This window comes from Salminus brasiliensis, chromosome 10 (assembly GCF_030463535.1).
Source record: "Salminus brasiliensis chromosome 10, fSalBra1.hap2, whole genome shotgun sequence".
NCBI lineage: Eukaryota > Metazoa > Chordata > Actinopteri > Characiformes > Bryconidae > Salminus > Salminus brasiliensis.
In genome coordinates, this window is record NC_132887.1 from 36319861 (window position 1) to 36391645 (window position 71785).

Consider the following 71785-nt stretch of genomic DNA (forward strand, 5'->3'; position numbering starts at 1 on the left):
AAGGCGGCTATCATCTGCTCAGCCTGACTTTGTACCATTATTAAATTCATCAACGGTCAATTAAAATGCTGGGAAGGGGCGAAATAACGCTGGAAAAGACACACAGCCTACACCCCAAGAGCCCCCCCAAAAAATCAGGGTTTTCCAGCTTCACCGCACCAGCTAACAGACGCCTATGCCAGCCTACATAGCTTTGAGGGCACCATCTACCCACCCAGAGAGACCCCTACAGAGCGAAAAACACCTACAATAGTAAAAAAGTCTATCTATAGCCTGTTTAACTACAAAAAGTTACAATGTACGTTACATTGTGCCCTCTGCTCTGCTACATATAGGCCATGGACTCTTTACCAATATAATCAGGCAAGCTCACACAAAGAAACGAAGAGAAAACTGCTCTGACGAACATACACATCTGTGAAGAGCATTCAGAAAACGCGTCCATTCATGAGCTAATGGCTGCAATTATGACGTCAGTAAAACTACAAAACATAAATGTAGAGTTTTGTTACGGTTAGGTAACAAAAACCTCCACCCCCCCCCCACACACACACAGCTGGGTCTACTCATGGTTTCAGCTGGCATATATGTTTATATGCCAAAAATGTCCTGGAAAAGCAAAGACAGACAGGTCTACAATGGGAAATGTTTTGGCCTGTTTTGACAAAATTAGGAAATAGGATTTTCCAAACTCAAAGTTCAAAGGGTTTTGAGAAAATGGGACACTAACAACCATGCAAGACTTAGCAGACCATCAAAACACTGCCCGCATCAGACAAACTAGTTTTCAAGCTTTTCTCTTCGGGAGAGAAAAATCAAGAGTCACTCGTAACAGATCTTCAGGTCTGAAAACATCCACAGGGGTTTCTGTCCATCCTTCCTCTGTGAGAAGATCACTCACCGATGTGGAGGTGATCAAGTAGCTCTTACTCTGAGAAGCAAACCAACAAAAGTTGGTTCAAAGCCTGAGCCATGCCACTTTGCCATCAGCAAACGGAATCAGATGGAGCACAATTGGCTGTACTGTCTCTGGGTGGGTAGATGGTGCTCTCAAAGCTATGTTGGCTGCAACAGGCGTCTGTTAGCTGGTGCGGTGGAGCTGGGGACCCAGTGCTTTCCTCTGAGCGTGAAAAGAGGCTGTGGCTGGCTTTGCATGTATCGGAGGAGACATGTGTTAAGGACTTACCCTCCTAGTGTTGGGAGAGAAGTGCTGTGAACAGATAAAGTTCAAAAAGAGCAAAATCAAACTAGAGCATTTCATAAAAAGAAGACCTTGCCAACTGTGAAGCAGGGGGCTAAATCTATTGTGCTTTAAGATTGTGTTGCTGCCAGTGGCAATATTACACAGGTGAAGGGAAGAATAAATACCACTAAAATATCAGGGAATCTTTGATGCACCAGTCAAACCATCTGTGGAAAATCAGAAGCTAATCCAAATCTGAAGCTTCTGAAATGGCCCTCAAAGTCAAAGGCCCTCGAAAAGTGTGGATAGACCTTAAACAAGCTGCCCCGCAAGACGACCCAGGAACATCAGAACTGCAGATCTACTGTTAACTACAAGAACCGAAGGGCGGCGTTTAGAAGTCGACCAAAGTGGGTGTTACCCAGTCCTGACGCTTCTAGTTTAATATGACTCCACGTCCTGATACTGCATCAAAACAATCCTGTGTGTGTGTGTGTTTGTGTGGAGCAGGCTTTGCTCTTTTTCCTCACTCCTCTCACTCGACAGCTGTCCCTCATCCTCCTCTTGCCGTCACACACACATACATACACACACTCTCTCAAAGATCTCGCGCCTCCATTTTGTCCTTCTCGCCCGACCCCACACTTCTGACACACGCCTAAAATCTGTGAGTCATCTCAGCCACCGACAACTCTGTGTCCCAACCGGCCCACTTCCTGTTGTCTGCTGCAACAAACAAACAGACCTTTGCTCATTACACACACACACACACACACACACACACACACACACACACACACTCCCTCGTTCCTTTCAGACTATCTGCGGTACTTCGGCTCTGGGCGCAGCTTCATTGGCTGATTATCCCAAATTTGATTATCCCTCAGTGTTGCATTAAGCTTTTCACTCAGTGATTCAAATGAACAGTCAGCTGGGTGCCATTCTGGATCTGGCACGGAGTGTCTTACCGGCGTGATAATGGCCATGCATTTTGGCTTGTTGATTTGGGGAGGGGGGGGGGCATTTAAAAAGGCCCACTTCTTCACAGCCAGTGAGAAAACGGCTGCAATTAGTGCTTAACCTGGATTCTGATTGGATGGCGGGATTTACTGGCTGAAATTAGACTGGCAGGGAGTCCTTAGTAGAGGCAGGCAGGTGGTAATGTGTTTTCGCTCAGGCTGGCCACAAAAAAAAAAAAAAAAAAAGCTCAATCAGACAAACCTAACAGCCACTCTTTTACTGTGTTTGTTAGGGGTGCGACGGATCACAGAACTCGGTTCAGATCAGATCGTATTGTATCATGGTTATAGGCTGCCTTCACACAGCAGGTCAAAGTGGCCCAGACCTGATCTTTTTCTTCATATGTGACGTAGAGGTGTTTTCTGTGTGGGAGTGTAAACAGCAAGAAACACACTGAATGTTACATTCCCAGTTCCGATTTAGGCCACTCTTATACGTGGTATAGAAATCTGATACATATCCGATACATGCCAATGAGACTCTGCCAGAACAGCCAGATCGGAATACATGCAACTTTTACGTCAATCTAGCTCGATGTTCGCCCTAAACGAGCACTGAGGAGAAGCAAAAATGTATGCCAGGCAGCAGTAAGGGAGGTTTTCAGTGGCGGGGTAGCGAGCTAACAGACCTCATAAATATTTGGGGTGATGTGTCTGTTCGAACTCCGTCTACCCACCCGACCGCACCCGCGGCATTGCTCAGGATTCAAACTTGTGACCTTCGGAGCCCCGCTAATGCCAGTTAAGGGTAGCATTTGCTGTTAAGCTTCCATTATTAGGCCATGTGGTCTATAGTCTTGTCTCTCAAACAGTACCTACTCAACAAACAGTCGAAAATGGGGGTCCAGCCGTAGTATTTAGCATGCAGGTCCGAGACCACTGAAAGCGGTTTAGGGCCTTTACATTTATTTGCTGGACAGCATGTACATATGGTGGGCTGCTCGAGATATAGTACACTCAGCCAATACAGCAGAGGCAGAAACAGAGGATAATATTGGTCCATTCAACTAAATCCCATTGAATACAAAAAAAGGGGGGGGGGGACAGGGTAGACAAAAACAAACAGAAACACATTTTAAAAATAAAAGTCGTGAATCTACAACGCAGTCTAAACAGCAATCTACATCTGAATTATTATTACACTGAATTATTTGGCACCCCTGGTCAAATGACATGATGTTGATTTTCTAAGTGCGAGTCAGCTTACGAAAAAGTGTTCTTAAAGTTTAGAAATTTAGAAAATCAACAAATTGTGTCCTTTGACCAAGGGCACACAAACCTGTGCCTAATTGTGTTGTTAATGTAATATTAGTGTCACATAACGGAATATTTAGACATATTTACGAAAAACCTTTAAATGTGCAATAAAACGATTTTTAAAAAGTGCAATGAATTAAGGAAGAAATACTAAAAAGAAAAAACAAACAGAAAAAACACCATGATTGCTTTTAGTGATATCCGTATATTATGACACATCATTAACTTTCCACTGTAGCAGCTGTTACTTTGGAGTTCTGGTGCGCAGTCGTCTCTTAATGATGAGATGGTCACCATCTTTCTCCTCTGGGTCGTGACCAATAATCTGAAAAAAAAAAAAAAAAAAGATATTGAAGATATGATTATGGATATAGCTGACTTTTCCACAAGATAAATCTATACCAGCATGGTAATGACAACAATTAAACAAACATGAAGTTCATTTTGAAAATGCAATAAAAGTTTATAGAAGTAAACGTTTTCACTTGCTTTAATATAAATATGTGCATTATACAGTATATTAATAAATAAAGAAGTCTATAAATAAGGCTGTCCAGTGGATCAGGATTGGGACTGCTTCTGGATGTGTTACCCCAGATTCAGTTCTGATCCTTTGTTTTCACCACTGTGTTCAAACAGAGCAAGACCTGGCAGGGTTTACCCAATGTGTGCCCAAAATGTTTGATTTGACCCTCCAGGGAGTTACTCCTAAAGCCCCCCCTTTACCCACAGATGAGAGAATAAACGTATGTATACTATAGATAATAAAATACAATATATATATGTGTGTGTGTGTGTGAATGAAATCGGCTCATTCTATCATGTAATATCAATTCTATTGTGACCATTAGAAAATATAATGACCACCCCTGGTTTGGAATGAACTTGGCTTATTATATCAGCTCCACTCTATAATTACAGACTATAGTCCATATGTTTCTCTGCATACTTTATTAGCCTCCCTTCACTGTGTTCTTCAATGGTCAGTGGCCCACAGGACCACCACAGAGCTGCTATTTGCTGGGTGGGGGTCATTCTCAGCACTGCAGTGATATAATAAAATCATAATAATATCCATAATGGTCATAATAAATGCAGCAATTTTGTACTTTTGATATAGATATATATGAGCCAAAAATACAATAGTGTAATGCTAGAACAGACATTTAAAAATCTATTTATTTGTATACTGCTTTGCCTTTTTGGCAAAAAAATGTACTCAGGCTCCACAAAAGTCAAAATCTGAGGCGTTTTTTTCCTTTTTTTTTTTTGGGGGGGGGGGGGGGGGGGGGGCTTTTCATGGAAAAAATATAAAAATTAAAAGCAGTGTATTGTGTAGTAAGTGACTGCAGATGCACCAGCAAAAAAACAAATAAAACAAAAATGCTTCTATTTATGTGACAAATAAACATCAGTACACACACACATATACACACACACACACACACATACAAATCCTATTAAGTCCGTCCCAAGTTATTTTGCTATAAAAGGCGTTTGAAACTCGTTTTACGATGCGGTTCACTAAAAAGCAGCGTGAGTCATTTAACAGGTTGTAAATGTGGTCCAACAGCTAGTGTGCGAACTATCTATGAGCCAACCACTGATACTGCAGAAAGATTTGTGTCCGGTCAGGTAGGACACAGTCACAGCTCATGACAGCCTATGCCTAACAAGGCAAAACTGCCACAGGAAAAAGGCACAGTGGTTGCAAAATGAGGCTCGCTGACAGGGCTAGATAAACACAAACAGCAGAGCCAAAAAACCCTAACAACCACCTCAAGCCAGACTGCACATCCTCAACCCAGGTTCACAGATGCGTACGTGCTAGTATCACGAGGAGCTGCCATTTAAACGACTTGAAAGCAAAACCACTGTGCAGAAATATAATAATATCCTGCAAAACAACCCAAAGAGATGCACTCTACATCTGGACCGACCAGCTCAGATAACCTCATGACTCGTAACTATTATGTTTCCCTCTCTACACCTGAAGGATGCGTGTTTGGAGGAATCCTACAGATGCATTCAACCTGTACCGCCTGTTCTGAGGAGATTACGGGGCCTTTTCTCTTGAAGAACGGCCCAAAATTGTAGCCGATATTGTTCAGAAGGCAAACAACAGCTTTCCAAGACGGAGGAAAGCTGTTCAGAACACACAAGGCAGCCTGACTCTCCTGTAAATGCCAGCTCATTGTGCTCATCACAGGCGCAATCTCAGACACGCTCCAGGCTTGCAGTGCTTTTAATGCAGATTGAGGCAACTTGCTTGGTCTTTATTTTGGAGTTTTTCAAGACCCTGACAAGCTTGGAATTCTAATGAGGCCGCCTCTCTTAGGTAGGCAATTATTTCAGATTGACAAAAATGATGCATCTGACAAGGAAATGGTTTTAACTGACTTAAGAAACTCTCCAATGACAAGCTGCATTATAACAGAGCCATGGCCCCTTCGTACCCCCCCCCCCAAAAAAAAGGACAGCTGATTTGCAGCAACACAAAATAAAGATTAATACCATAACACAACCGTATACCTCAAAAAACCATTAGGATTCTAATGAAACAAGATTTTCTTAAGTATTTTTACATATATAAATTTACACTTTGGTTAGTCGATTTATTGCGGTATTCAGCTTTGGGGAAGAAAAATGTTACATGATATGATACAAAAAAAAAAAAAACATTAGGACATAAATGTACTACTTAAAAAGTTGCTTAAAATATAAGGGAACTGATCTTTATTTATTGTTTCGCTGCCCAATCTGGCAACCCTAATCTATTATTAATCACAGTCTAAAAAAAATTAAATAACTCAGTATGACTGAGGTTTTTAAGCCTTTTACCCTAAACCCACATACCTGAGCATGGAGTGGTCATTATAGTTGAGTGCAGTCTGTACAATCTTCCCATAGCTCTGAACAGCTAGGCTGTTCTCATTTATCCTTGATAACAAACTCTCAAACTAGTGAACATCCTGGGGCAGAGTGAAACTTTCTTAGAATGCACCTTTAAAACGATAGTCAGCTCAAACTGCAATAGCTTCTCACACTGGGGCGAGATCAGAGAACCTTCAAATGTTTTTGTTGCAAATAGTCAACAGGGTTGAGAAAGAGAGACGCATATTAACTGCCAAGGATTTGAGAAGAATCAAGCGTGAAGCTACCAGGAACCCATTATCTTCCAGTTCTGTCATATTCCAGAACTGCAACCTACCTGGAGTACCAAGAAGTACAAGATGTTCAGTGCTCAGAGACATGGCCAAGGTAAGGAAGGCTGAAACCCCACCACCACTGAACAAGACACATGAGCTGAAGTGTCTAGACTGGTCCAGGAAATACATGAAGACCGATGTTTCAAAGGTTTTATGGACGGTTGATGAAATGAGAGTGACTCTTGACGGACCAGTAACAGACACAGAGCTCTACTTCCAGTCAGACGCCAGCAAGGTGGAGGCGGGGTACTGGTATGGGCTATGGTATTATTAAAGATGAGCTGGTTGGACCTTTTCAGGTTGAAGATGGGCTCAAAATCTCAAAATATAATTTTCATTTGAACATATCAAAATAAAAGTGAGATGGGAAAATGTGTGTTTTTCATTTAGCTGCATAATAATTCTGCACAATAATAGTGCACATATAGATATTCTCCTAAGAAAGCCAAAACCTCACTTTTACTTTTTAAACATACATGTTTGAGGTTTACTAATATTTTGGATTAACCGAGAGCACTGTAGTGGGTATCCAGTGGGATAATCCTCAAAAATAAGACTTGCCTAACAGTTGTGCCTAATAATGTGTGTGTGTATATATATATATATATATAAAATATAATATATACCTATATCATCAGGCCCACAATCCAGAATGTGGCTGCAATACTTGTCTTTAAATGTTCCTAAAGTTCAGGTATGTAACTTGACCCACCTTGGCTTGACCCACCGTCCTTAAAGATGTATAGGTTTTTTTCTATTTCAGGAGTGTATATAACAGCCCTACGGACGTTTCTAGTCCAATAAGACTCGTAATATCACTTGAGTGCATGAGTCACAGCAGCCTCATCAAAGAATCCCATGTCAGAAGGCTCGGAACATCATGAGGTGAAAGCTATGCAAGATTAAGATCACCAACCTGTGTGCTACAAAGGCTAAACAGCCCTGGAACATAATGCTCCATGCTTGTCAGAACGGCTTCCAGGAAAATGCTGAAAGGCCTGTAAAATCTACATGCTGTCTGACACTCTTTCATAACATTTCAGATCTCATTTCTGTGGTGAACGGTGAAAATGAAATGCAGCAAATGGAGGCATACCTGGTGAGCTGGTATGTCCATAGGAGAGGAGATGTTGGGCCGGTAGAGTTTTCTTTTGGACCGTTTAGAACTCAAGGAGCCACTGTCGTCTGGAGATTTCCCACTCATCAAGCCCATTATCTTCTTAGCTGTACGGGATGAAGGATAGTACAAGGAAAGAGTACAAGTTAAAGAAGGGAAACAGTAAAAACAAGCAAACACAAACATGTGGTTAGGTAAATCATGGACAGCTGTAACCGCTAATCAAGGACACTGAACAACGTCAAGAACAAGAACAGCTTGAGGGACTCTCATACTTCAAAAGTAATGCATTGCTATGCTTCAGAGAATATCTATTTTTACTTGTAAGGTCACGTTATAGGTTTTCCCAACTGTAACCCATACTGAATGTGTGGGACAATGCTCCCATTGGCTCTGAAGTAGGATCTCTTCTTCTGTTATTTTGTGTCAACGACGCTGCTCATGACCTTTGCTGAGAATCCCCCAAACAATGAAGAACACCCCTTATACGTACTCTCTGAAAAGCCAGAGAGTACAGCACTAATGTTTCTGTACATGTGGTTTACAGCAGAAATATCTGTAGTAATTAGCATCTAATTCATAAATAGCATTAAAAATAGCATCATCCATTTCTAACCTTAATAAAGAAAAAGTAAACTGAACAAAATTAAACACAAAACTAAAATATGATGAGTATTAATGTCTGTTTATCTAAATAGTGGCAATTGTCTGACCAGAGGACTGCTGTAGGCTTACAATTAAATACATTTAAATGTTACCCAATTTTTCCCCAATTTAGCTCAGCCAATTAACCGACCCACTCACCAGGACTTCCCCCCATCACTTGCAATGCTCCCGACACTAGGAGGATGAGGAACAGCACATGCTTCCTCCACGACGATGCATGTGAAATCAGCCACCGATGCAACATCACTGGGAAGTTCTGATACATCATCCAACAGACGCCTGTGCCAGCCAGCATCACAACCGGAGTGATGAGGGGAGAGAGCACCTTCTACCCACCCAGAGAGAGAATAGCCAATTGTGCTCTCTCAGGCATCGGCTGCTGATTGCGAAGGGGCATGACCTGGGAGCGGAATTTGCAATTCTCAGGCCGTAGTGTCAGCATTTCAGAGCCACTCGGAGCCCCATTAAATTAATAAAGTTTATCTTCTATCCTCATCATCGTTATTATTATTATTATTCAAGGTTACACTGAGTGGAATCCAATCCAAATAGCATAAGAAATAAAATAATTGCCAATCGCAGTGGTTTCTCCTTAGTTCAGAGAGCACTCTGTGTCAGATACTGTTACCAGCCTCCGTAGCTTGTCAGAACATATCAAGTGACTAATTGGTCAAACTAAAATAAATGACCTGTAAATGGGTCGCTGTTAGTGCCAGCGCTGACCTGCGTAGGAAAGCTAAATGAAATGCTTCAAAATTCAGAACATTAATCAGACTAGGAAAGTTCCAAGTTTTGAAAAACATAATAGAAGAAGTCAAACAGGCAGACAGATGCTAATAGAAAGAGAAAGCCTTTTCCATTACCAAGCTAATTCCATTTAGACTGATGTACCTTTGCTGCCTAGGAAAGTGGGTGAGCTGTTCAGAAAGCCTCCGATTTTCTGCAGCGTCCCCTCCTTCTTCCCTCGCAGGCTGGACTGTGAGTCATGAGAATTTTTGGCAACCAGTGCAGGGGACTATAAAGGAATACAAAAATGAATAAGAGAAATAAACGAAAGGAAAAAAGTAGATATTTGACACTAATCCTCTAAAGAAAAGAAACTTTTAAACCCAAATAATTAGAATTTTTTATATATTTTTATATTTTTTTCTGGCATTTAATGTAAACATTACCTGAACCTACCGGCTTATATTCGCAAGATTTCAGTCACTACAGGCACTTCTGTACAAACTGGTGGGGCTATTCTCTGGTATTAGAAGTTTATAATAACACTTTCGGCCCACCGGCGGGCCATAGGCTTTTTAAGGGGTTAACCATCTTACAGAGGTAGATGAACGCAGCGCAAGGGCCGGACCTAAAAGCTCTAGACATCAACCAGACATCTAAGATCAGTAGAGTCTGGCCAGGTAAAAGTGCCTAGCACCAGAGCTTAACAAGGTCAGGCAGCCTTCAGCCACTATTCTGCAGCCAGTTGGGAAAAATTCCTAGAAGCAGTCAGATGTAGCCCTTTTCAAAAGCAGATTCAGAACATCTGTTCTGCTTCTAGACTAAGCCACGGCACTTTGCATTTTTGCAAACTTCAATAGCATCAATTTTATTTGATTCCACGTGTGCAATTTTTTTTCCAGTTTTTATCGTACTTATAGTCTGATTAAGCTTTGCTCTTTCTTGTATATTATGCTGTTGTTATATTGCTCTCATTTTTCTAAAGCACACTGAAGTGCCCCTGGGTATGAAGTGTGCCGTGTGAATAAATCTGCCTTGTCTGGTGCAGAGAGTAGTGGATTCTAATCAGACTTGAGCTACTACACTACACCAACAACCACTTCTGTTTCACTTCACCTCCTCCTCCTGGTGTGCAGGCAGTCTGGGTGTGTTCTTGCACCTCATGTTCCTTCTGTTCTCTATCTCCACCCCATCCTAAAAGACAGAAAGAGAGAAAAGAAAGAAAACAACAAAAAAGGAAAAATAAAAAGAGACATGGACATTAATAACTGAAACCCAATCCCAACCCTATTATTTATGTTTATTTGGTGGAAAAAGTTGCCGTAATGAGGAATGAGAGGACACGCATGATATAATGGAGTATAATGGAGTGATTGGTGGTCGTTGTATATGTGCTTGTGATTAATTAAAGATGATCATGGTGAATCAGAAAACAAAGAACCTATCTATCTGACACCGTCTCATCTAGAACCAGCTACTGCACACACACAAACACGCACACATACTGTTGCCGGACCTCCTAGCGGGCCGGCCTAGAAGAGGCATGCGCGAGAAGTGCCCCTTGTTTGCCTCGAAGAGACGTTTTCTTGTACTGACAACTGCATTTAGCCACGCAGCTAAAGCTAAAGTATCTGTGCTGCCGAGAGGAGATGTAAGCTTAGGTAAGCTGAGGTTGGATCTCATAGCTTGAAATCCTAAAGTTAAGGGAAGTGGTGCGAAGACATACTGTGGCATTAATGTGTGAGTCAACGTCCTTAGCCATAGCATGCCGACTCACGCCGCCACCACAGCATTAGCAGCATGCCGGCCAACATCAGTACTATTAGCATTTCTAACGGCCTCGTCCAGCATCACCATCGGTGGCAGTAGCATTGCTTCCACTGCATTAGCATTGCTACTGCGCCGGTACCATTGCTGTCACGCCGTTAGTCACAAGCCATGATCATGAGACCCTGGGTATTTACATCTACAATACTACATCTTAAGGCTCTGAGGGCAAGGCTTGAGTCCTTTTAGAGGTCATCCTTTTTCTTTCGGCCCCTATTGTTGAAACGCCATCGATGATTCTACCTGGAGCTGGGGGTAGAAGGCAGTTGTTGTGGACCAGTAAAGAAGAGGAGGGGGCGCCCTGTTGTGCATCCACAGTTGGTTTGAACCAGCCTTTATGATAATTCAGCAGAATCTGGGGTGGTGGTGCACTACTCTACTGTGCAGCGATACTTGCACTAATATGACCTTCATGGAAATGCTATCAGGAGTAAACCGGTCCTTCAACCCAGTTGTCTGAGAGCTGAAATCTCAAGGGATGTCCGAACTTTTGCATGGCACCCCTGTCCATAACTTAAATGTTAAACTTGCCTTTTGGAGACCATCTTTTAATCCCTTTGTGACCACGCATGCCCAAACTTTTGCATGTCACGGTTACTATTATTACGTGTAATAAGCACTTTACAAAGTCTCTTCCACTCGCTCACTCACTCAATCACACACACATACACACGCCTGTAGTCCAACGCGCCTCATTTTCAACATCCTCACCAATCATAAGTGAGAAAAGAGGAGTCAGATGTGGTCAATGAATGAAATGATAGGGGATGAAAGGCAGCTTAAGCTGAACTGATTAGCGTCCTCACTGACTCATCGGTCTCGCTCTCCTCCTCCATCCGTCTTCCTCCCTGTCCCTCCCTCCGCTGACAGTGGGCCTGCAGCTGTGACATGGTGTGTGAAGGCTGATGACATGCTGCTGCTCTGAGCAGGCTAAATGAAGGGGACTGAGCGGATCTTCGTCTGTCAGAGCTGCCTCCTGAACTTATTCCCACAGAAAGGTGCGCTGCCCTTTAGCGACAGACTCCGAAGCTATTCACAGGGCATTCACAGCTATTCTGTCGTTTAGGTGGTGCCGCAGCCTGAAGGAACCTGCCTATTTAGATGGACAGCTGTCCTGGAGGTAGTGGAGGTTAAACGCCTTCACCTCAGCGATGGCGTCTGCAGGGTAGTTTCACCAGCTCTGTCTTCCATTCAAAAGCAGAGGAAGTGGGTCACTGGTAGCTTCAGTGATTCAGTGAGAAACCCAATCAAGTTCACCCAAATTACCAAGGATTAAAAGTAGAGAGTGAGAGGTTCTGGATTATGGAGTGACTGATGGCTTATGGGTTGTGGATGGAAAGTCCTATTTCGCCAGCCGAGGAGTGATTTCTCTTGAGTGCTCGGCGAGGTGTTTGGCACAGCAACTCTTCCATTATCTTCACCGCTGAAGAAAACCTCATGAGGGTTTTTTTTCCTTCATAACAGCACCTTTGCTATTCTGCTCACGGAACAATATGATCAATTCTCACACTTGGATGCAATTTTCAGTTTTGACTGTAACCAAGAGTGTATTGGGAAAAAAGTAGGAAAAGCTATACTTTCTTCCAAAGGTAGCAAAAAGGTTGTTGAAGGTCTAGCTGAAGACACGGTAATGCCTTCTTAAAAGTAGGGCTGTCAGAAATAATCAGGTTAATCATTAATCAAACCTAATTAATTATTAGTCAATCAACTATCAGTGACTAGTAGGTAAGATGCAGGGTCTAGTAGATAACCAGAAGGGTCTAGAGGTAAGGTGAAGGGTCTTGAGGTAAGGTCTAGAAGGTAAGGTGCAGGGTCAAGTAAGTCACGAGCAGGGTCTAGTTGGTAAGGAGCAGGATCTAGCAGGTAAGGAGCAGGATCTAGCAGGTAAGGAGCAGGAGCAGGATCTAGTAGGTAAGAAGCAGGGTCTAGTATGTAAGGTCTAGTAGGCAACAAGCAGGGTCTAGTAGGTAAGGGCCAACAGATAAGGTGCAGGGTCTAATAGGTAAGGTCTAGTAAGTAAGGTGTAGGGTCTAGTAGGTAAGGTGCTGGGTCTAGTAGGTAACAAGCAGGGTCTAGTAGGTAAAGTCCAATAGATAAGGTGCAGGGTCTAATAGGTAAGGTCTAGTAGGTAAGGTGCTGGGTCTAGTAGGTAAGGTCTAGTAGGTAAGGTGCAGGGTCTGGTAGGTAAGGTCTAGTAGGTAAGGTGCAGGGACTAGTAAGTCACAAACAGGGTCTAGTAGGTAAGGTGCAGGAGCAGGGTCTAGTAGGTAAGGAGCAGGAGCAGGGTCTAATAGTTAAGGAGCAGGGTTTAGTAGGTAAGGTATAGTAGGTAACAAGCAGGGTCTAGTAGGTAAGGTCCAATAGATAAGGTGCACTGTCTAATAGGTAAGGTCTAGTAAGTAGGGTGCAGGGTCTAGTAGGCAAGGTGCAGGGTCTAGTAGGTAAGGTGCAGGGTCTAGTAGGTAAGGTGCAGGGTCTAGTAGGTAAGGTCTAGTAGGTAAGGTGCAGGGCCTAATAGGTAAGGGCTAGTAGGTAAGGTGCAGGGTCTAGTAGCTAAGGTGCAGGGTCTAGTAGGTCCCCAGCTCCACCTAACCAGCTAACAGACGCCTTTGGCTGCCAACGTCCCTTAAAACCAACGAGGGGAAAGAGCGCCATCAACCCACTCGTAGAGAGCACAGCCAAATGCACTCTCTCGGACTCAGGCCACTGATGGCAAACCGCTGTGACTGTACTTTAAGAGCTCAAGTAATTGCCAAGAGAGCTCAGCTAATAATGGGTAGTTTACTGACCACTAAATAGTATTAATAGTATATAATAATATTATTGATCACTGTGACAGCCCTACTTGAAAGTAATTGAAAAAATAATTCAATAAATAGAAGTATCAGGAAAAATCACTCCCGGTGGCTTTAAAGTGGACCTGAGGATACCTGAGATTCAGACTGGCGTGCAGAGTTGCGGTTGGTCTTGCGGTTTCGGCTGCTGCCTCTTTTCTTGAAGAAGACACAAGCAGTCAACAACACACACAGTCTGATTAAAGGCACAATTGGACACTCGCTTTAACAGCACGTGTTTTAGAGACGGTTGCCAGGGGCAACCACACCACGGAGGAATGTCTAAATCTATGGATGTGTCTTCACACCCACGGACGGGGACGTGCCCATGGTCCATGCTCCATCTTTTAAAGGGGCAATTAACAAAAAATAAAAAACACACAGCACACAACTTACTCTTCTGGGTGAAATATCGGACAGTTTCAACAGATATGGCATGCGTTCGTCATTGTGTGCGTGTGCGAGTGTGTGTGTGTGCACATTTAAGAGCCGACAGAGCCTTAATGTGCTGCCAACAATAACTCTGTCCAGTTGAATGTGCCGTCACTGAAAAGGCCATTACCGTAATTGCTTCAGTACACTGGCCAACCCCCCTAATAACTCCAAGCTATTATATTTGAATTGAACATGTGCGCTACGTCCATTCTTCCTACTGTTGTAGTCCGTTTCTTTTCTGCCACACAATAAGCACATCAGGTTTGTATTACTGAACACATATGACATCTCTCTTAATTTAGCTTTTCCATTATACCATCATTTTCCCCTACCCTGTAACTTCTGCCACGCGCCTTTTCATGTAGTTTTATACACACACATCAGTCTGTGGTGCCAGCCTTCCTGCATGAGTGAGTAATGCAGTCAGACTCAGAAGCGCAGTCTGTTCTGTCCGCAACCCCCCTCCACCCCTCCTCCCCACATGCACCAATCTGCTTAATGAGACTGCCATTATGCTGCTTTTGCATAATGTATTTCAATTGTAGGTTTAAATGAGGCCTATTAAAGCTCTGATAACGACTAATTAAGACCATTTAAGGGCCATTGGCTAAACAGGCAGGGTCAGAGTCCAGTCTGTAGTCAGCCTGAAGACCAGCAAAATAAGCATCTTTAATCTTTCAAAACTATTTCAAGTGACTATACAGGGCAGTGACAAGCTATTACGTCTTCTCTGCTTTCCTCTCCCTTCAAAAACCTTTTATTAAATTGAATAAAATGATTTTTTCTTATAGTTCCTTATATAATGCAACCATAATCATATACAGTTGCGGTAGGACGTTTGCACACACTTATCGTGGACATGAGCGTCAGGCAATAATAAAATATTTTATTTGGCCAAGGCTGAAGCCTTTAAAACTTCCTTCCAGTGATCATGACTGACTACAGCTGTTAGCGTTCCTGTGCCCAAGTTTGCAGCTGACCACATGGACAAAGAACAAGCCCACTGGAGGCAAATTTTATGGACAACTGAGTTGTTTGGACACAATGAGGCCTTCAATTCCAAGTACACTGTACCAACTGCTAAGTACAGTGGTGGTAGAATCATGTGCTATGGCTATTTTTCTTCAATGAAGGAGAGCCAGCTCAATTCTTCTGCATAACCCCAAACCGACTGGGTGGTCCAACAGGCCAATGACCTCATACACGCAGAAAAGGTGGTTATGAAGTTGTGAATTCAAAGATCATAAATTGTGGACTATCCTTAAAAGAGGGGGTTGTGTCAGGGAACCAACACATGTTAATTGAATTCTACCAAGAAGAGCAACTTGCTAAAGCACATTCAACGAAATATTACCTGGGCTGTTCCATTTCAGATGGATGCTATAATTCATCCTGACCAACAAGGCTGATATCAAAACAAGCTTAGATTGGCCAGAATCTCCATCCACTATACAGACAAAAGTATTGGGAAGTATCATTCACCCCAATTCAGGTGATTCCCTTAGTCCCATTTTGTGCCGCAGGTGCACAAAGTCAAGGCCCTAGCCATGCAGTCAAGTCTTTCCACACATTAGTGAAAAAAATAGTGGTTCTAAAGGGCTCACTGAATTCCAGCGTGGTACTGTAATGGGATCACCAAAGGACCCTTGGCATCCTTTGGTGAAATTTCTTCCCTCCTAGATATCCCACTATCAACTGAGTGGTATTATTGACTGAGTGGAAGCATTGCTGCAAAAAGGGAAAACCAACTCCATAAAAATGCTTAGGGGTTCAGAATGGGATGTCATTAAAACTCCTATAGGTGTCCCAACACTTTTGTCCATGTAGTGTATAAATAAAAGCATCCGTGAAGTGAAAATGGTCACTTACAGGTGTGCACTACTATGTTTATTATGTTGAGCGCATCACAGATTCACGCTGTTAACACCAGGAGCTTCATTAGGTGTGTTCTGTTTGTTGCTGTTTGATGCTGTGACTGATTTCTTACCTTGTCCATCTCTCCACTTTTTCTCTTGCGAGCCGCGCGGGAGATTTTAACCGTGACGGCCGACTCTTCCCCATGCCGTTTGAGAGCGAAGCGATCTGGCTGCAGCGAGCTGAAGGCAATCTCCACCTCAGGCCGCGGGAACCGGGAACGGCGGCCCATCTCTGTGGAAACCTCAGACGAGTCGAGCACGGATGGATAGCTGCCGCAAGAACCCTGAGGAAAAGATCACCAGCTTTCTTATCGCCTTCATCTTCATTTTCAAAAAGATAAGAGATGCCGCGCTCTTGCGTTTCATGTGCACACCAAAGTTTGTGTGGTGGGGGAAAAGAATATTTGTGTCTGTGCTAACACCAGTGTACTGCCCAGTGTAAGCCCTCCCTAATTCTTTATACATAGAATCTATATATACACACATATACTGAACTTTAATGCACTGAACCCATATTCAGTTAATCTTAAGACATTCTGCCCAGCGTGGCACTGTCTTTTTAGTGGCATTGTATTTTTACTAGGGATGCACCGATCCATCTTTTTCTGTTCCGATACACATACCGATACATGAACTTTGCGTATTGGTCGATACCTGATACCGATCCGATACCATTGTTGAATTAATAAAGCATATACCTGACCATCTGGGAGAGACTTAAGACATTAGGATTGACTAAATCATTACTTTACTAACTACAACAAACTATAAAAAATGAACACAGATGTAACTGAACCAAATTTCTGTTTATTGGTCACTAAAATTAAGGTGCTGGACCTCGGCACAGTGTTGTGTGGGTTGTCTGAAATCTGTGAGACTAAAGAGGAGCTAGCAGCGCCTCCCTTCTCAGTTCTCCTTATATGGAAGACAAGCTGGATTACTCCAGCTAGCTCCTCTCCATCCTGATTTGATAGTTGATGACAGGTTGAGGCCATGCTGGTTAGATAGGGGGGGTCTTGCTGTTTGCTATGATATGTGTATGATGTCTGTAGGTTACTCTGATCCTGGGTGATAAAGCCTAGAAAACCGGCTGTGAGAACACTGGGTTCCGTGAATAGATCGATCCTTTGGATCTGACTAATTATCTGATACCCGATCCAGCTAATTTTCCTAGCATCGGATCAGTGCATGCCTCATTTTTACACGTGATCTCGGCAGCAGCCAAAGTCGACATGCTAATGAGCTCATGCATATTGTTGACCAGTGCTCTGTCTGGTGAATGTCATAGACCAAACTACATTCAAAGTCTACAGTCAAAAACACTAACTAGAAAAAGCTAAAGTAAAAGCATAGATACGTCAGATTCAATGAAAATTTCATGAATATGCCGAACTGATGACACGACAGTCACGACAGAGCAGCAAAATCATCTCAAAATCATGTTCAGTCTATGTATCCCCCCCAAGTCATTTTTAATGAATACGCTCTGAAATCCAAGTCAAGAGCTCAATCCAAATCCAAACAGATCAAATATCTCTGTTAATTAGCTGAGTGTGTGTATGAGCTTCGTGGCTGGCCTGTGACCAATCATCAAAATTTTCAAAACGTCTTGGATATTTAACGCCAGGGTTATCTGCGTACACTTTTTTGCGTGACTGTGTGGTTTCAGAGTCGCTAACGACAAAAAGGCAGTAAAGGGAAAAGGTAGTAGTGCTAGATTGTGCAGAAATGGTCGAACCTGTAGTAAACTTGCTGGCAATTATTGAATAAGCAATTGTTACTGCAATGCTTTTTGCTCCTTATGTCATGGTGGTGAGTTTATAATTCTGGCCAATTTCTCCTTAATCAGCACTGAGACTAAAACATGGAAGTTATGCAGCTATTGTGACGTTAAACTAGGCTCTTGAGCTCTTGCAGTGCAAAGAGTTAAGTCCTAAACATAACAACCTTCTTAACTTAACCCACCTTTATTATTAAATATATGAATGATACAATTTTCCAAAACACTTTTCTAAAACATTTAAGACTGTTAGCAGTTCTTAAGTATATTTGTCATCTTTGTGAGAAGACAGCCGTGACATGCAAGATAAGACTGTTGTTCAGATTTACCTGGCTGGTGACGGATCCTCTGTTTTTGCCTTTGGGTTTCAGAGTACTGCTGTCCAAAGGTCGTCCCATGTCCAAATCTTCAGCTGCTAAGGTCTAAAGCAGCACAAATGATGATATGGATAACAATGGACATTAAGCAATCAGTAGGTTATTCAGTAATTGGCATGCAATTTGGTTATATCAGTCATCTAATATTTACAGTTTACAAACATGTGAATTACACTGTCAGCAGCCAGTAAGCTTATAGATGGGTGGGGGAAATGAGACCTCCAACACCACTATGTCAAATCATCAGTTAATTGTGTAACAGAATATTAAAATGTGCTCAAAAACCCTCCTAAGGTTCATCCATGCAGATTTTTTTTGCGTGATGGTGTGGTTTATGTATCACTAACTATCACTATGTATCACTAAAATCTGCTTTTTGCAACAGCAAACAAGCTACTAATCTCTCACCACCTTCAGTCAGTCTGTAACTGTTGCAAGTGATCCTAATCACTGGGCCTAATTAATGCCATTCTTAGAAGAGTTACTGTTACAACACTTTCTACAGCTTATGTACTAGTAGTTGAAATAAAGGTTGATGGATTTATGCATGTGTGTGTGTGTGTAAACTGTTATTTATAAATCTGTCTGTGAATACATGGCATTAGATGGGATGTGTGGATGAGTCTCCGATATGCTGGCTGGCCTTTAATGCCGTCTGTGAAGACCAAATGTCTCCAGAACTGCCTAAAAGTGGCAACACAGGTGTAGAGGAGCCTGTGTATGACTGTGCGCGTTGCCTGTAGAAGAAGCTTAGAAGCTTGTTATGGTAGATCCTGATTTAAAAGTCGCACCACAAATGAGTCTTAGTGATGCGTGTCTGTGCTGTCTGATCAATGGGAGTTTGATCAATCTGCATTTTGCATACTCTAGAATTAGCTACATGCTTTGTCTGTGTCAGACCTGTGTGGAAGAGTCTCTACGTGCACCGGCTTCAGTCTCCCTGGTGCTGCTTGTGTGCGACAGCTTGGTGAGTTCCTCCTCCAGTCTGAGTATCTCAGCATCTTTCTTGTTCAGCAGAGCCTGCAGCTCCTCAGCCCTGCCCTTTTCAGCCCCCTGAAACAAGAGTCAGAAAGACAATAGCACCAATATCACCCTGATATCCAAGAGCTTTCTCCATTCACAAGCCCAGAACTGAGTGTCCACTTATCAAGTGACATTCCTTCTACCATAATGTCTACCACTCCTCTATAAGCCCACAAAGTTCTTCCAAGGCCTGCAAATGCAGAGCATTCGTTTCTGTGAGCATCCACTGCCTCGAAACACTTGATATTACACAGTTTCAGGAAGCAGTGCTAGCAAAGCCAACAGCATCGTAAAACTATGATTATTTTAGCTTGGTTACCAGGTGCATTCTGGTCCACTCTGAGGCTAAAATAGAGGTTACTGCTTTGGAAAGTCTTTGCAACAATGCAAATTCAAGTCAAAGCCAAAGATTTTACTGCCCATCATTTGTGCTCTGTTGGTGGCAAAATGACTTGGTGCTTGGTCCCTGATGATTGCCAATTGCAATGGAATTTGAAAATGGACTCTGCACTTACAGCAGGTACAATAGTCAGTGGAAATCAAGGCGTTCTGCATGCAAGTAATCAGTAATGAAATAAATTAAAAGCAATACATTTCATTTTCTGAAGCCTCATGTTGTCACACGTGTCAGACTGAGTGGTTGCAGCAGACTGACGGCATGACGTTTATTAAGTAACCTGCTGTTGCACAGTAATCAGCAAAGTCAAATAAGGTGACGTCTAAAATCACTTAACGCCCTCACGAATTCAGTTCCCAATAACAGTGCTCTGGATTTTTTTTTAGTGTAGGGAATTGTGATTAGGGCATGGTTTCTGACTGAACACTGAGCTACAATCTGTGTGTGCTGTGTGCTGTTTTTGGGGAGAAAAGAGATTCTCCCTCAGAATTCTCTGCTGGCAGTGGACCCCATCTTACTCCTAATTTAGCAGCAGAACAGATGGAGACTAAAAGTCTTGAGTCTGTGCCGGCACTTAATGGAATAACATGACAGCTCTGACAGTTCAACCCTACAGTGGAAAAGAGGCGACAGATCCCCATGAGGGCAGGGTTGTGCCATGCTGCAAAGGCAAGTACATTAATACACAGGAATCAACCCTGGACGCCTGACCACTCGACTGCTATAAAACAGTCAATTCACTCAATTGCCTGCACTTCACATAACACTTCACAAACAAAGCCAGACAGCAGCAGTGAAAAAGGTGAGCAGCAAAACAGGTGCTGTACTATACTGACCTCTGGTGCCTGAGGAGTGCCACTACACTGCAGTTCCTGGATCTGCTTGTCCTTCTCTGCAATTGAGCAGACGAGTTTCTTCAGTTGGACCTCCAAAGCAGAAACAAGCGTGTCTCTCTCTTTTCTCCATCTTTCCATCTCCTCCTCGCGTTCAGCGAGCTGCGCAGACAGCAACTCCTGGGTCAGAGAGAAAGGCAGACGGTCCCTCATCATTTATTATTACTGTATTAATATTATTCTAAAATAATAGACCCTGTATAACTGCAATGTCATGCGATTTGTTAAGTTTAATCTGATCAATTTAATGAGTAAATTGATAACTATTATTAATAATAATAATAATAATAATAATAATAAATGAGTATGACAATCTACACACAAAAACTAAATATTAGCTGGTTGTTCTGGTTGCTAACGGTCATCTTTTTTTCTTTTAATAAATTAACCTTGTTTTGACCACTGGTTGAAAACTAAGGAAGATGTAAATCAAAATTTTAGGAAACACACATGCTCACAAAACATGGTGGACATAACAAATATAGTTGATATAATCAATAAATCTATATATATATAAATCTATCTAGCAATGTTGTATGCTATTAAATTCATACTATTTATAAGAATATTTGAAGCTTTTAAGATTTGCAGTTTAGAGTTCACAAACGTGCTCACATCTAAGATGACACTGACTCAGGGGTACAGTGCAACAAAAAAGAGGGGGGGGGGGTCGACAAAAACAACACAGTAAGCAGAGGCGTTCTGTACCATCTCAGCATGCTGGCGAGCATGGCGCTCTCTGTCGTCAGCGAATCGCCTCATGTCCTGGTTCCTCCTCTCCTCCGCCTCTTTTGCCTGAGCAATCAGAACCAGCTTCTCCTCCAACCATTTCTTACGCTCAGTCTGATGCTTCTCGCTGGCCAACTACAGACCCACAACACGCATATGCTCATGTAGACAATCACAAAGGGTTCAAAACTTCAAATATTAAAAACATATATTTTTCTTTTTAGAATCTTACATTCAAGCTTTCACAGGCCTGGGCGGCCTCCTCTTTGGCCCGCGCGAGGTCGTCAGCAAGTGTTGCATCATGGTGAGGTAAGGAATTGCCCTTTCTCTGTTTCAGAAGCAGCTCTTTGAGGTTCTCGATTTCTATAAACAGACACAAACACACGCTTCAGCACCAGAGAGCACACTATCCGGTTCTGCACAGCCCAAACCCATGAGAAAAGATGAAAACTTACGTGACGTGCTCAGGGTATGTTTTTTAATTAGTTCATCCCACTCAAATTAATTGCTTTTTTAAGTTCTTTTTTTTCATCTCTAACTCCCAGTACAGCCCTTCACTTCTTTGCCAGCAGTCTTGAAAGGAGAAGTATACACATGCTTTGAGGTTGCGCTAGATTTTAAGGCTACAGCACTGCGGAGAGGCTCAAAGGGCTTAAAGGAGAAAGATGAACACACTTGATTATGTCCCCATGTTTATGCCTGAATGGGCAATACATCACTGACCCCCTACCATCCAGTCCCTACGTTTTCGGAATGTAGCCAACTGCAACTCACTGGGCTTGCTAGCATAGACACCATGAGCCATATGGTACGGCTCTGAACCACAGGATGCTCTGTGGTTCTATAAGCAACATTAGAGTTTTGTGGCATCCGTGATTCAATCAAACAGAAGAGTCCATGCTTTATTGGATGCTTGTATAACTGTGTTAAGGGGATTTCACACCAACTATGTTTGGTCAGATCCACATCTAAGGGATTTAGCAGACGCTCTTATCCTGAGCGACTTACAGACAGGCAGACTCTGCCGTTCTGACACCCAGGGGAAGTCCATTCCACCACTTCGGTGCCATGACAGAAAAAAAAAAATAGGGATGCTTGTCTTCCGTGGATCTTGAAGGATGGTGGGTCAAGCCAAGCCATACTTAAAGCTTGAGGGCTTTTGGTACAGATCAGCTTTTGACCATTGCCAACAAGTATTTAGGGGCTGGTCTATTCTACCACAGGGTAAAAAGTCTAGTCAGTACACTAGACTAGGCTTATCCTGAACCATACAACATACATGCTTTGCTAAATGCATGTGGCACTTTGTCTTTATCATGCTGCTCTAGTGTTATCTCATGATAACTGAATGTGTTTTTGTATCTGGTATTTCACCTTGGGTAAGTTCCTGGATGTGAGTCTCTCTGTTGTCCAGTTCCAAGTCCAGCTGAGTCTGCGTCTCTTCCTGCTCGGTCAGAGCCAAGCGCATGTCCTCTATGACGCGCTCCCGTGCCTGCAGATCTACACAAACAGCCAAGCACATCTGGACAGTTGATAGGCTGTCGCTACATGATCAATAGGGTAAAAGTATTTATTTTTTGCTAGGTGGTTGCTATGGTGTTGCTAGACAGTTGCTTTGAAGTTTTGCCAAGTAGTTGCAGGTGGTTGCTGTAGTGTTGCTAAGTGTGCTATAGGGTTCCCAGGTGGTGATTGTGGTGTTGTTAAGTGGTCGCTACATGGATGCTTTAGCGTTGCAAGGTGGCTGCTATGGTATTTCAGGTGGCTGCTTGGGTGTTGCTTAATGGTTGACATACAGTTGCTATACTATCCCAAGTAGTTGTTATAGTATCTCAGATGCTTGTGTCAGAAGTGTTGTCAAATGGTTGCCGAGGTACCCCATGTGGTTGGTTGGATGTTACTAGTGTATTTCTGTATCAAACATTTGCAGCCCATTTATTTCTATTGGGAAAAATGCAATAAATAATCTGTTGCTATGAGGAAACCATACGTCCAATCCAAGAGTTGTATACAACCCAGAATCGCACAATCAGTGGAGTTGAAGCACTAATTCAGTTGTAAATCAGTCTTACAGGGATCTCATGTAAACATGTACTGCACCTTTATGAGTCTTCTCATACAGCTGGACATACTCTTCTTTCTTAGAATCAGACGAACTCTGCTGCCAAGGATCAAAAGAAACCAAAGACCCAAATCAAAGATCTGACACATCTACTAATTCTCACTAATATTAATATAAAGAAAGATGTATATAGTATAATTATTAGTATAAAAAGTATAACTGCCTTTATTTTATATCCAAACACATGTGACTGTATAGATGGATGAAAAACTCTGGATCAGTACTTACACTCTTTAGCTGCTGAATGGCGCGGTCTCGACTGGAGAGCTCATTCTGCAGCTGGGTTTTAGTCTTCTCCAGATCGTTCAGCTTCTGCTTCATGGTTTTATCTGCTTCGCGCATGGAAGAGATCTGAATACAACAAGAATGCAGCAAGGGTCAGATATCTGATACAGGCAAAAGCACCAGGATTTCACAGCAGAAAGAATGGAGTCTCTGTCACTGTCACTCGAGGCCAGAACATTGCAACTGCACTTTGGAACTTTGGTAGTCCGTAAGGGAAGCTCACAGCAGCATTTGTATTTATGGCAGTGGAGTACACTACTCACCTGTAAGGGGAGCCAAAACATATTAAAATTGTCACAATGCAGCTTTAAGTCTACCTCAGCACAGCAATAAAATTAGCATGCAACAAAAGTACAACAAGATGGGCAATACATATAAAATAAACACCAACACTGTGTGTGGCAAAACTGTAAACCCTGGCAAATACTGCAATAAGGACTTGCTTAATTTGCGTGAATTCTTCTCCTGAGTGGACTGTATTGCAAAAAACAACTACATTATTAAATGTAACTTGAGAAAGTTAGGTTCCAATTGAAAGCTGAGCTGTGTGAGTGCAGACCAGAGCTGTTTGGACTGGCTTAGTCCAAAGAACAAACCTGAATGCACCACTGACTTCAATTATATACGTCTTCAGGCCTTTAGGGTATTTGTTTTTCTAGATCAGTGTCCTGACCTACCTCCTTCTGCACCTGCTGGATCTGTTTCTTAGAATCTGCGAGTTTTTCTTTGAGATCAGCCGAGTCATCTTCTCTTCGCTGCAAGTCCACAGAGAGACTTTTCACTTTTTCACAATTGCTCTTCGCCTCCTTCTTCAGCCTTAGACAGAGAGAAAAAAAAAAAAGAGAGAGAGAAAATTGTGATGTATTAAGGGCTCAAGAAAGTCGAGACCATAAAAATAGACAAAACTGTAACTTTTCAGTACATATGAAGAACACTATGTTTGGAGGAAAAGCAACACTGCAAACCAACACCAAAGCCTCATCCCAGCTGTGAAGCATGGTGGAGGGAGCTTTGCTTCCTCAGGGCCCGGGCGTCTTGCAAATATTGAGGAAATAATGAATTCAAATCACAGCAATACTGTATAACGCAGTGTAATTTAGAATAAATCCTATGTGGAGCATCACTAAAATGTGTTCCCACCAGCAGTGAACTGAACAAAGGTTTGCTTGAAAGGCCTGTGATATTTGGCAGACCACATTCTTCTTGCTTTGTGCACACATGGGAAGAGTTTTCCCCCACTTGTCAAAACAGAACTAACTACAGAAAAAGCCCCATCAGACTCTACAAAGACATTCACCCTCAGGTTAGACTTACCGGTTGATCTCCTCCTGCCGCTTCAGGAGTTCTGCATCTTTCTGAGCAATGGCCTCCTCAGCAACAGCGAGGAGCTCTCGTCTCCTCTCCGCCTCCCTCCTGCGAGCCTCTTGCACAGCCTGCGTCTCCTCCTCCTCCAGTTGCTCCTGTGCTTTCTTCAGGCTCTTCTGCAGTGCAGAAAGCTGTGCCTCTTTCTCCACAAGAGCTGCCTCCTTCTGGGCCAGTTCTGCCTCTCTCACAGACAGCTTGGTGTCAGTTTGCTCGGTGAGATTGTCAGATTCAAGTTTCTTTAGCTGGGGTTTGCTTATAAGCTCAGCTTCCTTTTGAGAAAGCTCTGCCTCTCTCTGTTTCAGTGCTTCCTCTTGAGCTAATAGAACAGCTTCTCTCTCCACCATGTTCTGTGCTTTCTTATCCTCTTCTTCTGCCTGGGCACTCCTGATCTGCTCCCTTAGTTCTGCGATGAGGCCATTCAAGTCCACAACCTCAGCCCGGAGTCCAGAGTTCTCACTCTGAAGACCGTCACAAACAGCTTTCTGCTCAGCCAGCTGTTGCTCCAGACCGTTTACCGTCTCCTCTTTGCGACTGCATTCCTGATGTGTGGCCTGTAGTTCCTCCAAACGTCTTTCTAAGGAGCTGAACTGTTCTGCCTCCTGCCTCAGCTGGGTCACCTGCTGCTCTAAAGTTCTAATAACTGCATCTTGGTCCAGAATTTCCTGGCCCTTGCTTGCTTTTAGCTCCTCATCTCCAACGGAATCGGTCGTCTCTGAGCCACGGTTGTTCTCCAAAGATGCCTTCAAGTGGCTGCAGTCCGCTTCGGCGGCTCTCAGTTTGTTTTCCATGGCAAGAAGTTTCTGGTGCTGTTCCTCCATGCTCCCCTGAAGGCCACTAAGCTCAGAAGCCAGCCGTTCCTTCTCTTGCAGAACGTCGCCGCGGGTTCTCTTCTCTTCTTCGAGTTGGGATTTTATCTCCTGGATACAAAACTCCAGAGTTTGGCGTTCCCGCTCCAGATCTGTGATGCGCTCGTCTTTTTTGCGGGACTCTAACTGGCAACAATCGGGCTGACCTTTGACCTCTGCCACAGGTGAGTCGTTAGCAGGATCTTCTGGGAGAGTGGAGTCGTCCAGGGATCCTACAGATAGAGATTCAAATGAGTTTTTTTTTCCTCAATGTCAATGGAAATGTACACATCTTGTTTATATAATATAGATCAGCTGCAGTAGAACTGATAACTGCCTGCTTTAGGCCTTAAATGGCAGCACTGAACCCGCCCCTTATCTTTTTAAGAAGACCCCAACAATAAGACGCTTTTGGGAAACTGGCACCCAATCATGGCCCAAACCGAATCACGTTGGTTTTAAAGAGATATTATAACAGCAACAGGGCTTTTCAGCTCCTGTTTTTATTCCATCAGTGTTCAGTTTCTTCTTTTCATGATGTGAGCTTGAATGTTGTCTGGGATGCAAGTAATATAATAATGTTGTTTGATATGACCAAGGCAAATTAGTAGTGAAAAGGACAAAGAGAGTCCCTTATTCAAATTTGCCAGACCTTAATCAGACATTAAGCACACACACACACACGAAAAGCACTGGGACGACTGGGAAATAAATAAAAAAAAAGACAATCTAGCATCTTAAAACAATTCTTTATGAACAAAATAATAAAGTCTTGCCGTTTTCAGCACTAAACTAGACCACAATACATGCCAAGACGGCCTACGCCTAAAATGCATGGACATATTTTACATTTTCCATCACTTCTCTCAATAAAACTAGAGCAGAAAGCTGCAAGACAATTCAACCCATAAGGATTGTTACAAGGGCACAGGGTGAGACGAGCTCCTCAACCTCAGCCTGAAAGAGGTTGATGCAGCCCATACGACATATAAATGAACATATAAATAAAAAAGTCTTTATTCACATTCACTTACAGCAGAAAGTTTAAGACAGTTTAAAAACCGTGTGCACAAGCGCCTTAATCGCTGCTGGAGCTGAGCTACTTCTTTACTGAAGACAGCCTTTTCCTGCTGTGCAGGTATCGTCGACCTTTCAGCCGATTCTCTTTCCCTGCCCCTCTCGTCGAGACAGAAGCCGGCAGGCGCGTTTCAGCGCGAGAGGCGGAAGTAGTACCTTTCTTTGGAGGGGGCTGTCCATGGAGCACCTCGGGCCCCTCCGCTTCTTGCCGTCGCTTCCGGGTTTCCATCTTGGTTCGGCTCACCGAGCAAGTGCAGCTGTGCTTAAGGTGCAGGAGGTCCTTGATCGTAGCGCTCTGTGAATTTGTAACGAACACCCTTTATATGAAACAGGTAGGTAACAGCAAATGCACAGCCACATTCGTAGTAGGATCAGAAAACTGCACACAAACCAACCACAACTAAAGTGTAAATAGTGCTCAGAGTACTGACAGTGGCTACAAAGATAAATAAACTAGTAATTTAAAAATAAAAAAATAAATAAAATAGCCATTTGCATTAGGGGAGTAAGAAAAATAGTAGCGGAGTATTGCAATATCCTGTTGTGCAATACTGTATCGTTCATATTTTTTTAAACGAATAATTCACATATAAAGACAGGTGGCAGGCAGTGGTGTTGTGTTTAAACCCCGACCACTAGATAGCAGTGTTTTACTCTGTCTTCAGATCCCACTGTTCCAATTGGTGTCTTTTTTTTTTTTTTTTTTTTTTCTGCCAATTTTATGCAAATGGTGCGTTTTTTCTTTTTAACCATCGTAACCTCTGCATCGCATCTCCAGGTTCTTGCCCATACACAAGCCTAAATTTTGGTTCTTTCTGGTGTTAAAGTTCGTTAGTGGGCCAACAGGCATTTGATGCTACAGGTCGGAGCAGAACCTGAACCAATATCATGTTGAAAATGAATTCATAGTTGAATTATTATGTAAATAACTTTTCTGTTTTTTTTTTTTTAACATCCCACTCACTACACCGGAGAGATATATATATATATATATATATATATATATATATATATATATATATATATATATATATATATATATATATATATATATATATATATATATATATATAAAAAAAACAGCCTATTTTTAATGTCCTGGTTCCGGTGAGGTCTCAAACTACATAAACCAAATGAACCATAAACTAAAAACCACCTCCTTGCTTCTACAAGTCCATCTGTTCCTCTGCATACCGTTTCTAAGCCCTCTTTAACCCTGTTCTTCCAAGGTCAGGACACCCACAGAGAAGGCACCATATGGGTGGCGGATCACCCTGAGTACTGCAGTGACACAGACATGATGACAGAGGTGTGAGTGTGTGTTGTGCTGGTATGAGCAGGTGAGATATGGTCTTGCTGCTGGAGTTTTAAAACCCTGTGTCCACTCACTGTCCATTAGATTAGACACTCCTACCTAGTTGGTCCGCCTTATAGATGTAAAGTCAGAGGCAGAAGCTCATTTGTACCGTGTAGTACTGAAGTCAGCAGTTAGACACATTCTGCTATAGGACATGTATTGATGTTTCTGGCATTAGAGCCATATGTAGCTTCAATGGGTCTCACACGACAAAGCCAAACAAATACGTTCACACTCACGTTTCTGGCAGCCTCCTCTTCACTCTGATCCAGAGCTGTTTGGACCTTGGTGATAAGGTCATCCTTCTCCACGCACATTACCATCAGATCAGTCAACCTCTGCTCACGACTCTCCAGGGCCTAAGCAAGCAGACATGCAGCAAACAAAATACACGCATGCATAGGTGCATAAATATACTTTTTAAAAAAAAGGTACATTACAAGTTTCAGTGAGGACGCCACACCCCACACATCAGTGTGTAAGGGGTACAGGGTCACAAATGTAGGTTGACGTAGTCTGGTCTAAGGTAATAGACTGTAAGAAGACTTCTACCTTTTTCATTTCCTCCAGCTCCTGTGACAAGTTGGTCTGAGCATCTAACGCTGCAAAAGAACAACAAGAGCATTACAGTGACTTTCAGGTTCACATGCCAAGATGTAGGTATTTAAACCTACAGAACATTTCTGACTGAAAAAGAACATTTATTTGAGGGTGATTTTGAGGAACATATGAGCATTGCAAACAAACTGTTGGGAATTCTATAAGCTGCCCCACACAAAGCTCCTTAAAAATGACTTCAAGGCTCGGAGTGGCTCAGCAGTCTAATGTGCTACCATTATAGTGAATCCTGACCCATGCCGCTTTACCATCAGCAGCCGGAGTCAGAGACAGCACAATTGGCTGCGTTCTTTCCAGGTTGGTAGATGCCGCACTCTTCATCTCTTAAATCAATGCTGGCTGGCACAAGCATCTGTTAGCCAGCCCTTTCCTCATTTTGGGCTGAACGATGATGGCATTTTGCAACGAGGCGGTGGGTAACTTTGCATGTTTAAGAGGACACGTGTTAGGTCTTACCTCCCTAGTGTTGGGAGCGTTGCTTGTACACAATCAAACTAAATAAATAAATATAAGCACCATTTTTTTACTTCCCACCTTGAGTTTTGAGCATCAGCTGTCTCTGCATTTCACTAAGCTGCTCTGTGAGTTTGGTGACCTTTTCCTCCAGATTGCTCTGGGTTGTGGAGGACTGAGTGTCAGAAGTCCCCAAACAGGATTGAGCTGCCTCAGCATCTCGCCTGATCCCTGCTAGGTCACAGGACATGGAGTCAAACATCCCGGCCAGCGATGGAGGCTCATTCGCCTATAAGATGGGTACACAAGCATGCACATGTCAGAACCACTGCCCAACATTAACCAGAAGAGTAATATGGTATTAACGAAGAAAGAGAAGGAAGGGGAGCAGAAGACATACAAAATCCAACACATTAAGAGCTTACCTGCACCTTGGATTCTTCTTCACCATCACATTCAGCCTCTCTAGTAGATTTTCCCACCAAATCTTTGAAGATTTCAATACGCCGCTCACACCTCTCCTCAACAAGCTCTCTCTCTTTGGAAATACGCTCACTAGAGGAAAAGAGCCAAAAGCATCAGGAAAGGTCAAAAGAGATCAACAGGATCAAGCAAGATAAAACAAAAAGACAGCAGTCGTACCAACTGCTCAGAAAAGGAATTCATCACTTCTGACTCTTACTTGTAGTCTGTCTGCATTTGAGAGTACAGCTCAGAGACTTCTTTGGTGACTTCCTCTCGAATGCGAGTCTCAAGAGCCAGGTTTTCCGCTGTTGCTGTCCTCAGCTTTTCCTGGAGCTCTTCAAGCAACAACAGCTGATTCTGATAAACAGGAAAAAATGTCAATTTTAAAAATTGAAATAAAAACTAAATGGGTTGGCAAGGCCCATTTGAGGACTTCTGAGCATTAGACCAAAAAAACCCAACAGGCTGCAAAATAAGACTAAATAAAAAGGGTGGAAAACAAATAATCTAAATATCCATGAAACCTTTGGACCTGAAGCTCACCTCATACACCTCTTTATCTAGTAGCACCGTCTCTTTCCCATCTTCCTCTTCTGAGTCTTGCAGGGTGTCCTCCATGATGCTCTCCTCTTCTTCCTCCTCGGAGACTGCATCCTCTTGGACATCCTCCAGACTGCGTTCCCACCGCAGCAGAGAAGTGCGACGTGCCCCTCGCTGCACTGCATTATTGATGATGAAGGACACCTCCCGTGCGCTCCTCTTCACCACTAATGGCACGCTGGCAGCAGTGGCGAGGACCACCACCTGGGAGAGGCAACACACAGATCTTTTTAGCTTTCTGGAACAGAGGTACATTACAGCAGTACTGAGAAAAAGGCCATTATTCCTAAAATTGATCAGTTATTGAACTACTCAAACCATAGATCCATTTGTCCCTTCACCCCCACACTCTTATTTACTCCATCAATATTACAGTTGTGATCATGTCATCCTATTTTTTTTTTTAGATAATAAGCAATCAGACACATTATTCATGTTTTCATTAGATCAACTAGAACAAGAGGGATTCGATCACTGCTAATATGCAATACAGCGATGCGTGGCCCTCAGTATCAGCCTTCAGGGCCTATAGTAAAGGGTCAGTTTTTGGGAAGGGGGCTTGGTTCATCCCCTTTCCTTTCAAACGCCCCACTTCTCCCACAGAACACAAGAACTGACCCGTTGCATGATCCTCCCACAAAAACACACCTTCTGTGCCACGGCGGAGAACTTGAGCACATTGAGGGTCTCGTCAAACATGGATGCGCACTGGTTGATGTTCACAATCATGCAGGCTTTGCCTCGACCGGTGAAGTAGCCCTGCAGGTAGTGTGTGAGCTTACTCTCCCGGAATGGAACGTGGTGCCTGGGATGAGAGTATGAAAAGTATGAGTTTTCATGTAAGGGAAGCAAGCAAGTGCCATCTCTGTCTCCCCCGCCCCCCCCCATCCAAAATGGTAAAAGGTGAAGTGTGAATACTTGGCCTGCAGACTGCCTTTGAGAGCGTTAATGCATTTTCCCAAGCTCAGCAGAGAAGTGTTGATGTTTCCTGCCTCTTTAAGGCGTTCTCCTTTATTCTGAGTTTTGCCACATCTCTCAGATCCCGCCAGATCACATAAGGACAGCCTAACAGTCAAACAGGAGGGGGAAAAGGAGAAGTGTTAATCATTGTCCTTCAGTACATTGCACACATAACCAGTCAAAAAGAAACTGTAATCATAAATGTAAAAAAAAAATCTGTTATGAAAGTCATTTTTCAGAACTTCTCCAGGACTTTTCCATGACTTCCATACCTACAATGATCATTTAAAAAAAAAAAAAAAAAAAAAAAAAAAAAAAAAAAAAGATTGCGGAATTGCGAGGTTACTGGACATAGTAAATCATTGTGGTCATAGACAGCCTCCAATCTATCCTTTATTCCCCCCTTTTGGACATAATTTGAATCTGGCAGTAGTTCTTTACATGGTGTCAAAACATCTTAATAAACCAAAATGACTATGATTAAAAATCTTTTTACACTGACGTCCATTAATAAATTAAGGTTTTCCTTTCTCCTGTGAAGCTGGCATTTTGGAGACATGAGGGTGTTGCATGTGTCGCTACAGTATGTTGTAAATCTGTCTGCAAATCATGTGGTGTTCAATCAATAGTGCCATCAGTGGCTCAACAGCTTAGCCTTCCCAGGACATTATCAAACTCCTAATTTTCTAATTTAAGTTTACATGACTAAAAAAAAATAAAATCTAAGTTTTCAGATTTTCCAGGCTGCATGGGAACCCTGAGAGGCAAAACTTTAATCTCTGCAGAGCAGAGTTTGCCAACTCAGCTGGCAGGCAGGTAGACTTACTCGCTGACGGACTGCACTCTATGTATGCCCACATCCTCAATCCGCAGAATCCGCACAGAAAAGATACTGTGGCTAAATGAAAGAGGCAGACAGACATCAGACAGATTATACCAATTAACTTAGCATTCTAATATAAAGTCTTGATAAAAGCTGCAAGATCCTAGATCATGCATGTACCTCCTGCTGGACAGTTGGTTAAGCTTGGTGGAGGAGATACTCTGGTTCTTCTTTCCCAGCTTCATTACTTTAAAGGCCTCATCAGCACTGTTCACCTGCACCCAGCGCAGATCTGAAATGTGTGCAACAACAGCTACTAACTTCTAGACCACAATCCACCATAATTTATTATATCTTCTTGTTTAGATTATTATGAAGAGGAGATAAAAGCACCACACCCCCATCCACACATGTATAACCAGTCATACAGTAACTTCACCTTTTATGAAGGAGTTTCCCTTGATGTCCTGGCAGAGACGCAGGTTGGTCCTTCGTACCGCGTTGCTGGGTTGCTGCTCGAGTAGGTCATGTATGTTCTCATTATAGATCTCACAAAACGAGACCCACACAGAGAACTTGCTGTGAAGGTCCATATCCAAGCTGAATCTTTTCTCACTCACTGTGCCATCCAAGTCACCCAACTCTTGACCTTCAAACATCTTGGAAGTCAACAGGCTAGACATACTTTTCTGAGCATCATTCTGAAGAGAGAAGACAAGGAGCAAAATGAGAACTTGAGTCCTACTGCAGGACTGCGATGTGAAACCCCTGACTGCCAGCCCACCTCCTTAAGGAGCCTAAAGAGGTTGCGTTTGCTGATGGCCTCCTCGGCCTGCTGCTCCTTGGTGAGCTTTAGGACGTCCAGACACCTGTGGGGCTTAAGACTCATCTGCGTGAAGATTCGGCCCTCCAGATTGCTGAAGATCATGTTCAGGGAGCGAGGCAGGATGCCAACATCATTCTCTGGTCCTAAAAAGCAGCGGAGAGGGACAGCATTGTCAGTTTTTTTTCCCCCCACAATATGACAAACAAACAGATAAACAAACAAGCCAAAATGCTGTGTGGTGCACAAACCTAGAAAAGTGAAGGTCTTCCCAGCATTCGTGACTCCATATGTAAAGACTAGTGAATTTCGGCCTTCCAGCACATCCTTGACAAGACTTTTCACTGTACCATCAAAGAAGTCTGTCTGTGAGCTGTCGGGTCCAAAAACCTTTAAAAAAAAATAAGTTGAAGGGTTTACAGTAAGTTCACATAAGTAGTACAATGCCTAACCTACCACAATAACACACTGCTGCCTACCTGAGAAAACTGAAAGCGCTGTGCCGTTTGAGGGACTGACTTATCGCTGAGCCTGGCGGAGAGAGACGTCCTTGGCGCCTTAAGAAGCACTGTGTCAGGAGACTGAATGGTGACGCAGTCCTGGATAGAAAAGAAAAGGTAGTTAACCCATAAACTGTTGGGCCCTTGAGCAAGGCCCTTTACCCTCTCTGCTCCCCGGGCGCTGGAGTTGGCCGCCCACCGCTCTGGGTGTGTGTGTGTTCACTACCAGATGGGTTAAATGCGGAGGACACATTTCACTGTACAGTGACAAACACATGCACCTTTACCTTTTTAAAATGTGCCTTCTCCCCTCAGTTTAAAAGACATAATATTAAATCAAGGAGATTGCACTGGAGGTGTACCTGTGACTCTCCATTTTCAACTTCAGCCTGTGAGAAAGGGCGTATCCGAAGGTAGACCTGCAAATGTTCTTTCTCCAAATTGCTCTGGTCCTGTATAGAAAGGCAAAATCCAAGATGCAAGACAATACACAGAACAACTGGCCAGTCTGCTATGTATGGACAAAGAAGAGGGGGAAAAAAAAAAAAAAAAAAAAAAAAAAAAAAAAGGTGGTCAACAAGTGATCTACCGTATCAGCTATTTCTGTCAGATCCAAGTTGAGGTCTTTCCTCAGGTCCTCTACGATGATTGACTCGGCCCTGGTGATCTTATCGTTGAGGCATGATTCCATCATAGTGCTGGATTAACATATATAACAAAAACAGCTATATGAGCACATGTAGCTAGAGATGCTCAAACCATCCTCCAGCACAAACAGTTAGTTAGCTAGCTAAATGTGACAGCAGTGGAGCAATAACTCAGCCCAGATACTGAAGCTTGTTCGCTGCAAGTCTTCCTTTTCCTGATACATCTGATCTACCAGAAATGATGGCAGCTCCAAACTAAGAGATGTGATGAATGACAATGATGTTACTGAGCCAAAACGGACTAGCATTTGCTGGAGATGGGAAGAATGACCAAGGTAATGACACACTGACCAGTAGCATAAATAGAACTGAAGCACAAGTATGTAGCTAGCTAGATATATACTTCAGCTAGTAAAAGCAGAGAAGGACTAATAATTAAAGGCAAGTATCATTACGTGAAAACGTGGCTAGTTGGTTAGTGCTCACCTCTGCAAATGGCAAAACTGAAGAAAGCTAGCTAGCTCTAGTAAACACAGAAAGCAAGGGGGCCATGACGTTAGTGTTTCACTCAAAGCTATCTAGATAAGTAGAACCTATACAGCGTTGTTTTTATTCCAGATAACAAGCAGAACCTGTCGTTAATAGCTTAAGCACTAGAAACCCCCCTTTCTTGCTCTGCTTCTATTGTATTCCTGCAGTATTTAGCTAGACAGCCAGCCAGCCATGGCAGCTAGTCTCGCTAGCCAGCTACCCACCCACCCTTACAGAGCAGTACCAAAGCTAACGTAGCTAAAGCTATCTATCTAACACACCCAGCAAAACATTTATTATACATTTGTAAGCTTCTCAGCTACTTACAAGACGTCTTCTCGCTCATACCACAGCTTATCTCCCAAAGAAATGTCAGAGAAACTCCGAGAGCAGTGCTGTAGTCTGCTTTCTGTCTACAAACAGTCGCGGTCTTGTATTCAAATCTGACCAATCAGTGGAAAGAGCCGCTGCGGCTGCGCACTCGGTGACAGTCAATGTCGAAAGAATGGCTGCATCTCAAATCGCGTCCTGATCCCTATATAGTGCACCATGTGGGTCATGCATTAACGGCTTGTGTGCAGTGTAAACAACTAGAAATCTATTTGGGTTTCGGTCTTGGGCTACACCGCCCTCTTTTTTAGATGCAGTGCACTATTTGGGTGTCAAAGTCATTCGTTATTGACGGAGCCCCCTAGTTCGCTTTGTAGGGAGCATGGGGATTTGGGACTTAAGCCGCATTCCCAAGCCACATGATTCCTAAAGCAGTAAGCGCCTGCTGCCATAATGCTGCCTTCAAGAGCAGTGTATTTACAATTTGGTGTTTACGAGGTGAACGCACATGGACGCAGCCCACCACGAAGTCGTGTTTAGTAGTATTTGCGAGTTGGGGCTGTTTATTCTCACCTAAGTCACCTAAGTTTTTGTCTCGTAGCAGTGTTAAATAAATACAGTGACGAGTTTAAGACTAACGTAAACTCCAAGAAGGGCTCATGCTGCGTTCAAGTCCTCCTCGGAGGTGCGTATTTGTGTTCAAGTGGTTTTGGTATGTAGTGTATTTAGGATTAGTGGCACAAAACAAGTAGACGAGTATGAGCTCTATGCTGCCTTTAGGTTATGTAAAATCAAGTATTCTACGAGATGAGTGCACATGAAGGCCACCACAGTCTCGGATTTTTAAAAAATATATTTATATTAAAATATAAAAAATATATAATGTACAGATTGGATATGTGTTAGTTAGCAGCAACACAAACACTGCAGTCTGTTGTTTTTTTTTTTGTTTTTTTTTTGTTTTTTGGTACAGAATAAAAAAAAAAACATTAAATGTGTATTATCTATTTTATTTTTATCCAGTAAGAAGCATCTTACTTATCCATTTAGTTGGCGTGTGAAAAACATTTGGCCATTTAAAAAATTTGACTAGTATTTATGTGTTGCTGCGAAAAGCACAACCCGACTAAGGCCCTCAGCTTAAGACGTTGTCTCAGAAATACCAGATTTACAAGATGAGTGCACCTGGATGCCGCCACAAACTCATACTTACTAGTAGGAAATTTGGATTTCCGAGTTTTCAGCATTCCGAGTTCCTTCTTTTCTTTTCTTTATGGGCTGTATTTTAGTGTTTTTAGCAGCAACACATGAATCCCGCAGTCTAAATCTTTTATAGTAGTGTATTCTCCTCCCCGCACAAAGACCGTGGATCAGTATAAGCTAATGATGCTTCTCGCTTGATAAACATTGCTCACCCAAGGGCTGCTTGCTCTGCTACTTTTACGTTTTGTTGCTGTAATGTCAGATTTACTTGCCGATTTGTGATTTGTGTTTGCAGGCCTCCGGACGTAAACTGTGTGCTTCAGGTCCTGCCACAACATTTTAACATGGTTTAGGCCGAGGCTTGGGCTAGGCCATTAAAATGTTGGTAGACTTGCTTGTATACTTCAGCTTCAGCTCACAGACAGATGACCTGACCAATAACCTCCCTCTGAAAAAAACTCCACCAGCAAGAAAAACAGCACTTGTTGTCTTTTGAAAGCTGGTTTGCTGGTCAGCCAGCACCACACTAGCTTAAGCTTAGCTTTAACCACTTTATCCTGAGGCCTACTGGACACAGAGTTGCTGCCCTCTTTGGATCCTCTCGATGTCTTGTCGGCACAGAGTGGTTCAGAGGATCCAGAAGAGACTGAATTAGGGTCCACTGTGGTAGCTTTTATCCTACCACCCAGCTAGCACCCGCTAAGAGTGAAAGCAAGAGAAAGGATGCTAAAATGAGTCATAAGCACAGGCTTTGCGGTTTTCTTCAGAAGGCCGGTACTTTTTCACCACAGCACAGTTGTTTTCCTCAGAAACAGTCTGATCAACCGTCTACTGCAACACAAACAGACTGGCTTTCATTCTCCTGAACCTTCGAGTGAAGAAGATTGCAGTCGAATGGCAGCATGCTTTGAGTATGCAGTAGTGAACCACTTCCAGTGTTTTTGGTGTTGCTAAGCTCAACAGTGCGTTTCTACTTTTTGACCACTTCTAAAATAAAGAGAGTGGCTAATGATGGCCTCCTTCACTTGCATCAAAACCTCTTTGGACCACTTGGTGAAAGTTCCCAAGAACAGCTACCAAACACAAATGACAAATTCAAAACCTAGAATCAGCTTCAGACCTTTTATGGCCTTCATTTCTGATGGAATAATGAGGGAACAGGACACCCTGGGCCATGAAACTGCAGTTGTCCAATTACTTTTGAGTCTATCAAAATGGAGGGACTACGATAAGATATTGATAAGATAAGAAATTCAGGCGATGTACAGAACCAAAGTTACGGAAATTGTATCACTGTCCAAATACTTATAGATTGGACTGTAATGGGAAAGTCAGGAAGGCCAGGACAAGAACCAAAATCGATGCCAATTTCCAAACAAAACAAGTTTATTGACATATAAACTAAAATCAAACAAAATAAATTATTTAATCAAAATGGAATCAAGCAATAATTACATCACAACTTTTGGAAAAGAAAAAAAAAGTCAAACAGACATTTTTGTACAAGAAGCAACGTACATTCAACAAGTCATGTGCATAAAATGATTCCAGAGCCTTTCCAAAGCCTGCTGCCTCAAATCTCTCTCAAAAACTCTCTCAATAGTAGAGATGGCACTGATCCAGTACCCAATAAGCATTATCCTAGAAATGCTGAATCTGAGATCAGCAGAATAAAATGAATGATCCGATGAGATCAGATTCTGTTTAGATTGCATGTAGTGACAGTGTCAAGTGAAGTCAAGTAGATCACATGATAACAGTATTTCAAGATCCATGTGTAGCTGGCTAAGCGTTACGCTGTACTACACTCTTAAAGAAGGGTTCTTTTGACGCTTTGCCATCAGCAGCCAGAGTCAGAGAGAGCATAATTGGCCACGCTCTACCCTCATTCCTGTTAAGGCATCTGCTGGCTGGTGTGGTGGAGCTGGGGACCGGTAGGTAAACTGGCAGTACTGAATTGTGAGAAAAAAGGACCAAAAAAAGGGTTCCTCAGTGGATGTTAAGTAAGGCCAACGCCAGGCCAAAGAACCCATTGAATGCCCTAATTGTTCCTTGCCATGTTTAACCTATCCTGGTCCCACCTTGGTGGGCATCCATTTATGAGGCCATTATGGTTCCCAGTTGGGATATATTGGATATATATTGGGATATATTGGGGTATAAGGATATATTGGGATATATGGACATATTAGCTGGACCATATACAATGAAACCCTTATGTAATTGTTTCATGCAACCTGTCAAAAAGGGTTCCACCAATGTTACAGGGCTACTTTATACAACCCTTCTGGCTCAGATTGCACTACAGTCAAATAGTCTTTTGTACACATTTGACCTATAAATGCTATTTCTTCTTTATAAAGCTCCCTTAATAATGATCAGCGTCTTAAATGAAGTGCTTTAATTTAAACAAGCTAATTTTAAAGGAAAGGTTGGGCACACAGTCCGCTAAAGCAGGCAACCGTCCAAGAAATGCAAGATGGCCAAATTTGGCAAACACTAAAAGTCAAGAGTCACCAGTGTGGTTTCTCTGTAAATACAGGGCCTTAATCTCCTCTTCAGGTGCATTTAGGCTTCATGGCCTTGTTGATGAAGTTCAGGACATCATGTGACTTGGTCGATACTCAAGGTTTCGGTATCAGAAAAGAAAGAAAAAAGCAGTATCGGTCCATCTCTACTCAAAAGGCCTACATCCTCTGACCAGTCACCACATTCTGTTCATCATCTGTTTCACGCTCGAGCTGACAGTGGGTTGCAAAACAATAAGTAAAGGAACAAAATTTAGGTTCCAAACCCACTTCCCGTCAGACGCTGGACATACTCTCCCGCTCACTCACAACTGTTCTTAGGACTCTGATAATTCACCGTCAGTATTTACAAATAAAGTGTCACTGCTTCAGTTGCGTTATCGCCAGCAATTAGCATCCAGAGTTCAGTCGACATTCGGTATTTCTCGAATATGAAGCAAATCACAGGTTTAGTAATACCCACTGTTACTGCCACTGTATTCATAGTGGCAATCCTGATAGTCGTGCTGCTCGCTCTCTAGGCCTCACTCTCTCTCTAATGAGTTGGGCAAGCTTCATCCTCCTTAAAGTTGCAAAGGATGTTTTTAGCCCCATTTTGCCATGCAAGAAGACTATCCATTGGCGTCTTTCCATCCTAAAAAAAAGCATAGAAAGGAAACAATGAGATGGTAAATAATATAATAGAGACCCTAAACTAAGATATTACACATTAATATACAAATAGTCTCATGTAGCATATGAACAGCCAACAGGGGTCACTATGTGCTCAGCACAGCAAAGCAGTGCCCGCGTAAACCAAGGGTTAATCCTTTCAGTGGCTCAGAGATGAAACATGAGTTTGTTAAAGGGCCCAAATTCTACATTTGCCTGAGGTCAACTTCAATTTCTACACGATTTAATGATTACTTGTCAATAGTCATTCAGAGTGGTTTGGTGTGAAAGACTCTGTTGTAGACAAAGTTAAGGGGCCTATTTTAGCGATCTTTTGGCAAATCGTCAACCGTGCAGGGCGTCAGTGGGTCTTTGCTATCGTAGAGACGGGAAAATCAGCACTCGCCATTCCCTTTAAGAGCCGGGTGCGGTCTGACTTTGGCGCAAAGGGGTACGTGCGTTGGGCTGCACACGCCTGTGTTGACAATTCACTGCCAAGATAGCAACGACGACTGTTGATGTCTGCCTAGGTTGTTTTCAGCCAGTGGCGCACCTGTGTTTTCTGTTGCCAAGATACACAGCAATACGCCAGAAGTTTACCTCAACACACCTCATTTCGAGACTACCGCACCCATCAGCGTATGTATATTCACAAGCACTGTTGCTATTCAAGCAATGCTGGTGTAAGGCGTGAAAATAGACTGATGGCGGGGTGTAAGATAGCAATGAGTGTAGCGACGCGCCTTGCGCAGGGTGTAAGATAGGACCCAAGGAGTTCTCTCAGACGTCTGAAGACTCTAACGCTTCTTAAAGCTGCATCACAGAAGGTCACATTTGTTGCTATCCCCACCAATGGAAAGACATCCAAGTACGTACCCAGATAACATGCCCATGTGGGGCCTTTATGGTTACAACTAGGAACCAAAAAGTTGTATCCCATGTAGGCCCCCTAATATGGATATGGATGCTCACCAGGGTCTCCCACCAGGGTCAGTAATGAGACCAGAAGGGATTAAACCTGGGTCCCTTCTGGGATGTACTTTGGACATGATTCCTAGATGGGACCTATGTGAGATTTAAGGTGGGCTATAACCATGGGGCCCATTTGGGAAGCCCAAGCCCAAATGTCCAAATCCACTCAAAGCCCATGCCCACCTGCAACCCACCTAGCCCACCTTCCACTCATGTGAGGCTGTGGTAGGTTCCTCTACAATGAACCATTTCACACCAAGCCAGTCTGAATGACCTCGAAGCTTCTCTGTTTGCTTCTAACATTTGAACTCACATTATTCTTGGTCTTCATGCTGGCCCCATACATCAGCAGCAGCTTGATCATTTTGAACCTGTTGATCCTGACCGCATCATGCAAGGGCGTGTCCCCTTCCTATGCAAACATAGGACGGTAAGAAAGGATTACAGGACAGATCAACACAAATGACTTAACAGTGTTTGTTTGAGCGATGGCTCAGAAGAACCAGTTTTGGTTCCATAGAGAACCATTTTGAATATTTTTAAGGTCTGAAGAACCTTCACGTAATGTAAAAGCTTGACACTCATACACCTCTATTTCAAACATGGGTCTTTATGGAACCAATAGTGGCTCTTCTTTCAATGGTCTAGCTCAAACAGCCCTTTGAAGGATATTTTGCTTCTAGAGCTTTTGCATGATATTGTCTGAAGCCACTCATTAATTACATTAATTGCAGGATATTGGTGCTAAAGGCCAACTTCTGAGTCCACCCTCAACTCCAGTAGAAGATCACCAAAGCAATGGTGGATTTAGCAGGCCTTTACCTACGTTTTACCTTGTGATATGTTCAGAGATTCTCTTACCCTGTCTTTAGCGCTGATGTCCGCACCACAGTGGATGAGATGTTCTGCACACTCGTAATGACCAGTCCTGACTGCTACATGTAGGGGAGTGCTGTACAGCTGCAATCACACCAAAGCAACTCATCAACATCTGCTCAATGCTGACTGAATGCTTGAATGCATTATTGTCTGGCCTATGTTTCTGCTCAATACAGATGTGTACATCATCTCTACGTTAATAAAATACATTTTGATGAGCCAAAACATTGTGACCACTGGTCTAACATGTCTAGTCTCTCTGTGTGTCATTGAAACAGCTCTGATCCATCAAGGCATGGCTTCTTCAATATCTCCGAAGGTGTCCTGTGGTATCTGGTGCCAAGACCTGGTAAAGCAGATCCTTGTGAGTGAGTCCTGTAAGTTGAGAGGTGGAGCTGCAGAGGATCAGACTTCTAGCGCCTCACAGGTGCACTTGTACCCAGCTGTCTATATGAAAAAAAGGACTTTGGCGACCTTCTTCCATTGCTCCAAGGTCCAGTTCCACAGCTCACCCGTACATTGTAGGCGCTTTCCATGGTGGACAGGGGTTAGCATGGTACTCTGATCAACACTGATCTGCAGCCACAGTAGCCCTTCTGTTGGTCCACTACAGATGGGAGAGCCTTTGTCATCCTAATGCATCGATGAGCCTTGAGCACCCAACACCATGTTGCTAGTGTGTGGCTTGCCCCTCTTCAGACTACTATCGGTAGGTACTCACTACAGCTGACCAGGACCCCCCCCCCCCCCCCCCCCCCACAAGCCTTGCTGTTTTGAAGATGCTCTGACCCAGTCTTCTGGACATAACTGCATAGTTTGACCCCTGTCAAAGTGGCCCAGATTTTCACGTCTGCCCACTTCTTTCACATCCAACACGTTAACCAGATGTTCAAGTACCGTCAAACATACATCCCAGATCATGATGTGCGTTGTTGTTATAATCAGTGAGTTATTCTATGAGTGGTCATAAGGTATTGACTCGTCCCTGTATATCACCACACTGCTGTCATTCATTCAAAGAGTTTACATTGGCTGAAACTGTATTTCGCACAGAGTTAAAGGTGGTACATGTACCTTGTCTCTGGAGCTGATCTTGCCTCCCTCGTTCAGCAGCAGCTCCAGTGCTGGCAGACTGCCCCCTCTGCAGGCCCAGTGCACAGCCGTAGCGTCCAGCTGCATAGAAAGGCATTCATGTTAATTTTAAAATGTTTTAACATCTCTTAATTCTTGAATGCATTTTCTTCTACTGGATACTACAACCCCAATGTGTAACACTGGGGTAACAGCCCCTGTATTATGCTCAAAACCCAAAGGGCAGTATCCACGTTTTGCACACCGTCTCCAAGTATTACACGGAGAGGAAGGTTGCATAAGTTGCGTAAGTTTGGTGGCAGTTAGTACCCTAACAATTGACGTCCCAAATATCAGCCAATTCCGCTGTCTCTCTTTTTGCAAAAAATTCAAAAATCGTAAGCTCCTGCCTTGGTTGTAATCTTGAGCATCTAGGATGGAAAAGTGTAATATAAGAAATATTGGGCAGAGATGATGCTACGTTTACGTGGCTTCCTATATTCCTTTCAAATTAAATAAAAAAAAGATGAATTACAAAGTTCACTTTGTTCACAGACTGATAAACTAAGAGCACAAGCGCAATTTGAAATCAATAAATTCAATGAATATTAAACCACCAGTCTGACAACGAAGCTAAATGCTAAACTGCTCTGAATACCGGGGGGTGGGGGGTGGGGGGGTGGGGGGGGTTAGATCAGACACGTTTAGAGGATAATACCTCATACCTAAGAGAGTGAATGGATTTTAGTAATGTTTTCGACTGGTTTAAGGAACATTTAGCAGGCTGGTTCATCTGGGTTTGCTTCTTTTCCCCCTCAAATCAAACTCACAAGTATGGTGGGCTTGTTTTTTTTTTACCCCCATACTTTATATAAGAGGTTTTCCTGGTATATGAAGAACAACCCCTGCATTTAAAACATTCTTTGAGTTGTCAGGGTTCTTTATAAAGTCATTGGTTATACTACAGAACCCCCAGAGAACACATTGGGAAAACTGGAAGGATCTGGTGTGAGGATTTCTACTGATTTGCACAGGTTCGATTTTTTTTGTTGTTGTTGTTGTTGAATTTGCTCTAGAAGGTCACTTCAGAAAACCATGTCCAGCCAGTCTTTATTGTGTGTGTGTATTCATAGTCACTCTGGTCACTTTGGTCTGACTTGACTTTTACCTTGTCTTTGTTTTCAATGGAGGCTCCAGCCTCCAGAAGTTTCTTCATGACCTCGATGTGACCTTGGCAACAAGCTTTGTGCAGAGCAGAACGTTTGAACTGAGAGGGCGAGAGAGAGAGAGAGAGAGAGAGAGAGAGAGAGAGAGAGAGAGCATTGTAAGTGACACAAAACAGACGTAACATGGAAACTCCTAAAGCGTAATACGTGTTAATATTTACATGATCGCAAGCGTTGGGGTCTCCACCGTCGGACAGGTACTTCTCCACCACAGCTATCTTGTTTTCCTCAGCCGCTTTGAGGAACGCGGCCTGATCCACTGTCTCCGGCTGCAACACAACAGCACTCCAGTTACCTTCCAAGTCTTTTAAAGAGCCCATATCGTGTGTAAACAGTGTAAAACATTTAAAAACTGCAATGTTCCCGTTTAAAAATGAAAAATAAGCTGCAAAAATTGGCCAACTTTTGTGATGTCACAAAAAACACCTGCATGTGGGTGTATATGTATATCTATTCAGCCTACAGCAGTAGTTAGGCCCCGCCCATTCTCTTTCTTTCTCACCAGGATCTCCGGCTTGGACTCTTTCTTGTGAGCGTGTATCTTCCTCTCTTTCCTCCTCTTCTTCAGCTGCAGGATGCCGAAGAGATCGTCCACAGTCTCCAGCTTCAGGTGCCCCAACCGGTCAATCTGGTCAATGAGAGAGAAGGAAAATCATATCAGTATTGATGAGATATTTACTTCAAAAAGTGATTGGCGTCAGACAGATTGACGGATTTTTCAATCCAATATTTCATGTCTTGACTGAACTCCAGCTGCTATTCTTGTCTATAATGCTATTCCACGGGTATAGTTGAATAATGGGACATGCTATACTGCCAAACCATGAACCTTAAGCACTGCCATAACCAAAACGGAGTTGTAAAAGGAACCAAAACTCCAAAACCGCAAACGGGCTAAACCCTGGGAGGCAAGCAGGTATTCAAACTAGGCTAAAAGCTAACCCTAGCTGTCTAGGACATAAGGGGGACAGCAACACGATCTGGTGATATCATTACAAAAATAGTAGAATTACAATGCTGTTGTTACAGTAGTGCTAAAAGCAGAACTATGCTATGCTATGCTAAGCTATGCGGCTCCTGTGAGATGCTACAGTGATGTAACCCAGCCTTTCAGAGCAGATTTTGTCTAAGGGTTTTTTCCAGGAGCCCTGCAAACAAAGAAAAGTAGTGTTTTGCATTCTGAGGTAAAATAACAGGGTGGTAAATTGGCTTGTTAAGCAGCATCTGGGCATTATTTACCCCAAACAAAGCTACATATGTGCAATTTGATGCAGAAATAGTATGTATGTAGCTTTGTTTGGGCCCAGATAACCTAAATGCTTAATAAATGCATTCTATGGCACCTGTTAGCCTTCAAATGGCTTGGAAATCATCCTTATTGTACACATTATTATTGTTATTTTTAACAATAAGCATCAAACCCAGGGAAACGCAACCAGATTTTCCTCTTACGTTAAGTGTGGGGTTGTGTTCTTGTCCGCCATTGTTCTTATCCGCTGTGCTCAGGTCGACATGTGCAGGGAAGCCGTCCTGTTTCTCACCGTTGACAGCCGTCTCGTACTCCCCCGTCACATACACTTCTGCGCATGCCTCGCCTGCCGCCTCCTTCCCATCAGACCTTTTGCCTGTAACCTGCGTTTGGACGAAACACCGGTCAGTTTCCCTGCCTACTGTATGTTCTTTCCTCCAATTTCAGAACCAGTATTGCCATTGTTTTCATTGCCCCTGTCACACGATACCACCAGTGCTGAAAAGGTGGGATGGCGGCTAGCATGTGTTCCCCTTCAAGTCACATGAAACCAGCCAACTGCATCCTTTTGAGCCATCCCTAGTCGTTGGACAGCTGAACACGCTTGGAGGAGAACCCTAACTGACGGTTCTGTTACGTCAGCAAACAGATGCCAGCGCTGTCTATGGATCAAACGTGCGTTTTCCCAATTATAGGGCCAACGCTTAGACAGTTGTGCCACCTGGGAGCCTCTAAACTATTTTTATGGCTATAGTTGTAGTTAAGGACAGGCTGGCCGGGCAAATATGGGCATGAGATTAGGAGTATCTGAGTTATTCTCATGCATTCATTTGCGTCGTTTAAAATAGGAGGACGTGCCCTAGAGCAGTTGGGCTATCTGAGACGCATCGGATCAGGCTTAATCACCCGGAGATTTTTAGTGATAGCATATGTTTCTTTCTCTCTCTCTCACACACACTGCCATTTGTCCTCTCTAAATAAAGGCAGAGTGTACACATGGATGTGAGGCTTTAGCATCTGCCTATTGGCTTCTATTAGAAGTGTGTTTTTATCCAGCGTCTTTTCGGTTCCTTTCTATGCAACGCATCAAAATTATTGTCCGTGACAATTGACTGTTCAGCAGGTGCGTCCGATACAGACTACAGGCTGAAGAGAGAAAAAGCTCGGACAACTTACCAAGTCTTCAACACGCAGCAGACCCATCTCTGTTGGATATTGATCTCTCTGTCTCGGCCGGGAGCTGTCTCTCTTTCTCTCTGCCTCTCTCTGTGTTGGTGAGGCAATAGTCCAGTGGCTCGTGTGGCGTCTCTAAGTGATTGGCTCTGCTCTGTCACTGCGCTCAGTCATCTGTCGTGTATATATACCCACTCACAGGGAGGGACCTGGACAGTGTGTTACAGTGAGGTCATCTGTTTCTCTTACCCCAATATGATTCACACCTGACACCTGACTCAAGTTGGCATCTAGTTATGTCATTGATGAGCTATTCCAATGATTTGTACCTTTTTTTTTTCTATTCCAGGCACACATACACACACACACACACACACACACACACACACATATAAAGGCATATATAGATATGTATGTATCCATTTCCTCTATTGAAAGTTTACAAAGTTTTTTCTTCTGTAAAGTTCCCATTATACATTGTTCACACACATGCGGTTATGTAACTTAATGGTTTAATAAATATATATAAATCTTTTTGCATGCCAGTATATTGAATATTTCTCTTATACAGCCAGTCAGCGAATCATCTGCAGAGAACATACACATATTAATACGCTATTACTGCTTTTTGTTTAATTGTATGGCATATTTTGTATGTTTTTTTTTTATATTTTTAATTTAATAAGTTAAATTCAGTCCAAATAAATAGAAATTAGAAGACTGCAGAAAATGTCACTTTTTTTGTGGAGGATTTGTTTATTAATTCTCACTTTAATAAATCAACAAAGCATATCAGTTTGTGTTTTTCTTTTTATCAGTTTTTCTTTTTATGCAATAAATAGTCATTTAATCATTTCACAGAGGTGAAAGAGTTGTACTAAGCTGAGTTGAACTGAGCTGAATTGAGATGAAATGACTTAAATTGAGAAAAGCTGAGTTGAACTGAAATGAGTTGATCAGAGTTTATTTGAGTTGAGCTGAAATGAGTTGATCATGTTTATTTGAGTTGAGCTGAAATGAGTTAATCTGAGTTTTTTTGAGTTGAGCTGAAATGAGATGATCAGAGTTTATTTGAGTTGAGCTGAAATAATTGATCAGTTTCTTTGAGTTAAGCTGAAATTAGTTGATCAGAGTTTATTTGAGTTGAGCTGAAATAATTGATCAGAGTTTCTTTGAGTTAAGCTGAAATGAGTTGATCTGAATTTATTTGAGTTGAGCTGAAATGAGTTGATCTGAGTTTATTTGAGTTTAAGCTGAAATGAGTTTATCAGAGTTTATTTGAGTTGAGCTGAAATAATTGATCAGTTTCTTTGAGTTGAGCTGAGCAGAACTGAGCTGAGTTGAGCTGAGATGAGTTAAACAGAGCTGAGCTGAACTGAGCTGAGATGAGTTGAACTGAGTTGAGTTGAGATAAAATCATATCACATAAACATACATTAAAGCATATTTAATTTTCTTATGAACAAGCTAAAAAAGATGAACTGAGTTGACTTGAGTTAAACTGAGCTGAGCTGAACATAACTGAGACGAACTAGAAGTCATTAAAGATAATTTAATTTTGTTTTGAAAGTGATGAAAGAGTTGAGTTGGGTTGAGTTGAGTTGAACTGAGCTGAATTGAGCTAAGGTAGGTTGAGCTGAGCTAAAATAAAATCATGTTGCACAAAGTCATTGAAGATGATTTGATTTTGATATGAAAGTGATTAAAAAAAGTTGAACTGAGGTGACATGGGTTAAGCTGCGTTGAGCTAAGTGTCAGTCTTGTTGAATGATGAACTATTTGAAATTTGACACCCAGGCTGCCTCACACCAGTAAGAGTGACTAATGGAGCTTCTGTTACAGTTGGCTATGTGCTTCATGCTTCTGAGAGCTGCTGATTGGTCACACTGGAATGCCAATAGTGTGAGAGCATGGTCATGTAGTGACTTAAATTTTGCCTCATGTATGTTTCCTGGGCATTTAGTTAAAAGGGTCCCAAAAAGAGAAGAATAGTCAGCTTCAGTTCCTCTACTGAGAGATGCTGGAAGACGTTTCACTGCAGTTGTGTAGAGCACTTCTCCCAAGGCTTTATTTCACTGAGGTAACAGCTCTATCTTTGAGGTTGATTTTAGAACACGCTACCCATTTCTGGTCCTGGTTTGCTCCTTCCACATTGATGTCATCCTTCCCGGCCTTCTGGCTTCTGCATGCTTGCGGTGAAGTCAAGTCCTGCAAACAGTCACTATATTTAATACGGGAGGGTATAAATCATGACCTTGTGAGCTCACCAGCAGCAGCAGCTTTCAGAAAGGACATGCCAGGCTGTCTCCTCATGCCAGACCGGAATGAGCCACGAGCCATGGCGTAATCCTGCACTGCTCTTTAAGAAGAATCTTAAGAAGGCTTTTGTTTTGCTTCTACAAGCATGACCAGCTTTATCAAGCAGTTCTTCAACCTGGCCATAGTGGTTGACTAGCTGGGTCAAGTTGGTTGACCTATTTGGTCAAGCTGGTCAAGCTTTGTCATGATGGCTGACCAGCTTGGTCCTGCTGGTCAAGGTGTTCAACCAGATTGGTCATACTGGTTGACTACTCTGGTCAAATTGGTCATGTGGGTGGATTGGCTAAACCAGATTGACCGGCGTAGCAATTAATATATTGCTTGGATCGTTTACAACATTTCTTACAAAACAATCCCAGCTAGACAATATATATATATATATATATATATATATATATATATATATATATATATATATATATATATATTGTTTAGCTATATATATTCTCTGTATGTATTATAGCTAATATATATATATTTAGCTATGTATATTTTTGTCTATATATATTTTGTCTAGCTGGAATTTTGTAAGAAATGTTCCAAGCAATACATATTTTCAGAATTTATGAAGTTTATTGCACACACACACACACACACACACACACACACACACATATATATATTATATATATTATATATATATCATATTATATATATTTAATAAATGTGCCATAACACTTTTTCCAAATATATGAATTGGGGCATTTCTTTAAATGTATTTATGTATTGTTTATGTATTGTATGTATTTATGAACTTTATTGCATTACGTTTTGAAATATGTATACCAGATGTGAAAAGCCTGTATTTAATTGTGAGAATCAATTAACTAACATAAAAATGTAAACAACAAAAACAAAAAACATCCAGGGAAGTTTCCAGAAAGCCCGACAGACTGAGCACTCTAAGAAGCAAAACGTCCACATAACGTTCTACTAACCAAAGGTTTCTAGCTGGGAACCTACTTGTAGCATGTATATAGCGATGTTTGTTTGTTAGTGATGACTTGGAACATTGCATGATGGCGACAATGTTACAAAAACAAGCAATTAATTTTAACAACAATTCGTTTTTTAAATAAAATGAAACACGACTTCAGAGGTTTATAGGGAGTTGGCTGAGTTTTTAATTAGGGGCTCTTTTATCATCTTAAATTTTGAAAATAAAATGAGCTTTTTTTTTTATTATGTCAAGACAATGTTCGTATAATTTAACGTAAAGACTTAATAATGGCCAAGACTGAACTTTTGAATTTAAAAAAATGTATTAAAGTGACATAGCGCAAAAATCCAGGTCATTCAAAAGGGTTCACCTACTATTCCATTCTTTACTTGTATTCTCATGAGCTAGACTGATGTCTTGCGGCAAAATTAACAGTACACGTTAGGTTTCTAAAAAACTAACGTGAAAAAAAAGATACTGATTGTGAAACTGAAAATTTGTCATTTGCATCACTAGGCATCATTATATTATTGTTTTATATTTTGTATATATTATTATATAATTGTTCTTAGATCCTAACACTCAACAGCTAACATAAGATTAGCATTAAATACATGTTAATAATGTGAACATTTCATGATATAATAATATAATATTATAATCAATATTGCCATACAGTATGAACGTAAGGCTGATTAAAATTACTCCATGATCAGGTGAACGTAATTACGTATTTATTTACATAATAAATATGTAATAATTCAGTTTTTTTTATAGAAATCACAGGCGGTAATGTAAAAAAATATGCAAATGTTGGATGGATATGGACATAAATAAGACTGTTTGCAGTAAAGTAATATATTTAATACCCAAGCTTTTAGTTTTTTAATGAATGCATTCCGCTACTTTAAGTTGCACCAATTGCTCACAGATGTGCAAGTGCGCACCCTGTAAAGAAGTATTACCAATAGAATAGGACTCTCAGGAGCAGCTAAACATGAACCTGATGGCACCATGCTGCCTAATGCCAGGCGTGGTCTAGAGGGGTGTAAAGCCCCCCCAGCAGAAATGAGCTGTGGAGCAGTTGAAGAACTGTGTTCTCCAGAATGAAGGACGGTGCTCCATCCAATATATTTGGGATGAGCTGGGGAGTTGAGGATGATGAACCTTCTGATTTCACTAACGCTACTGTCGCTGAATGCAATCAAACCCTCACAGCAATGCTCCTCCAAAGTCTAGTAGAAAGCCTTCTTCTTCCCTGGACAGTAGAGACAGACTATTTTCTAAAAGCATTGATTTTCGGAAGAAACATTGAATGAGCAGGCGTCCCAATACTTTTGCCGCATACAACCGTACCGGAACTTAAGATGGAGTTAGTGTTTTGTGTCAGCCTTCGGTCTTCTTTCACCCATGAGGACAATGTGAACAAATGTAAGAAACTCAACACCTCCTCGGTGGGCTCTACGGCAGTGGGCTGCAGTTGACGGGCGCAAAGTCAGACAGGATATTGCTGAGAGCTCAGGCATTATAAATAGTCCGGAGAGACAGAGCTGCTCCTGCACCGTTGTCTGTTTGATCTACGAATAGAAGTGAGAATCCCACTGTGGCGTTAAGCTGTTTCATGAAGTCAAGCCCCTTCACGTTTAGCAGTGATTGATGAGCAAGCACTGCTCAGTTAGTGCATCTGATACGCATCTGTTTACAGCATGTCAACTCAACTCAGTGCTTTGTAATTGTTTGGCTGACAGGCTATTTCCAGTGTTTGGACATTGGGGGAAGTAAGCAATGAAATAGCGTATTTGCTGAAGCCTGGGAGATTTACAACAGTACCTTCTCTTGTCCAGTAATATCCTCATCTTAAGGGTAGTATCTCATATTTTAGAAGAGGCAATTCCGCACATTGACTGACTTACTGACTCTTTTTTTTGCCTAGGAAAGAACTCGTGTACTCGCACTGACGGTCTGACGCCTACATTTTGCCAAGTATCTGTAGTCTTCGGTAAGCTGAGGTTGGGTCTCCTTGCTTGAATATGACTGTAAAAGTGTCAAAACCCATGGCAATATCATGTTGACTCAACATTATGTTAGCATCACTATTGTGCTATTGTGCTACTGCGCTGGCTGCCAGTCTCGCCAGCATCGCTATTGTGGTGTTAGCATTGCTAACCAGGGCATTCATTTTTACTACCACTTGCCCAACATCATCTGTTACAAGCCATGTTCATGAGGCCCTGAGCCCTTCACATCCAAAAGCTAGTAAATATGTGGTCTACAGCTTAAGGATCTCAGGGGAAGGCTTGAGTCCTTTACCAGGCCTTTGAATCCTGTATGTAATAGAGCATAATAGAGGTCATTTATGCCACAGAGCCTTTTTCAACATAAAGAGCAGATACTTTGGCCCCAAAAGTCCCCAAATTCTTGAATTTGCTTGCCTTTTTCGTCTTGCTCTCATTATGGTAATTAAAGAACATGTTCAAATATTCTGAATGACAGGATAACAGACCCCTATGAACATGAACTACAGTCAGTTCAGAATAATGAGGGATCAGGCCACACCGTGCCAAGAAAATAGGACCATATAGGGACCATGTAAAAAAATTCTGCCACTGCTGGTAGACCCGTATGACCGTATGCTTCCATACACCTGTAAATACAGCAACTTCCTTCACAATGTGGCGTCTCCTTTTTGCCAGTCATTAACATCTGCACTTACTGCACTGTACTGCACTCTTCTCAACGTCTGAGTCCTGTCACACACCCGTGCACACACGAATCCTGTCATCCTCATGCTACGCCACCTGCAGGAGCTGATTCATGATTCAATGCTGACTTTAAGGTTAGGCTTGGGTTAGGTGGATCTGGAGTAACTAAACAGACCTATTTTGTTTTGTTTATAATATGTTAGTAGTGGAACACTGAGAGACCACACACAGATCATGATCATGACACTTTACACATCATGTGTCAAACATGGCGGAGGCGCTGTTATGGCATGGGCATGTAATGCTGTCAATGGAACTGGGTCATTGGTGTCTGTTGATAATATGACTGTTAATAGAAGCAGCACTATGATTTTCACTAAAGCAGTATGGCTTTTAATTCACACTCACTTTAAGGTTAGACTTGGGTTAGGTGGATCTGGTTAGTAGCGTTAGTAGTGGACCACTGTGAGACCACACATAGATCCACAGCACTGTTAACCCACTGTCCTTCACCAGTGACTTCCTTGGTATGACTCGGCCCGAGGTATACATGTGTTTGTTTGGGCAGCAGCTGACAATATTATTTCCCACTGAGATGATGATTATTATTTATAGTGGTCAGAAAGCTGGCACCGGACAGGAATAACCATATGGCCTCAAGAGTTTTTTGTGGAACGTGAATAAACAACCTAGAATACCCCTTCACCGCTCCCTCCATACACAGTAGGGGTGGAGCGCAGTGCCATTATCTGTAACTGTTTAGTGTTCAGACCTCAAATATATATATATATATATATATATATACACATTTATTTTATGAGTACCTAAATGAGACCTTTTAAAAGCATCTTCATGTATGTCACATAATTAAGCCTGAAATTAATAACCCAAAAGAGGTGAGGACAATTCTGACCCCTAAAAAAAAAAAAAAAAAAAAAAAAAAATATATATATATATATATATATATATATATATATATATTATTTGTTTATTTTTTATTTCTTTTTAAACTCGGAGGCCTCTTGGGATCTAAAATGATCTGTTTAATATGCTGCCACTATGGCCTGGGGGTCGTGAGTTCAAATCTCGAGCCATGCCACATTGCCATCAGCAGCCGGAGTCTGAGAGAGCACAATTGGTCATTCCATTTCCAGGTGGGTAGATAGCGCTCTCTCCCCTCATCCCATTTAAAGTGATGTTGCTTGACACAGGGGTCTGTTAGCTGGGGACCCGGAGCTTTCCTTCAACATGGTGGCTTCCTGGCGATGGTGCATCAACGGCAGTTCGAACAGTGGCTTCACATGTAGCGGATGAGGCATGAGTTAAGTCGTTACCGTTACCCCTGTGTCTGGAGCATTGTTGTTGCTGGGGGTGTTACAGGTGGGTGGGCTCATTGGCAGTCCCAAATTGGAAGAAAAAGGGGAAAATTACTTAAAACTAAAAAAAAAAAATTGAAAATTGAAGAACTTAACAGGCATGGACTGGAAATTTGACTGGAACAGGTGGTCTCAGGATATGTTGTATTATTTTATATAACCTGTGACCTGATCTAAACCCCAAAACTAATATTTCCTGTAAGCTACATTAGTCTTGTTGCTCCAGTGCAAAATAAAAAAAAAGTATAAATGAGATTTTTGGCCAAACTGTTCATTTAAAATGCTCCCTGGCAAAGGTGCATTCCCATGTTGTCCTTCTTCACAGGTGCTTTTGTGACAGGATGCCTGTGCCCTGACCTACAGTTACATATGAGTGTGTCAAAACAAGCGTGGGTATAATATAGCATTTGTGTTGTGGGGTAAAACAATAGAGTAGGCAGTAGACCAACACAGCATGTGTTACTCTATTCGGGGTGTGAGGACAGCAATCCAGTCCTATCACAGCAACAGCAGCTCCACACACAAGGCATATAGACACAGCTTTAGGAAGCAGATTCCTCAGGCTGGCGGTGGCTTGGCGTTCCAGAATCCCCATAGAGATCCCAAATCCCTGTAGCATTCCCAAAGCCTTGCTGCCTTGTGAACACGGATATGTCCTTTATGTGTGGGATTTAGATATGACATAAAGGGCTCTGCTGCCCAAGTTACTCTAAGAGGGGTGTTCCTACGTTCCTCACTACCCTGGAGCATGGAGCCATGACTGCAGCGATGCACAGCTCTCTGCGGGCTGTTTTTTACAAGGCCAGACGAAGGCAATAAAGGCCGTTAAATAATGGGACACCCAAATACAGCCTCTATCTGTCTTGATCCCAAAATTATACCCAACCACACCCCTGAAAAACATCTGTCAAACCCAACTGACCCAAATATAGCTGATAAAATTTGACGATTGTGACGAATTATGACGAAATTTTCGGGACTCCGTTCTGTTAAAATCTGATTTAAGCCCATCCTTAAGAACCTGAATCCTGAAGCTCCTGTAACTATTCTGTCTGAACTTGAATATGACTTCTGTCCATATTCAGCTGTAGCCCATTAAAATTATGTCTGAACTCAAATGTACCCCAACAAAATTCTGTCTCAAGTCTACTGCAGCTGTAAGAAGCTGACCTGAACTCTGTCCAAACCCAGCTGTAGCTCTGCAGAATTCAGTCTGGTGTCCGAGCGAATAATGAAAAAAATTAGCTCCAAAAGTAGCTCCAACAAGATTATGTCCAGTCCGGTTCCGATTGCCCAACATAACTTTATCTGAACCCCATTTTTAATCCAGCAAAAATTCTGTCTGAAGTCAGCTGTAGTCCTACAAGATTCTTTCAGAATCCATCAAAGTTCTGTCCAAAGTCTGTATTAACCAAATACAACTCAACCAAAATCCAGCCCAAAACACTGAGGAAATCCTGCCCAAACACCACATGCTTCTGTCCAAAACAATTGTAACCAATAATCCTGTGCAAACTTTACAAACTTTTGTCCAAACCCAACAAACGTCTGTACAAACTCAACTAATTTTTGTCCAAAAAAATATGAGCAAAGTTTACAAAATTCTGTCTGAACTTGAAAGTAGCCTGACAAAAATATGCCCAACCAAATTCAGACCAATCTTAATTGTAGCCCAACAGCCTGACTGAATCCTCTCTTAGGGCATGTGTTAGCTGACATAACAGAATTGGTAGTTAGACCCCGTTAACACTAGTCATATGTGACTAGTATCTGGATTGCATTGAAGACACTCAGTCCTCCGCATTTAACCCATCTGTGGTAGTGAACACACACACTAGTGAATTAGGGGCAGTGAGTACACACACACCCAGAGCAGTAGGCAGCCAACTTCAGCGCCCGGGGAGCAGAGAGGGTAAAGGGCCTTGCTCAACAGTGGCAGCTTGCCAAGCCCAGGAATCGAACCCACAACCCTGTTATCGATAGCCCGGCGCTCTAACTGCTGAGCCACCACTGCTCTATGTGGCTCAATTGCGTTTTAGAGCACCTCCTGATTTATGTTTTCCAGGCAGACGCTGTGTGATGGCGATACTTCCCGCTCTGGAGACACTGAAAATCACAGGAAATGAATAGTGAGACTCTGGGCATGTGATAAAGAATGATACTGTCGATCTGACAGAAGAGATTATCTGGGTCTGAACCGAGCTTCAGAAAGCATTGCTTGACTTGGCTGCCATCCAATATGGGAATAAAGGCATCTTAAACAAAAGGAAAATATCTTTTATAATATTTGTCATCGTAAAACTATTGTGAGAATATTGTTACGTTAATTCTACCTGATTTTAGATCATTTAACATTAACGTTAAGGCATTTTATGAAGTCAAATGGTCTAAAATAATTTGGAACTAAAACATGAGGAAGAGTAACATGCCCTGTGTGGTGTAGTAAGACCGTTTCACTTGATCAGATCACTTTAAATGAATTAAACTGTAGAGAAATATGAAAGTTTTGACTGCATTTAGGGTGATTTCTCCTAAATAGTTCTTGCAGTGTGGTGTGTGGTGTGGCTGAGAAAAGCTGAGCAAAGTTTGCTGCTCCTGTTACGGCAGTCAAACACACCGAACAAACACAGACACACGCGTACACCCCCACACAGACATGCTGGTATGAACAGTTGGACTTGAGACTTTTTTTATGGGCTTTGTTGCGGGAGCAGCTGAGGTGATATAAATCACACATGTGCAACAAATCAGGCAGAGATATGCAGACAAACAGGCTGACTTATGCACACACACACACACACACACACACACACACACACACACTTAAACTAGCTGTCTACCTGTGCTACTCTACTGCTACTCCATTGATGTCCTTTGTGATGAGGCTGAACTCCTTCAAGTTGTAAAATAATAAATGAAAAATGACTCCATCATTTTAATAATATAATATAATATAATACAATATAATAAGCTCCCTGGACAAATAATTAGTCACCTTGTGTGTTTAAGGGGGTAGTACCTTCAGGCTCCTGCAGATGGTGTTGCATGAGAATCATCAGGCTAATAATACCTGGGGGAGTGCGACAGGGCTCAGACATTGAGAAGAGTGTACTGAATGTCTTGTTGGATGTGTGTAAAATGTGTCGCAAAGCAGAGACAGTTAGTGATTGGTCAAAACGGTCCAAAAAAAGCCTTAGTGTGAAGAAAGTCACAGAATTTGCATACAGAGCCGACCCAAGGCATACTCGAATTACACGTCCACTTAGGGTCCCGACACCACCAGGATAAAAGGATATCATGATAAAAATATATTTTATGTATTTAAAAATAACATTGAATAATAAAATGATTTGGTATTGCACAGGTAAAGGTGATTTTTATATTCATTTATTTTTATAGTTAATCAATTCCTGCTGCCTCTTCTGGGCAAATGCTGATATGCGACACTTGGGTGGTCGATAAAGGCCCGGGCGCTTCAGCGTATTGGAATGATGAAGCATCTGGTGCTGAGGTGGTGGTATAGGAGCCCCAAATGAAAATCTTCTTAGGGTCCCATGAAGGCTTGCAGATGTGCATGAAAATTAGCAGATGTATGGAAACATACGATCATACGGGTCTACCAGCAGTGGCAACAAAAAAAAAGTTGGAATGATGAAGCATCTGGTGCTGAGGTGGTGGTATTGGGGGCCCCCTAAATGAAAATCTGCTTAGGGCCCCATAAAGGCTTGGACCGGCCATGTTTGCAGATGTATGGAAACATACGATCATACGGATCTACTAGCAGTGGCAAAAAAAAAAGTCTAATGCTAACAGTTCTAAACAGTTCTAACTTGCACCCGACATTGGACAGTTGAGTAGATCAATGTAAAAAATAAAGGCATAAAAAACGGGGGTGTGATGGGACCTTGAGCTAGCGTGTTAGTTTGGGGCTAAAATATTAGCTTGTGACACTGTAAAGCTCGGCTCGGCTCAGTTTAACGGCAGTATCTCTTCATCTGTTTGTTACCTAAGGCTTAAGAGCATCAGTGGGTGACATGATAGCTTCACCGCCAGCTGCTTGTTCTTCTGAAGGAAGACAGAGCCTGCAGTCTTATCTGAGTCTCTGCAGAGAGGCTGAGAATGGCAGATCGATAAGCGCTTTTTTTTTTCAGCCATACACTGAAAAAGTTTTGTCTCTTCAAAATCCCATTTCCTGTCAAAGCCGCCTGCTTTATTTGAAAACAATGAGCGAGTGCTAATTTAGCTAAAGGTTAAGTTACTCAGCTAGCATTTAGACCCAGTCCAATAGCTGTAACTGTGCCTCAGCAGAAGCATGAATCATGTCAGAATATAAACTGATAATGATGGCTTCACCACTTCACCCTAATTAAACAAGACTTTATTGTTCTCTCGGTTCTTTTCTTCACACGACCCTGAGCCAGTATGTAGGCCTGGTTTTGCAATATCATCAACAAAAAATAACAAGGACGTCCCCCTTCATGTTCCTCCCTCAGAAGGAAGCTATTCTTAGTGGCGGTTTATCAGTTGGAAAGGCACTCGCCGTACATCAGACGTCCAGCTTTCCAAGCGTTCCTTCAGGCTTTCTCGCTCTGGCTGTGATTATTCCATTACTTTCCTTCCATGCAAAGTAAATGTGCTTCTTCATGCACCGAGCCTGGATTTGATGTTTCTTTTAATTGACTGCGTTGAGAGGGGCACTGGAACATGGGTGTTGGTATATGATGTGATTTATTTAATCTTAGGGCTGGGCAATATCGTCATGCTTAAAGATTTTTTCACATTATCCTATATGTGTCGCAGTGTTTTGACCCGCAGACTGCTATTAAAAAACTGCTATTAAAAAACTGCTATTAAAAACAATGATTTTTTCATTTATTTCATTTGTGGCGCAACATCAGTTACAGCTACATGTGCTCTTTGTCATGAAAAATGACAGTTGGGCAGTGTTGTTTAAGCAATGATGATATTCCCAGTGCAGTCAGAAAAAAAAGCATGGTTTATATCATAACAACTTATTTATTATGATAACAATAAGAAATTGCCATATAATTATTCCTGTTTACTGTATAGTGTTCACACATCATTTATTCCTTAAAAATATATATTTATACATATATATATTTGAAAAAGTATTATTTAGTTTCTATACTTTTCTTATTACAAATGATGTACATTTGTTTGATATTTTGAAGTATATATATTTATATATATAAGATATATTTTCTTATTATTATTATTATTTATTATTATTATTTACTATTTACCATTACTATTTACTATTTCATTTACTATTATTATCATAGTTGTTATATCATATCATATGTTTTTTGTCATTTTTTTTATCCATGTATTTTGTGTAATGACAAATATACTTTTAATTGTATTTTCCCCATAAATATTTATCTATTAATATATATTAATATTTTTTTTAATAAACATTTTTTTCATTTAACTTGTAAAAGAATATTAAATGATGAAAAAAGTTTATATATATATATATATATATATATATATATATATAAATGAATGTATGTATGTATGTATATATATATATATATATATATATATATATATATATATAAAACCATTACATATGTCCTTTTTAATTAAAAAAATTTACATTTGTAAAGAAATATTTCTATTTAATATTATATGATGTTAAATATATAAAATGATGATCTATTTTTATATTTATGAGAATTAATAATATAATTATAAACTAATAATATATTTGTGATATCTATATATACAGTAAATGCACACTAACATTGTAAAAAAAAACATTTAAACATTGAACATATTTTGATGTGTTTATTTGACATTTTCTTATTTTCTTATTTTTGGATTTATTTAGTTGCCTCACAGAAACATCAGCCTCACACTCCTCGTGCTTATTTTGATGTAAAGCACACAACACATTTTTGCTCACAGGTTTGTCACGTGGGATCTCACTGGAGCAGACTTTTATGAGGACGTTTTAAACTGGGTCATATTTTCCCAGTGTAATATCACACACTTTATTGGCAATGCACATTTCCTAGTACATATGATGGATGATGCAGTGATGTGGAGCAGTGTGATGATAATGTTTCTCATCTTCTTCTGTGTCTCCTCATTTTCGCTTTGGTCAGGGCTCTATAAATATCGCAGGCTGACAGCAGGTGATATCAGGCTGGACTGAAGGACAGCCAACATCGTGAGGAGAAACTCACCTTTATTTCTCCTTTAAATTATGTGTGTGTTTGTGTGTGTGTGCATGTGTGTAGTCTGTATTGGTGTCTATGTTGTGGCAAAATGTCTCAGTGGAAAACAAGGCAGTTCTGTGGCTGAGGAGGCCAACAGGTCCCCATGAGGATAAATGCAGTTTAAACTAAATGCAGCATCAAACAGACTGTGATTTCTAACAGGTTTAAAAAGTGTGTGTGTGTGTGTGTGTGTGTGTGTGTGTGTGTGTGTACGGCCATATGAAAAAATATGTAGTTCTTTATTCAGAAATATGGACATATCAGTCTTTGATTTTCTTTCAATATATATATATATGTGGTCATATACATCTTCCTGACATTGACCAAATTGAACAATGTTCTTCCCACTCCTCCATGTAGAAGTCCTCCAGCTGTGTGATGTTTGAGGGGTTTCTCATTGGGATTAAGATCTGGGCTTTGACTTGGCCATTCCAGAGCTCTGAGTTTCTTTCTTTTAAGCCATTTCGTGGTGGATTTACTGGAATGTTTTGGGTCATTGTCATGTCGCATGGTCCATCTCCGCTTCAGTTATTGAACAGATGACCCCACATATTCCTCAAGCACCCTCTGATTTGATAAATAATTATATATCCAGTATATAATTATATCCAGTGTTTGTTAGCAATTATAGCCTAACAACAAACAAACTAAAAAAAAAGTGACCTGCAGACCTCAAACTGTGCCCAAATACCTAACTGAAACACCCTTGCCTGATCTGGTAGCCCTGTGGATCCATACGCTAGTCAGCTCTGCAGTATATGTACTGAAGCCATGAGATATAGATCAGCAGAATCAAAGAAAGAGACAGTAAAGTAGGTCCTAGTAAACTATAATACTACTGTTGACCAGATATTGTTTGGGTGGTGGACCATTCTCTGGACCTCACTGTGTGCACTTGGGGAGTATTACAGTATGCTATCTTGTTGCTACACCTTGGTGTTTGCCATGTGTTTCTGATACAATGACCACAATGTAGTGTGCCTAATAAACTAAAAATGTGGTGTAGTGTGTGTGTGTGTGTGTGTGTATATATATATATATATATATATATATATATATATATATATATATATATATATATATTTGGGGTGTATGGTTCAGAGTATGGGTCTAAACATAAATAATCCACAACAACATATATAAGGAAGGAGAGTTTACGTTATTCAGTGCTCTGGTACTACATCTCTGTCCCTGAGGTGGACTGCAGCTCATTAAAACAAAGGTAGCACAAATATTTCCCTTGCAGAAGTGATTTGTGGACTTTGCATCCTTAAAGTCATGCCTTTTCTATCAGAGACAGTGTTCAAACCGGGGTGTACAGTACAAGCTTGTCGGCCTCTACTGTGATATTGGCCTCTGCGATGCTGATACCACTGAAGACCTAGCCTTCACTCCCCGAACACTGGTAGCAATGAGTGACAAGGGGAGGCCTAGCTACTTGTATGCCACATTGTCAATTAACCAATACGGTTTGAGCCCTTGAATCAAACGTTTAGCATTCAGCTGTCAATCACCATCAGAAAATGGTGAATTACTTGAATATTATGAACTGTTTGGTTTAGCATATCATGTGGCGTCCCACCAAGTTCTAATTTAGGCCCTATGAAACTGATGTTAATTGTGAAAATACTGTTAGAACACCATGAAAGGGAAGAAGTATGGGCTTAAAAACAGGATCTAAGAGTTTAACATATTGCTTTGCAACGCAGGATCTGTTCGGACCATAGCCTGGCGGTTAGAGGGCCGGGCTATCGATAACAGGGTTGTGGGTTCGATTCCCGGGCTCGGCAAGCTGCCACTGTTGGGCCCTTGAGCAAGGCCCTTTACCATCTCTGCTCCCCGGGTGCTGGAGTTGGCTGCCCACAGCTCTGGGTGTGTGTGTACTCACTGCCCCTAGTTCACTAGTGAGGGTTCACTAGGGTTAAATGCGGAGGTCACATTTCGCTGTACGGTGCAGCATCCTGAGAAGAGTTCTAATAGTAAGTTAGCACAAGTTAATACTGGTGCAAATGTAAAATGTGGCTGTTCTAGATAAAGCACGGGCATGAAAAGCTTGCTACAGACATTGACAGTGACCCTTGGCATAAAAAGCTTGCTGCAGAGCTGCCGTAGCGGTTTTCCATTTCTAACAACTGCCTGAAACCTGGTTGGGCCGCTCCTATTCACAGTCAGTGATTTACTGTATCTAGGGTTTCCAGAAGGCCTCAAACAGCAGACGTTGTGAGAACACATTAAGGTAGCGGGTATGTGAGTCTAAGTTGGAGAAGTCCGAGATCCTAGTCATGATGAATGTAGTATTAATCTAACAGGCCTCCAGTCCAGCTTTTAAAGGCCTACCCAGTGGGACAGCTATCTGTCTATCTACCACAGGTAAATCTGTTTGGCCAATTTTCCATTAAGCTTTTTGGTTTCTAACCAAAATGTACTTCCAGAGTTTTATGATAATTCTGTTGTTACACTGGAATCAATGCATGCATGTATAATTTTAGGTCTTAGGCATCATTAGGCCTTCTCTGGAAGCCCAGAAGGTCTTATGGGTCCTCTATTGGGCAAGATAGTAATATGATATAATTGTCACACTGCTATTTTCTGCATAACCTGAAGCTCTAGTGCAATATGATGCTATTTCTATTATCACCCACCTGAACTTTTCCCCCAACATCTTTTTCTTCACAAGCCTCTCCAACTCTACTAAAACACATTTCCAGGAAATGCATCTCAGATTCCCGAAACTCTACACAAACCAGCATCTCCAACTGTGTGAAAAACATGCCGTTCTCAGAATGAAACTGAAACCAAAGCTGCCCAGATGAAATACACTCACATTGCAATAAATGAGCTACAGCTTTCCCATTTATGTGCTAGAGTCAAGAACCTATCCCTGTCTAAAAACGAGCAGACAGGCACTTATTCTCCAGGCCTAATTTATGTACGTTTCTAATTGCAGTAGTCGTCTACTCAACTAATGACATTGGACAGCAGTGTTGGAGAACAGTGCTTTCATTCACGAGATTTGAAGTGGCTGTGCCAGATGTTGAGAACTGAGTGTTCAATTTCCAGAAGTGCTTTAACATTGTCAGTGTGTGGGAGGGAAAGGGGTTTCAGAACGGGTTGCAGTCTGGCAGTGCTTTCCCAGACCGAGTCCAACTGTGCCTTGTTGCATAAAACTACTTAAGTGATTTAAGTTAGGCCATGTCCAAAAGTATTTGGACAGCCACAGAGGTTCTTTTGCTGTTTTGCCTCTGTACACCACCTCATGGATCTGAAGTGAGGCAATCTATATGTGATTGAGGTGCTGGACTGGTTGGGAATTATAGCTGTTTTTTACACTGTCCCTTCATTTTCACAGGCTCAAAAGTAATCGGACAATTGGCTGAGCAGTTTCATGACCAGGTGCCCTGCCAACATGCTCATGTGGGGCTCACATGGGTGGGCGTGGTGGATTCTGAGTGGGTTTGTACAGGTGCTGTTACAGAGACCAGGTTGGGCTTCCCAAATGGACCCCGTGTGCAGGGTGCAATCCAGATGGGGCCCATTTTCAACCCTATCACTGATCCTGGTGGGCATCCGTATGTTGGGTCAACATTGAACCCATGAGCAAAACTTTCTGGCTCCCAGTTGGGCTAGCCATACAGGCCCCACATGGGCATGCTATCTGGGTGTGGCATGTCCTACATTATTTCATAACAGGTTAAGGAGGTTAAGGGGGTCTGACGTTGATACCAAATACCACAGGAGGTCCAAATAGGTGTGTAGCAATGCCAAATGTCCTTGAAGACCACAGAAGACGATGACAGTAGATGACTGGTGAGCCCTTTCACAATGACTAGAAAGGAGAAACTAACTTTTCAAGAAACAAAAAAGAAAGGGTTTAGGATTCAAAGCAATACCACATCATCTGTCAAACATGGTGGAGGCACTGTTACAGCATGGGCATGTATGGCTGCCAGTGGAACTGGGTTACTGGTGTTAATTGAGGATATGACTGTTTCTGAAGTGTATAGAGCTCTGCTTTCTGTACTCTCTGACTTAGTGAGCTGACCTCAACCCACTTGAGCATCCTTTTCATGATTGAAAAGACCAACAAACAAGCAGCAGGCAAAGCCTGGCAAAGCATCTCAATGGAGATAAGTCAGCATTTGGTGATGTCCATGGGTTTCAGACAGTCATTGACTGGCAAGGATTTGCATCCAAGTGTAGAACTTATTACTCATCATTTTAACCTCTTACACGCCGCTGACCCACCGATGGTTCCTGGCTGGTATCACTTAGGAACAACTCAGCTAGTTTACATTGCTTTGCATGTAGTTACTGATCAGTTACTGATCAGTAATCCGTAGGGAGTAATAAAAGTCACGGACCATAAGCCTAAATGAAGCCACTCCAAATGGAAAATTTAACCACAGTCTTGGGGTCAACATTTTCTGGTTCAAAGATGAGGAGAACCACCTTCCAATATTGTTATGCAAGGTGGCTAAGACCCCAGCCAACATGCTCATGTGGGGCTCAGATGGGTGGAACGTGGATTAGGTGGGTTCCAGGTGGGTATGGGCTCCGAGTGGGTTTGTACATGCGTTTTTACTGGGACCCAGTTGGACGGACAGTATTTGCATAATGCATGCTGGTTATTGTGGTGAGACCAAAGAGGCTAAGGGATGCTAAGCTCAAAGGTAGGCTACAGGGTATTACATAGCATGGCAAGTTACGCATTAAATACAGCTTTCGAGGCTGGAATACCCCCTTTAGGAACATGCATGGTTGCTGAGGTTAGGGTTGGGTTAGGTTTATCACTGAAAGCATAAGGGCTTTGTGCAGCTCCCCGGCTCTTCATTTAGCCTTCTAGTACAAGACTTCTAATACAATTTGAATATCATCGTTCCACAATTTAACACCATGAAATCATAAGATACCACGCTGCGGCATATCAGGAACAGCCTCTTTGAACTCATTTTCTCCCTGTAGTCTGTAGGCGGCCTGAGTAGAGACAAGTATGACTTCATTAGTGAGACGAAGGGGCGGACATCAGACTCACTCTCTGACTCACTCCTATGTTTATAGAGAGGACAGGAATCCAGCAAGTCAGTAGACTAACGCTGACTTGGCTGATCAACATTCCATCTATTAAAAAAGGACAGCTTGAAAAGTACGTATACGATCGGGGACGTGGGTTTTGAGTTGGTGAGCTAAAATAACATTAAAGTAGATCCCCTTTATGCCCCCAAAACAGCTCCATAAGACCTCTAAGGGTTTATTGTGGTGTCTGGCACCAAGACATCAGCAGCAGATCTGAGTCTATAGGCTCTATACGTTGTGAGATGGGACCTCCATGGATCCCGTAAGTGAGCCCCATGGTCCTGTCGCTGGTTCACCCTGGTTGTCCCTTCTTGGAGCATATTTGGACCAGTCGTGTAGCCCACAATAAAAGCATAAACCTTGCATCTCCAAAACAGCAACTTTCAAGGAAAGTCAGTGTAATAGATTTTATTTCAAGTCATTTTGGTGCATTGCTGTTGGTCCAACATGTAAATCTGACACAATATGAATATTTTATTTATGTCAGAAATGACAAATGAAAACAGCATGTGTGACAATGACAATACTGGCACATGGCAGACTTAGTGACCTGACCTCAACCCACTTGAGCATCCTTTTCACGCACTGAAGACTGAAAAGACCAGCAAACAAGCAGCAAAGGCCTGGCAAAGCATCTCAAAGGAGGTAAGTCAGCATTTGGTGATGTCCATGGGTTCCAGACAGTCATTGACGGGCAAGGATTTGCATCCAAGTGTAGAACTTATTACTCATCATTTTAACCTCTTACACGCCGCTGACCCACCGGTGGTTCCTGGCTGGTATAACGCAGGAACAGCTCAGCTAGTTTGCATTGCTTTGCATGTAGTTACTGATCAGTAATCCATAGGGAGTAATAACAGCACAGCAGCAAATGCAACATCTGCAAAACAGCTACTTTACAGGAAAGTCAGTGTAATAGATTGCATTGCTGTCAGTCCAGCATGAAAATTTGACACAATATGAATATTTTAATTATATTTAATATTTAAAATAAATAAATAAATAAAAACAGCATGTGTGACAATGACAGAACTGAAATGCCTGGTCATCCCTGGTTAAACTGAGGTGTTTTATTAATTTTCTAAGAACACAATCTTAACAAAAAACACACTAGTGCTCATTTAGTGCACAAATACACTTTATTTGCTTAATTATTTTAATGTCTCATTTAAAATGTTGAGGTTTCCAATATGTTACATTTAGCAAATAAATATAAATACTCTGCTCTGCCTGTGCGGTAAACTGCCATCATCAATTCCTTGCAGGATATTTCTTCACTTGTTTTTACCTCTATAATTAAAATATGTTATTAAAAAATATTTTTTATTTTTACAATTTTATAATAAAAAAAGCACTACGTCACCAGACTCCGTCTCGCTCTCTTTCTAAAGTATAACATAAAAAAGAAGGAGAAATGAAAACTCGCTTTCTGATTGGCTCTGAAGCTGCGCCGACGCGTGGCTAAACAAGCGCCGACGACCCCGCCCCGCCCCCGTGTGCTCTGGAGAGCCCCGCCCCCTCTTCCCCTCCTCGCGCGCGCCGCTTCAGCCTGCGCGCGCTGGTTCCGTGTTCTCGGCTAGTCCTGCCCCGCCGCGCGACGTTGTGTGTGTGTGTTTTTTCCCGCGAGGGCCACGCGCGATGATGTGACCCCCTCCTCTCGAGGTCTTCGCCCACCACCGCCAACGGGCGCGAGGAAGAGGAAGAGGGAGAGCGAGGCCACGGCGCGTGTTTGGGTAAGTGAACGCTAGTCGCTCCGTTAGCGGTACAGGGGACAGAGAGTGCGCGCACGCGCGCGCGAGAGTGAGTGAGTGAGTGTGTGTGTGGGCAAAGTTTTGGGGAGGGGGTGGGGGAGGTATCCGTCGTTACCGTAACCGGCGCGCGGCCTCGTTTTAACTGACGTTTCGTTTTGAAAACGTGCTGAAGAGAAGCGCCGACACTCACGCGACTCCAACTCAGCCATGTGTTGTGATTTTCGGGGCGATGACGTCACGCCGAGCATGACGCTGGTGCGCCCAGTGCTCCCAGTTCTCGATAACTAGCTAGCTGAGGGGCAGCGGCACACATGGCTCCCCCACGAGTTTACTGGTGGAGGTAATTAAACTGGGAGCTGTAGATGGACCCAGTGGAGTTAACTGGACTCTGCTTTAGGGGGTTATGCCCCTCGTGCGCTGCGTGGCGTAATGCGTAGCCTATTACATAAAGTAGCCAACCGCTATCTCTCTCTCTCTCTCTCTCTCTCTCTCGCGCGCGCTGTCTCTGCTGTCATGTTATGTTACGTCATTGGGACTGAGTGAGGAGGCTCGACGTGTTGTTTGTTTTACTTGTACAGCAGGCAAACACACACTCTCACCCCCCCCCCCCCCACACACACACACACCCACGTGGTGTTTTTGTGTAGATGGACCTGTTAAACTATGCATGCAGTGGTAATGTTGTGAAGGCCTCTGCATTGCAGGTGCTGTGTTTGAGTGATTCACTCCTGTCTGTGTTTACAGTGCTGTTCCCTATGGTTCGGTACTGTTCCCAACGGTCCTGTTCTGTGCTGTTCCCTACTGTTTGGTACTGTTTCCTAATGTTTCCTACTGTTCCCTGCTGTTCAGTACTGTTCCCTACTGTTCTGTGCTGTTCCCTACTGTTTCCTATTGTTCGGTACTGTTCCCAACGGTCCTGTTCTGTGCTGTTCCCTACTGTTCTGTGCTGTTCCCTACTGTTTGGTACTGTTTCCTACTGTTCCCTGCTGTTCGGTACTGTTCCCTACTGTTCTGTGCTGTTCGGTACTGTTCTGCGCTGTTCCCTGCTGTTCGCTACTGTTTCCTATTGTTCTGTGCTGTTCGGTACTGTTTCCTACTGTTTTGTTCTGTGCTGTTTCCTACTGTTCGGTACTGTTCCCTACTGTCCCCTACTGTTTGGTACTGTTCCCTACTGTTCCCTACTGTTCTGTACTGTTCCCTACTGTTCTGTACTGTTCCCTACTGTTCGCTACTGTTCCCTGTTGTTCTGTACTGTTCGCTACTGTTCCCTGTTGTTCTGTACTGTTCCCTACTGTTCCCTGCTGTTCGGTACTGTTCTGTGCTGTTCCCTACTGTTCCCTACTGTTTTGTTCGGTGCTGTTCCCTACTGTTTTGTTCTGTGCTGTTCGGTACTGTTCCCTACTGTTTGGTACTGTTTCCTACTGTTCGGTGCTGTTCCCTGCTGTTCGGTACTGTTCCCCACTGTGCCCTAATGTTCCTGTACCATACACAGCACATCATGTTCAGTGGTCTGGTTACTGTGCTGTTCACACTACACTACTTCTTGTCTTGGAATCAGGAACCTTTAATTCCTTACCTTTACATTTACGCCGTTTGAGGTGAGGGGCCCCTCGGCCGTTTCCCAGGCACATCCAACCCAGAGGAGACCCAGGACTTGCTGGAGGGGTTATATCTCCCGGCTAGACTTGGAACGCCTGGGGATACCCCAGATGATGAAGATGATGATGATGATGAATAACAGCAGTTGACTTTGGTTTAATTCCGTCGTTGTCGTGCAAAAAACAAGCATTTTAGAGCATTTCTATTGGTCCTCAGGAAATTCAGACACAACGCACATAACAACTGCCCAAGTCACATTATGTCACTTTACGACAAAATTGGACATTATGTTTATGCAGGTCGGCAAATTTAGAGTTAAAATTGAATGCATTTGAAAGTAGGCCTAAGCTACTGCTGTGGACACGCTGATTGTAAAGTAGCTAGCTATGCTGACCCAACATCCAACAGGCTATTTAGTGCTTTATAGAGAAAATAAGGTGAAGAGTGCATAGATTAGTACAGGGCTGTGGAGCTATAACTAAATGGGCAGTGAGTAGGTCTCCTCCAAGCATCTAGCAACATTAGCAGCAGCAGCAGCAGTATGAAAAGATGCTGGCTTAGTGTGACTCGATGGAAGCACATGCTAGCCGTCACTCTCCCAACACCCGTAGCATTGTGCGAGGGGGGGGGGGGGTGCTGGGGGGTTCTAACTAGTGGAAGTGGCGCAGTCATGAATATCAAATCTAACTGGAAGGCTGGAAACGCCCATCATTAATGCCCAGTTAGTGGCCTCAACACCCCACAAGTGTCCTAATGACCCATTTGTCGCCTCCTGATGTGAACCCATGGTTAGATGCTTGCACAGCACTGTGAGAATTAGGTACTTGATAATGTTTCACTGGGTGTGTGTATGTGTGTGTGGGTGGGGGAGAAAAAGATGGACCTGTTTTGTGCACAATATCTGGAAGGTGTTCAGCAACCACACATTAACTCACTCCAGAGTGAACTTCACGATGAACCTCTTGAACTGACACACCCTCAGGTTTCCCCCTCGTTTTCCCTTGACGGGGACTTTCCGAGCAAATTCTCATTTACAACCCAGAGCAGAAAAGGCCCCGCTGGGGAAAAAAAAAAAAATACACGTATGTCCGGCACAGTGATTTGAAGAACCATTGAGTGAAGCATCAAATAGGCCCTGACATCTGAGGAGTGGTGCTAGCAGGGCAATAGCAGTTATTGTCTTGGAGCCTGCTGAGGACTTACCTCACTGACTGTTATTTGTTCTTCAGGGAATTGCGGTTAGAGAGAGCGGGAGGATGTCTTTCTACTGGGCCTCCAGCGGCCTCCAAGCGGAGGCGAGGGCAGTTTCACCACGGCAGCGGCAACATGCTGAGGGGCCCTAGGTTCTGACCCCTGACGTCTGTGACCTTCTAGCGAAGATGGCGACCCAGAGGAGGCACCTGGTCAGGGACTTTAACCGGTACATCACCTGCTCCATGTGCCGTGGCTACCTGATCAAGCCCACCGCCGTCACGGAATGCCTGCACACGTGTAAGTGACCCTCGGTCTTCTTTTTTTTTTTCCCTCAACACTGTAGATGTAAGCAAATTTGCCCTGATCCTGGACTACCCTCTACACCAGGAGTGGGGAGCTCCGGTCCTGGAGGGTTTTGTGGTGCTTTTCCTGCTCAAGCACACTTTAGTCAACTCACTCTTGAACCTTTTAAACCTTGGGTTTATTATCCCGTCATTAATCCCAGCGCCGAAACTACTGTGAATTACTATGAACATCATATTTTGTGGAGTTGTGGGGTCTATGAAACTAATGTTTGTTATGAGGGTGAAGCACCGAAGTATGGTCCTATGTACAGGGTTTAAGGAGTTCATTGCCAGGTTAACTTTGTGTGTTCAAACAGGGAAAGCTTGGTTCCCCACCCTAAACTACAGCTTTTCAGTGCTGCCCTGCAGTAACGCACCCACTTCAACAGAAGAAGGGCTTCTATATTAACTAAGCCCAAGTTCTCAAAAGCATCAAGCACTGCCAAGATCAACCCTGTCCAGGAAGTGTGTTAGATCAGGTGTGTTCAGGACCAAGGCTTACCCCATCTAGTTCTGACCCTGTCTGGTATTCCCAATCCCTTCCTGGAATGTTAAAATGAGTGGAAAGTAGTGGCTTGATTCAAATGGGCAACGTTAAATAACTGTACACTCACATGGGAGAAATATTCCAAATCACAGAGGCTATAGTGTTTGTAACTAGAGCTCCTGTCCTGCGTGAAGTGAAACTATAATAGGGCTATTTTCATTACACATTCATGAGGATCTATTTGAAGTGACTGTACCGCTGCTTTGGTGAGTATTTCCTCTGTAGCTTGTGTCTGGCCTATTTTCCATTCATTTCTTTCACCTCCTCTCAGCATTTCTTCATTTCTACACCCTCGCAGCGTCTTCTGATTGTGGCTGAACGGTGCTGTCATTCAGACAGAGCGGTGGCAGCACTGTGGAGGTGTGGTTAAAAAAAAAAAACATCTAGGCGATCAGCCCAGACTTCTTTGGTGTCTTAAGTCTGCTTGTTTAATTTTGCGCTGAAGGGGCAGCCCAGCTCTAAAGACCCAAAACTGAGGAAATGCTAATGCCAGCCTTTTCTATGTACAGCCGTTTCTTCCCCGCTGACCTAGGGGTGTGCGATATTGACCAAAAAAAAAAAAAAATCTCAATGCCCAGGTCATCCTGCTTACTTAAACTGCTTCCAGGTGACCGCTACTACCATTCTAGCTATGCACAGTGTATCTCTATCAATGCTTGCACAGTGTTTAACTGTTTACGCTGTATATGCTTGTGTTTAGCTTTTTACTTGTGCAAAAGTAAAGCTAACGTCCGAATTCTCTTGGGTGATCAGCTACGTTTAAATCAAAGGGATAATTGTATAATCATCATTTATTCATGTTCAGGTGAATCTGGAGAAGAACCTTGCCTCACCAGTACCGAAGAGATTGCCTAAATGCTTGTTAAGCGTTGTTTTGTCATGTGGGCTAATTAACCTGTACCCAGTGTTAAAGAGCTTTACTGAAGATTGCAGGGTAATTGGTATAGTTAAAAACTGAGCATTTCTCAAATTCTCTCTCTCTCTCTCTCTCTCTCTCTCTCTCTCTCTCTCTCTCTCTAGTCTGTAAGAGCTGTATTGTCCAGCACTTTGAGGAGAGTAACGAGTGTCCCGAATGCGGCATTCAGGTCCATGAAACCAACCCTCTAGAAATGCTGAGGTGAGACACACTCATTAATAGGGCCCACCAAATACACCACCCATTTCCCAATGTTGCCAATGCATGATTCATTTGGCTCTTTTCTATCACTGTTAAACCTGATGGATAAAATAACAAACACAAGCGTGAGAATGCAAAACTATAACACACAATGAAATACTGATAGATCTTGAGGCTGTTAGGGTTAGGCAATTTATGGTATAAATATTATATCATGATATTAAAAGACATTTTCACAATACACAAGATTTAGCGCAATATTCTGAGATGCAGACAAGGTTATAAACTACTATCCAAATACATAATACAAGTATAATACAAATCACATACTTGGTGCTCCATCCAGTTAAACAGGGCCAATTACGCTCTTTGTAATGAAATGTGATCGGTCACTTGGTCAGTGTTCTTCAGCCACTGGTGATGTCCACAAAATGCTCAGA

The 71785-nt window shown here is 42.4% G+C and overlaps 3 protein-coding genes across 9 annotated transcripts in view; 1 reads left to right on the forward strand and 2 right to left on the reverse strand.

The window, feature by feature from the left end:
• Positions 1 to 3106: 3106 nt before the first annotated feature.
• Positions 3107 to 35263, reverse strand: kif20ba (kinesin family member 20Ba). Of its 3 annotated transcripts, none has more exons than XM_072690538.1 (34): positions 35184 to 35263; positions 34268 to 34376; positions 34041 to 34130; positions 33658 to 33777; positions 33430 to 33568; positions 33140 to 33324; positions 32795 to 33056; positions 32536 to 32647; positions 32359 to 32430; positions 31491 to 31637; positions 31221 to 31377; positions 30516 to 30776; positions 30190 to 30329; positions 29933 to 30062; positions 29589 to 29796; positions 28989 to 29038; positions 28676 to 28795; positions 27236 to 27374; positions 25107 to 26235; positions 24470 to 24608; positions 23736 to 23858; positions 23486 to 23543; positions 22763 to 22888; positions 21621 to 21751; positions 21368 to 21523; positions 20603 to 20779; positions 19247 to 19399; positions 18299 to 18391; positions 16261 to 16473; positions 13935 to 13997; positions 10294 to 10371; positions 9343 to 9466; positions 7765 to 7892; positions 3107 to 3784 (listed from the first exon to the last, which is right to left on the reverse strand). In XM_072690538.1, the coding sequence occupies exons 2-34, from the start codon at positions 34370 to 34372 to the stop codon at positions 3704 to 3706; spliced, it is 5409 nt and encodes a 1802-aa protein (XP_072546639.1). In that variant the 5' UTR covers positions 34373 to 34376; positions 35184 to 35263; the 3' UTR covers positions 3107 to 3703. The 3 variants fall into 3 exon arrangements, with proteins under 3 accessions (XP_072546639.1, XP_072546637.1, XP_072546638.1); XM_072690536.1 differs by having other exon boundaries at positions 23486 to 23546; XM_072690537.1 differs by lacking the exon at positions 35184 to 35263 and adding an exon at positions 34812 to 34881 and having other exon boundaries at positions 23486 to 23546.
• Positions 35264 to 37948: 2685 nt separating this feature from the next.
• ankrd1a (ankyrin repeat domain 1a (cardiac muscle)) lies at positions 37949 to 46278 on the reverse strand. The gene is made up of 9 exons (XM_072690539.1): positions 46142 to 46278; positions 45169 to 45348; positions 44219 to 44344; positions 43878 to 43985; positions 43659 to 43757; positions 42494 to 42592; positions 41402 to 41500; positions 40854 to 40952; positions 37949 to 39551 (listed from the first exon to the last, which is right to left on the reverse strand). Exons 1-9 carry the CDS (start codon positions 46166 to 46168, stop codon positions 39453 to 39455), a joined length of 936 nt encoding a protein of 311 aa, XP_072546640.1. The 5' UTR covers positions 46169 to 46278; the 3' UTR covers positions 37949 to 39452.
• Positions 46279 to 66340: 20062 nt separating this feature from the next.
• pcgf5a (polycomb group ring finger 5a) overlaps positions 66341 to 71785 on the forward strand; it is a 16475-nt gene continuing 11030 nt past the window's right edge. For 4 of the 5 annotated variants that reach the window (XM_072689961.1, XM_072689963.1, XM_072689964.1 and 1 more), the window contains exons 1-3: positions 66341 to 66526; positions 69373 to 69634; positions 71249 to 71345. In XM_072689961.1, the coding sequence (XP_072546062.1) occupies positions 69523 to 69634; positions 71249 to 71345 (209 nt within the window). In that variant the 5' untranslated portion in view covers positions 66341 to 66526; positions 69373 to 69522. Of the gene's footprint in view, positions 66527 to 68899; positions 68964 to 69372; positions 69635 to 71248; positions 71346 to 71785 lie in introns of those variants that run through there. The other variant, XM_072689962.1, reaches the window with a different exon arrangement.

Coding starts and splice junctions, on each gene's coding strand:
- kif20ba (XM_072690536.1), bottom strand. CDS start 34,372: ATGATGGAATCATGCCTCAACGATAAGATCACCAGGGCCGAGTCAATC. Junction 33,325..33,429: donor GAAGACCTTCACTTTTCTAG/GTTTGTGCACCA, acceptor GCTGCTTTTTAG/GACCAGAGAATGATGTTGGC. Junction 31,378..31,490: donor AAAGGCAGTCTGCAGGCCAA/GTATTCACACTT, acceptor CTCTCATCCCAG/GCACCACGTTCCATTCCGGG.
- ankrd1a (XM_072690539.1), bottom strand. CDS start 46,168: ATGGGTCTGCTGCGTGTTGAAGACTTG. Junction 45,349..46,141: donor TGCTGCGTGTTGAAGACTTG/GTAAGTTGTCCG, acceptor GTCCAAACGCAG/GTTACAGGCAAAAGGTCTGA. Junction 40,953..41,401: donor ACATCAGCGCTAAAGACAGG/GTAAGAGAATCT, acceptor ATGTTTGCATAG/GAAGGGGACACGCCCTTGCA.